This window comes from Saccostrea echinata, unplaced genomic scaffold (genome assembly GCF_033153115.1).
Source record: "Saccostrea echinata isolate AGI-Se365-2 ecotype Australia unplaced genomic scaffold, CSIRO_AGI_Sech_v1 ptg000009l, whole genome shotgun sequence".
In the NCBI taxonomy this organism is placed as follows: Eukaryota; Metazoa; Mollusca; class Bivalvia; order Ostreida; family Ostreidae; genus Saccostrea; species Saccostrea echinata.
In genome coordinates this window covers 40,709,992-40,778,019 of record NW_026889758.1, presented here as the reverse complement: position 1 = coordinate 40,778,019, position 68,028 = coordinate 40,709,992, and the positions used below count along the sequence as shown (strand labels likewise).

Sequence of the window (68,028 nt, the reverse complement as noted above, 5' to 3'; positions counted from 1 at the left end):
GTGGAAAACTGCCGGTCATGCCGGCAAAACCGACAAAAAATGCGTGTGACCGGTAAAAATGCTATCGATGTCGGTCCAAATGACCGGCCCCTTTTTTGGTTAAAGTTTTTTGTTTTACCATTTATCATAGGCGCACTCCCAGCTTAATTATCGTACCTTATATGCGATTGCATAATACTTGTTCTTTACACAAGATCGAGGCTGTAAATGAAAGTGAAACCAGCATGGTCTCGTGACCTAATTTACAACTGGGGCAGAATTAGGTAGAAAATGTAAAGAAACAGATAAAGACAAGCTAAATATGTAAAAATTTCGACATAGAGAATTCAAACACAGTTGGGGAAAGCGGTAAATCTAATACTTCCGACTGTCCCGGATTTCCTTTTTTCATTGATCGTGTTGATCTCTTTATTGTCGATGCACAGAATTTCCACAATTTTTTTAGACTCATTTTCTAGGTTTAATGTAATTCCCAAATGCATAAATGTTAAAAAAAAATTACATTTACTGTGCTGAATAAGCATTGTCACCTGCCCAAAAGCGGTGAAATCAAGAATTGTTATAAATGCAAAAAAAAAAAAAAAAAACGAAAATGGAAGACGACTTGCAAATGGAGACTGAATGTTATATTATTATTAAGTAAATAAATGTGTAATGAAGTGAATAAATGTTATGGGTTTTTTTATTTTGTGACTTACTATTTTGGACAGGCAAAAATCACTTCGGACCGGCTTATTTTGTCTTCTTGCCAGTCCGAATGACTGGCTATCTGAAAAAGTTTTCCACAACTCTGCCAGGTATGCACAGATTGCACCATCGACAGAAATAAAAAGCGTATTTAAAAAAATAATGTTTTTAAAGAATTATTAACAAGAAGGTATTGAGTTGTGTTAATTTGTTATTTAAACATCTTAAAATGCAAATCTACACCTTCAGTATAGATTCTTAATCCCATATTTTGCACGTTGCTTTAGAAATAGGATGACACCTTATTGCTATTCATAGAATGGCATGTTATCCTACGGATCATTGTTTACTTGCGTTTTTCATCCCCGATATTAAAGAGTCAAGATATATCCCAAACGCAAATATCGTCATTTACAAAAAACAATTGCTGATTGGTCGAACGATGTCGATCAACTCCAATCACAACTTGAGAAAAAAATCCCAACTTTTTTTAACACCGTATGCCAAGGGCTTATGAGGAGAGTAGCGTGTCAGAAACCCTTGGCTAGCGAAGATAGTATCAATACATATGTACGATCTTATTACTTTTTTTGGAAAGTTTTTGTAATAAAATTAATTTATAGAATTATAAAAAAGGTTTAAAAAATCAAGATTTACCAGTTATGTTGAATCAAACAGTGTTGATTTAATCTTTATTGCAGAAGTAAATCAGATGAAGATGACGATGTGAACAATGCTAAAAGTGAACCAGACAAGGACAATACTGTAAAGGAAACAGAAGAAAATGTGGGCGATGATTCTGAACAGAAAACAGATTCTGAGGACAAGGAACAGAATACAGAGGAAAAGGTGTCCACCCAAAATACTGAAGGTTTAGCAGAAAATACTGATAGTGTGGAGATGAAAGAAAATTCTGAAGGTGAGAAGACTGAAAGTACTGATCCAGGGGAAAATGATATCAGTGATTCTTTAGAGATTCAGTCAAATAAAGAAAATGAAGACAAGTCAGAAAAGATGGAAGAAGAAGATGGTGATGATGTAAAAACTTCAGAAAAGGAAGAGGACCCACAAGATATTGATGAGAGAAATGGTGAAAGTGACAGTGTGAAATCTTTAGAAAGTGAAAGTTTAAAATCATCAAAAGATAGCATTGATGAAAAAGGATCTGAGGGGTTAGAGGAGGCTTTCTCAGTGAAATCAGAGGATAGTGAGAAGGAGAATAGACGGACAGATGCTGAAACACCTATAGATCTTTCAACAAAGGCAGGAATTCCTAACGGGAATGGTGGGATGGATGTCATAATGCTGTCAGACTCTGATGAGGAATTAATGAATGGTGTCATAAATGGAGATGTTAGTGATCTTGATGAATGTGAAATACGTAAAAGACGAAAAATGGTAAAACGCTTGCAGGCAGAACTAAGAAACGAAGAAGCCAAGTTGATATTACTGAGGAAGATGCGCCAAAGCCAAGTATCTTCGTCGTCTGTTCAGGAGAAGCCCAAACAACAGCATGCTCAACCACCTCCTTTAGTCAGGCCAGGCCAACAGGCTGGTCAGGCAAGACCTGCTCATAGTCAGCCTCCACAGCTTATGCGCAGCAACAATCAGGGTCCTTCTAATAGAAGCCACCAACAGGGTCCACCACCATTGGTTAACATGAGGGGACAAAATATACCCAATGGAAACAGTCTCTCACAACAGATGCGTTATCAAAGCTTGACTGGCCAGTCCAGTTCACGCAATATGTATGGATCAAGTTCACAGGGGAACCAGAATAGTAATGCTCAGGTGGATACTCAAACACCTGCACAACGACAAGCTGCTGCCAAAATGGCTCTTCGAAAACAATTAGAGAAGACTTTGTTGCAGATCCCACCTCCTAAACCACCACCCCCAGAGATGAACTTTGTACCAAGTCTGTCAAATAATGACTTTATATACCTGCTTGGTTTAGAAGAAGCAGTGAATTACATAATTGATGCTAATCTAATATCTAAAGGACAGAAAAATCCAGACGAGAAGATGGTGTGTAATCCTTTCACATGTGTCCAGTGTGGCACGGATTTCACACCTGTGTGGAAGCGTGAAAAGGCTGGTTCTAAGAATGTGATCTGTGAACACTGTGTGACAACTAATCAGAAGAAAGCTCTGAAACAGGAACACACAAATCGTCTTAAGAGTGCTTTTGTTAAAGCTCTCCAACAAGAACAGGAGATCGAGAGAATGCAGGCTCAGGAAAAAAGCTCGGGATCTTCCCATAGTTCCCCTTCTCCAGTTAATAACTCCTCCTCCAATGGTGGCTCGATGAATCTTCCAACGAGTTCAGCCTCATATAAAGCTACAACAGAGGCTATAAGACATCATCAGAACTTCCTACAAGCCCACCAGGCTGTTACTGCGCACCAAGCAGCACTACGAATGGGACAGCCTCTAGGACTAGCCCCCTTCGGGGCCCCTGGACCTTTTCCCTACCAGATACCCTTTGGAGGTGCAAAAGCCAGTGATCTTAGCTCTCTACAAAGGAAATACTTGTTAGATATGATTCCTCCAAATAGATGGAGCAAATGAACATAGAGTGAATTTTTTAAGGATTGTGAAATGGGGATTGGATTTTTTAGTGATCTGCAGTGTAATATAAAGAGTAAGTGAATTGATGATCTCATGTGTTAATCTATATGTTTGCCTGGATTCATGTTTCACTGACAGGATTAAAAAATTTAAACTCTGTGAAAATGAAAAAATTGTTATTAGTAGTGCTACATGGCAGGGTTTACAAGATTTCACATATATAGGTGTATTGTGTCATTTGTTTGTGTGTGTGTGTGTGTGTGTGTTTTCTCCTTTTTAGAATTTTGCAAAATGGGAAAAAAATTGTATGAAGTGACAGAACATGATGAAGGAATTTTTAACATTCATGGAAAATTAGACAAAAAAATTTCACTTGGTTACCCTACTGACCCAGATAATATCTAGTTGAAAGTCAAATCATGGGGACTTTCCTTACTTGCATATTTATTGTATTTCAAGATTTATACAGGCTCTGTGCATAGTAAGTATTTATTGAAATTCTTGAAGACACAAATTCTTTGCTGTTCAAATTTTTGTGGGCAGCCTGAACTCCATTTTGGCAACTTAAAATTCTTTATTTGGTCGCACAAATACGAAGTCTATTAAAATATGAAGTATTATGAGCCCTGTCGAAGAGATATAAAATGATGCATGGTTACATTGTCTGACTTGTTTAATGAAGCAGTAGTTCACAGTGAATGGGGTATGATTGTAAGTGTGTTAACCTACACTGCCACAGCATTGAGCAAGTCACTTCCTGAATTACTTATATAGCACAGGTAATACTACAGAGTAGCAAGTTAGCAACTAGTATTTAAGTCTAGTGCCAAATAGTGCTACAAAGTTTGAAATGGTTAAATATTTCCTCTGGTAAGGAAATTATGTCCAGAATTTTGTATGTCTTAGTTTATGCTGTATGATTTAAGCTAGCTTAAAGACAAGTCTCTTAGTATTAATTGGTACATATGGTGATTGAGATGTGTGTGATTGTATATGTTTGTAACTTTGACATCTCTGTTGTGTGTAATACAGCTGTTACAATAACAGCAGATGTGAAATGTTGGTATGTAGCACATGAGTCGGGTGTAGACTTCAGAGATTGGTGTACAGGTTAGGCCAAGAATGAAGAAAATGCCAAATCTTATGTAAGATGTATTTATTATTTATTTGTTGTATGATATGTAGGATGATTCTGGTAGCAATAACAATGTCACTTTATTTTGTGGTCAGAAGCATTGAGATTATGGGAAAAAAATTGTTCCAAGTTCTGAATACGACCAAATGGATGGTTCACAGAAATCAGAGTGGTAAATTTGTACCTCGTCATGAAAACTTCTTTTGTATTTTGTAGTTTTCAAATTATTTAAGAGTGTTTAAATATTTTTTATTCAGTCTACCTATTGTCTGAGAATGATGTTTTAATAAAGGGCATCAGCAAAGACACTGTCTAGACATTTTGTAGTGTATTTCTTTTTCATTCTGTATGTTCCAAGTTTTGCAAGTTATTTATTTTATATGGAACAGATCACTTTCATTTCATTTACATTTATTTTGTGTCTCGGTATCTTTTCATGCATATGAACAGAAATTTGTCGTATGTAAATCTATCAAGTGACATCTATAGAAAAATTGTGTTCCAATAAACAATAGTGTACATTATCCATAGAAAAGGTGTTATTTTTGAGCTTACAAACCCTCAAAACAATGCCCAAACTTTCTGCTTTGAGTTCTAAAAAATTCAGATGAAATTATCTTCGGTAATCTTAGTTGCAAAAACTTTATGGTTTGGGGTCATGATAAGTTCTGATGAATTGTGCCACTGGATCTGTAGCTGGGGTAGCAAATCATTCATTATAATACCAGGTATAATTCAAAGGCAATGTTTTGGATTTCTTTAGGTCAAGATTTTCAATGATGTAATGCATTTAAATCTAATTTAAGGCATGAACTCTGGATCCAAGGATCATGAATCTGGGAGAGGGCCAAATTACTACAATCATTAATACAGCTTTCCTGTCCAGAAATGAAGAGGTTTGAAGTTTCATGAATGGTAGATTTTGACTTGTCCCTCATGCCCCTAGTATTTTTATTCCCCTTTGTCCATAAATGGGCTATATTCCAAACTGGTTGAAAGTACTTCAGTCTTACTTTCAGAGAAGCTGAAAATATTTTAAAGTTCACAACCGATGAAAAGCAATATCGACAAAACCAGAAAGAAACGTCATGACCAAAGAAATTTTTTTTTGTATTGTTATGTATTCAATAACAAATATATTATACTTCACTTGTAAGATTTGTAAAAGCATACTTGCCAATATTCACGACAATGCAGACTCGATTTTAAAATTAATTATTGTAAACTCCAAAGCATGGAGAAGTCTTAAGGATATTATTCAAAACTTGCAAAATATGAAAAATGTAAGAAAAAATCTGTTTATTAATAATTTATTTCAATATATACATATATGTATATAAAACATTTTGTTCATGGGCAAGAACAGAACACAAGTTCATGACTATAATAATTAATAGGATTGAATTTTAACAGACCAGAAGGAATGACTTCATTAACAAGTGGAGAAATTAACTATGTCCAAGTAGAACCATACACATGGGTATATATTAACAGAAATCTTAAAATAATCATGACCTTTTTCAAAGGTGAAGGTTCATTAGTGTTGAAATGTTGCAATATCAAGTGCATGTCTATACTGTATATAAAAGTACTTAATAGTTATCAAGTTTTCAATCAAATCTGTATACATGACTGAGAAACAGATGCCAGTAAATCCACCACTTCACTGGAGAGAATTTGATGATAATAAGTACACTGTGAAATTTGTCTATACTTGTAATAATATAAGTATTTTTTTTTATGTAAATAGCAGTACAAATCTACCAAGTAACAAAAAAGTTACGGACCTAAGTAAAAGTGTGCTTACATGTACACATAATGTACAAAAGTACAAATAATACAAAAATAACAAAATCAGTTTTATAAATTATCAAGGAAAATTTTCTACATGTATATCATATACATGTAGATTGAAAGAAAATTGAAGGGAAATCACAACTCCTGTATATTTAAAAAAAAAATAAATAACTATGTAAAGTATATATATATATATATATATATATATATATATATATATATAGATATATATATATATATATATATATATAAACTGAATAATAATTACATAGACAGTGATACAAATGAACAAATTCAAAATACATTGAGCAAATGCCTATAATTTTCAAGAATTGTCAAGCAATATCATAATATCATTAATTTATGACATGAAAAACATAGTACAAGTAGAAATTTTCTTTAATGAATCTTTTTTTCTGATGCTCATAAATTAATACATTAAAACTCGTACAAATAAAAACAGCAGGTTTTATACCAATCGATGTGCATAACTGAGGCCATCTTTAAAAATTGTTTGTTTGCCCTCTTCCGACCAACTGCCTAAAAATGGCTCAACTTAACTTTTTCAACCTCCAGGAACAATTATTCTTTATTTTAGGATTTCGAAAATTCAGCATTGACATTGAAATTTTCGGGGGGAGGAATTTTTCCACCTACCCACCGACCCAATTTTTTCATCCTGAGTCGGGAGAGGGCAAACAAAGATTATTTTAAAGTTGGCTTGAGAGAATTTTTTTTTTTTATTTTTGGATTAACACACGTTGATTCAATAATACAGAATTCTTAATGACCACTCTCCCATAATGATATACCTGATCTATACAACACGAAAGCAGCAAAGACTGTACATAATATCTTCATATATTAAGCTATCTAATAGCTAGCACTAATATTTTCAATACACACACATACTGTAGTTTAATCCGTGAAAAAGTGAACATAACTATTTCATCAATGAAATCAATGATTGTTTTTGTACACATGTAGTGACTAAATGTAAGTTTTAATAGCTTATACATAAAGAATACAATAGCAGGGGTTTATTAAAACAAAAAGGAAAGGAAAAAAATATATTGCAATGAATACTATATAATTCATGATCATAATGAGAGATTTGCACCATACACTGTCAGGCCTATATTATCTTGCTGGAATTTTTTCTTGATTCCAAAATTTACTGACTCTACACAGTTAATCCAGAATCTTTGTATTTGCTAAAGTTTACTTATTAAGCATGGTCCATTGATTAACAAATACCAGAAACAAAATGAAGTTAAAAATTTTTGGCTAAGAAAAAACTCCCCCCCCCCCCCCCCCCCCCCCAATATAAAAGTGGTAATTTCTGTGGTTGTCTATTTTCCTCGATACAAGTAATCCATGGTTTTATAAAACTCACAAAAAAGTAAATTCACTGGATATTCAAATGCCACCTTCACCACTTCACATTGCCAGTAATACATGTACCTGTATTTAAGGACAGACGATACGTTCCTCAATAATATAAAATTTTTTCTAAGATTTTGTCATTGAAGTATTGCAACTTTAACACGTTTACTCGCAAAAAATTGAGGTACCTTACCAGGCATTTGTGCAAGATACCAGAGGATGTTTTTCCTATAAAATCCTTTTGGAAAAAAACTTAATTAGCCAATAACACATTTTTTGTTGTTTCATTTTTTAAAAGACAATTAGAAACCAGTTTAGAAATCAGAAGGTAATTAAGATTTTGAATATTTTCCACATAATTCGAAGGAATACAAAACAGACATTTGAGGAACGTATTGTCTGACCTTAACAATTCTTTCCATGGATTTTCTTTGACATGCCAAAGAAACATTTTCTTAACACTTAGATTAAAAAAGCAAAGAAAACATAAATCAGTCCATTAATAAAACTGGTTCAATTTCACAAAAAAAATCATTGAGAGAACAAATTCCAAATAATGTACATGTACCACTGTTAAGCATCACAGTGAAAGCATGGACAGAACTCTACATGGAAATAGTTGCTAAAATAGTAATAATAGACATTTCAAGCATTTCTGTCTATAACACAACATACTTCAATTAAGTACCATTATCTGTCCGCTGACATGAATATATACATGTACATAAATTTACATCTGTAGCCGAGTTAAAAGCCTCTTAGAGTTAACTGATCTGTTATTGGAGCACTTTTCCATAGGAAAATAGAAAATAGATTGCACAAGTCTGATCACAGAATAAAAAGTTTATAAGATCTAGTCCTGTGTCTCTGACCTATATGTATATGTATCAGAGGAAAATTAATGCCCTCCTCATGAAGTTATTTGACTATTCACCTTGCATACTGATCAAAACATAGTCACTGAGACACTATGGATTACAGTGTAAATCTAATCCACACCCTCAAATCCTTGGGTATTCTCCACAGCAATCAAAAGCTTCTTTCTCAAGTCATGGTAGTCTGTATATGGAGGCAGGTCCAAGCGATTGAAACTAGGAAAATTATAAAAATTGTTTCAACACAAATTAAAATAAGATTTTGCAGAAAAATATATCTTAACATCTCAGAGAGGTACAAGAACTAAATGATGGATTTAATTCTGTTGCAGCTTTGTACAAATATACACGTATTGTTTTTTACAAATAAAACCTGAAGATTTTACAACTACATGTAGAATATTATTAATCAACATTAAACAAGAAATTACCAGGTATGGGCTCTGGGGAACTGGTTGATATTGCCCCATTTCTCTATGGTAAAGAGCTGTGGTCCATTGCTTCCATAAAGCGCCCTAAATCCATTCATCGGAACTCGAGATGTGCCCGTCACAAATTGTAGAAGTCGAGCTCTCATTTCATTATTCAATGAATATACAGCCTGCAGAAAAGAAGCATGCCAACACTAAATACCAGAAAAAAGTTATGTTTTTCCTTCGCTGCTGTATAGATAGAAAACATATTAAGTCACATGCCTCTGTGACTCACTCATATTAATTATCTTCACTATTTGACCTTGATGTACAATCAAACTAGGTTAAAAATATGTAGTGTCCTCCTGTAACAATTCTCTACCTTTTCTTTGAAGTCATAAGATTACACAACTTCAGATACTGTATCACATACATGTACATATCAATAACTTTGAATTTTGATTAAGTGACTGTATAGTACAAAAGACGGTGTATTTCTTCAGTGTAGTGAATATGAAGTTATATGATTTACTCAAAAGTCAAGTCATATCAACACATAATACAGTTCAAATACAGATCAACTAAATTTTGACCATAATTGACTGAATATCTCTAGGTGTCTTCCTTTATCCATTCTCCAATTTTATAGTGCATTTGAAGTCACCAAGTTGAAAAATAAAATTTTATTACTGTGTCACATTAACATGAGCCCCCATCAATAGTCTTGACCTTGAATTTTTATTAAGACAGCATAAAATCTACAGGTGTCATCAATTTACTATTACTGTAAATCACTTTTTATTCGCGAGAACTTTATTTTCGCGAGACAGTGAGCTCGCGAAAATTTCATTCTCGCATATAATAGTATTCCTTAAGATTATATAGAGGAATAACAATAATTCTTGAAAATTATGTCTCGCTAATAAAGAGTCAATGACTATCTCGCGAAAATAAGGTGTCGCGAAAATTTAGTGATCTACAGTATCTACCACCATAAGCAATGTGAAGTCATTATATTAAAGGGACTGCAGTTATTGTGTCAAGTAAAAGTGTTGCCAAATTGAAGGACAAGAATATTACTACACAGCAATTTCACCTGAGATGTGGAGCACTATGTATGTTAATTCTGCACAAGTACAAAAATAAATAATTTTTTTTTTCAGTTTGAGCATGGCTTCCATACCTTCCAGAAGTTAATTATAACTGGGTGGTTTGGATTATATTCTCCTTTGTAGGCAGAATGCTCCTTCCAGTCGTTGACGTCAATATCCTGAAGGCCACACATTAACAGCTGAAAAATAGCCAAGTATTCCCTGTAAAATTTACTGCAATGTGTTTATTAGTAGAATATTTCATTTTAGATATGGTTACTCAACCGACTTGTAATGAAAACACAAGCATAGATCTTTAAATGACCATTCTGACAAGATTATAAAAATATGCATTCATCTTCTAAAATTGGTAAGTATTATATAATATTTACATCCACTGAATATTATTTCCTTTATTTCTTATAAAAACCATTGCCATTAATCAGTCAGTAAACAACACTAAACAAGCCACCTGCACATATTTCTTAAGCAACGGCTGTTCCATCAATTATGCATACAATGACATTAACATCTATAATACAATATTTAACATATTTAATCTACTTTGCATGTTTTTTATTAAGATATAAATATAAACAATAAAATGTCTTTCTTTGTTTGTTAGTATGGGAATTAACGTCGCAGCTATTGCAGAAAAAAATTCACATAACCCGCTTATGCGGGTTATGTATTTTTTCTGCAACAGCTGCGACATTAATTCCCGTACTAACAACCAAAGAAAGCAATTTATTGTTTAAAATATTGCATGTAGCTGAGCGTAACATGCGCCTCGGTTGACAATGGTTTTCTTGGGGTGAAAATTTTCAATGTTACACTCAACTGCATGCAATATTTATTATATTATACTGAATGCTTTATATAAATACATATAACAGTGAACCTTGCGCACATTAATTCTGCACAGTCACTATTTATTGGAATATCACCCATCGTCAAGCAATGTTGACTGTTGCTATGCTGGAGGGCATGGCTTCATCATTCAGTGGGTAATAGTGTTTTTTAACAAATGTTTCTCGACGAATCAGATTCAACTAATTTACATGAAAGTATAATATTGAAAATGACTGCCTTCATTTAATCTCAGTTTGTTTCACATCTTATAAAAAAATTAATAAAATGCACAGTAAATAGTACAGAGTAACCACATACCGTACATGTATATGTATTAAATTTGAAAAACAAATGTTCATGAAAAAAATTATTGCACTTACCTCCAACTCATTTTCATCGAATATTTTGATCATTTCTAATGGCACTAAACAGGCAAAACCTCTCATGAATGCCTTCATCTGAGCTTCAATTCTGGACATAAAGCGCCATTGGATTACTAGACTGTTAAGACATAACATACAATTTAAAATTAAATACAATATCACACAGCACTCTTTCTGCAGATGAACAGAATGGATTGGTTGTTTTGGGGATTTTTTTTTGAATGATAGATTTTGACCTTACTTGATGTACTCATTTTTGTTATCTTCTGTGACAATAATGTTTGATCCTCCAGGCTTCAGTTCCCTAGATGTGATCTGAAAAGAATAACAAGGACAGATAGTATTGTTATTAAGCATCCAGTGACATCAAGATTATATAATGTGAAAATCAACATTTTACACATTCGTACTGAAAAAAACATACTAGTATTGGTAGGGGCTATTAAATTAAATTAATTGGGATTTGTACAATGTACATGTATATGTAAATCTGTACATGATGCATTTTAATCTATAATCAATTCTACAGTGTATTTCTAAATCAGATAATCTTCAATTACAGAAGCCTGTTGTAGAAAAATAATGTAAGATACATACCTCTCCAAAGTAGTCCTCTTCCACAGAAAATGTCAGATCCAAATCTACTGGATCATTCTCCATTATCCATACCAGTGAATTGTAGTACTCAGAGTCCTGTGGTTATATTAACACAAAGCCAAATTTATTACAGTAAACATCAAAGAAACAGCTAACATTGTGCAAAAGTTCATATCAAAGATCATAGAAGCTATTTATTTTTGTGCAATCGTGTTAAAAAACCTTTCAAGTGCTTGTAAAGAAACAAGGGTTGTAATTTTTCAAGAACTGATTTCCTTACAGTTTTTATAAAATATTTCCAAATAGAGGAATTTAACAAAAATCACAGACTTCAGCCTGTTGAGAGTATTCTCATACGAAGTGTTCCCTGCTGTCTGTATCTACGTCTTACCACAGGTTCCATGTCGGCTAAAGCTATCTGCTTCTCCAACATCATCTTATAGAATGGACGAATAAAAAATCCTGAAATATTGCATATAAAAAAAAATTATTTTAAATTGGTATATTTTGCGACAGATAAACATGATTTTACAACCTCAGCCCCTCCCTTTCCCTCTACAACCATAAAAACACCCATTAACTGTATTACAAATTTTGTATTGTGAAATCTAAACACACAGTAAATGTACATGTACAATGCACATCATTATTTAAGTCTCTACTCAAAACAGTTCAAAATTTTTGAAAATAACGATTTTAAAAATCACTTCCAGTGATAAGCTTAATTGACAAACACAAAAACAAGAAATGTACATGTATTGCATACGTCACTGTATATAACCTCAGAAAATTGTGCAAGAGGAATTACATATATGTTTTCATACATGGACAACAGCAGGCCATCCTTACCATCTAACAGTTTCCCGTGGAAAACCGCCATCCCTGCCACTCGACCAATGAATTCAAAGTATGACAAATGATCATCATTGGCCAATCCAGACAAAGGATTAATCTGAAGAGTGTAGTTATCCCTGAAATCAATAAAAGATAAAATTAGATAACTTGTTCTGGTTTTATTCCAATACTTTGTGCATAGTATTCAGCATTTAGCACTAAAGAGAATTAGTAAATTAATATATTAGAGACCTATATACTAATGGGATAGCCAACTCTCACAAGTCTCGAGATATCTCATAAGAGATGGGTTTTTTTATGTCAATTTTATTTTAATACTTCTCTAATATTATCAAACAGCAGAACAAAACCTTTATATATGGATAAAAAAATTAGTTAAAATATGTCAATGCACTCCTTATCTTAGTAATACATGTATCTAGATTACAAGTTCTCTTCTGTATGAGAGATACAGGGCGGAGCTTAAGGCAAGAGCCCTAGCTTGAGCTGCACCCCGCCCTGTATCTCTCATACAATAGGAAACAAGTATTCTAAATGACTTGTGACATGACCTTTCCTATGATCTCACTAAATAAAAATATTTAGGTACCGGGGGTATTATTTTGAACCAATAGATAATCTACTGCAAGTTGAAATGTTGACAAAATATAACTAGTCATGACTGAAATTCTGAATGTAGTAAACATGCTGGTAAGTGAATGACAGTATTATTGTATAAAACACACAATTGCAGGATTATTCTCTGTTAAGATGATATGTTTTACTTAAATACTATTTCCTCACTTTTGTTTAGAATATTGATTTGTTTTTTTTGGGGGTTTTTTTTGAGATTTTTTTTAGTGACTGTATTGAAGTTACTGTACAGTTTTCTTCATTTGCATGAGAAATGCCCATCGAAAAGTTTTCTGTATCATAGTTGTTGACCAGTAGAATTCAATGTAAAACAAACAAATATTATTAGGTTTTATTTTCAAAATCAGCACATGCCCCTGATCAGCTGTATTTCTAAGATTTTCCCAAATTTTGGTGATTGTTTACTTAAATTATATTACAATGTATGATTTAAAATTCATTAAAAATTCTATCCCCTTAAACAAGAAGAACAGATTACATGTATCATACACCAAACATTTTACTGAAAATGAACATAATTTTATAAACATGAAAGGTAGTGAGTGATGTTTTAGGAAAATAAACATGATGCTAAAGGAGTTGCCTATATTATTATTACCATATAAGCAGAATTTTTAGCAAGGGTTTAATTTTGGCATCATTAGCGAGGGTTTTGATATTGCTAAAATTAAATATTGCTAACAATTCATTCTATATCGATTGTTATAAAAGCTTTTTCTCTGAACATTATAAAATTGCTAAAATTACTTCTTGCTAAAAATGCATTCCAATTTTTATGGAAAAATCGCTAAATTTGTGTCTCACTAAAAATTCGACTTATACGGTATGTCCCTGAATATATTTAAGCAGGAATTGGCATAAAGAGCAAAGTCCACGAACCATCAAAAATGGCCTCTTCTCAAAAATTAATGTGATGTTTGTTATAGATAATGTAGATTTTTAGCTTTTCATAACCGTTTTCCTTTTTTTGATATCTATTATACTTTTTGAAAAATAGAAATTGCAATATGACAGTGTTTTGATAGAAAAATGCAATAGGAACGTCATTTTTTGTAATATAACGTCGCATCAAAGAGCGATAGAAATGACTTATTTAAAGTTTGCGATTACAATGTACCCATATAAATATAGGTCTTGAAATTAAATAATTAGCGATAGATACTGATATAATCAACATCATTTAATTTACAATCATAATTTAAAAAAGCAGATGAAGGTGTTCGTTTGATATACCAGTCAATTCTGACTGGATAGAATTGAAAAAAAAAGTTTTCTATGGAAAATGACTTCAACTGTGGTAGTTTTAGATCGATGAAAAAGTAAATATTTGAAATTTTTAAAAATCTATATCTAAATAAATGATCAGAGAAGAAATAGTCAACGGAAGTTAAAAGGACGTACTTTCTAAACATTTGTAACAATAAATTGAACGTCTCATCGTTTTCGTTCATGTAATAGAGAAACTGAAACAAGTTTCGTAAAATACAGAATTCATTCAAAACTTGTTATTTTTAATGCAAAATTTTATGGAAAAAATGAATCATATTAAAAAGAAGATGACCTAAAAACAAATATAAGTATACTTAAAAATTGAAGATCTATGCTATTGACTTCAAAAGCATATCCAGCGCCGGCGCGCCGGGCGTACCCCCCTCCCCTCCCCCGTTGGAAATTTTTGTATGTAGAACTTATATGTTCATCATCCTAAAATAGAGGAAAAACACCTCTTATTTGTAAGAATTCGTCAGATTAAGGGGACTTCGCCCCCCGGACCCCCATCAGGGCTTTGCCCTGGACCCACTGGGGCTTCAATACAGCCCCCCTGACCCCCCCGACCCCCCCCCCCCCCCCCCCCCCCCGCTTTCTACTCTCCCCCTGTTGTGAAATTCCTGGATCCGCCACTGGACTTAGTTGAATTCACGAGAATTCCCCATATTCAGAGAATAAACAGAGTATATATCAACTGAAATATAAATATAGGTATTACCTTATTTGATATTCGAAATACATGTATATATTTACTGGAAGAAATAAATAAAAATAGAAATTTGTGTTATACTTGATGATAATTTTGAATGTATATAAACAAGGAAAGTACAAGTAACATCAAGATAAATTCTTACATCTATACTGTAAAACAACTTTCATGAATACGCATGCAAGAAATATCCGCGAGATTCGCATGCAACCCAAGATCGTGGATATTTGTCTTTGCGAACCAGCCAATCGCTATAAGGGCCATATTTTATTCCCGAAAATAATACGTGTATGCAGGACAGGGATTCGTGGCGTGTTGTAACGTGGAGATAAATAAATGATGTTTCTGTTTTTCTTCTCAAAACTTATCATTATCTATTGACCTATAAATGTAATAAATTTAGTATGTTGCTTAACATTCACTACTTTCAATTTCATTTTCACATTATGATTTTCATGTGTATATATTGCGTATGTAATGCTCGTAAATACACGTCAAGAAAGTAAATGAGATACATATATACAGGCATTAATATTTTTCAAATACTCAGCGTAAGATTGATTTTATACGAACAAGTTCTTGCTAATAAGGCCTTACGAAAGACAGCATAAGAGGAAAGGGTAAAATGTTCTCTATTATTCTTGAAATAGAGAATATTGCTGTAGTAAGCAGTAGCAGAAATAAGGGGGTGGGGGCACATACAAAATTTTATTTCAGTGTGGCAAAATAGTTTGACATGCGTTCAAGAAAATATTTCCAAGGTTGTTTTATATATATTCTATAGGACATTGACCTTTTAGCACATAGAATTATTGACAAACACCCTTTCTCCCTGTTTCCAGTAGATTTTTAGTTTTAGGTAATTCCTATGCTTCAAATTAATGTTGATATAATTACATGTAATGCTCTTATAATTTATGTCAAAGCAAACCCCACCCCCTTCTCATCCTGAAGTAGCAGGAAACAACAGTAGCGGATCCAGCTAAATTCTGATATCAAATGTAAAGGAAGAAATAGACCCCCCCCCCCTTTTCCCACCACCATCCAAAGGATACAGAAGTTCACTGGAGTTGGTAAGAAGAGTCGTGTATATATACGAAAGAAAACTTGTCAATGAGAAGTGTCCCAACAAAATCCCCCGATTAGGTTTTTCGTGTTCTAACTGGTTTATTTTCCTTGTCAACAAAACATGGGGGTAGATTTTTTGGCGTTGGTATTCACGGATCTATCATTGACTCTTACATGTATATTTTTTTAAAAAAATTCTTAAGTGGTTCAATCATGAAAGCCGGAAACTGGCACTGGAATGAAAGTCTCTTCTAAGAGAAATGCCCCCTCCCTTTCGTATTACATGTATATTGTGCTTAAGTTTTTTATCAGTGTACAATTATTTGTAAAAGGGAGGTGCTGGTCGAGAAAACTTGACAAAAACAATTCATACACAAGTAGTTTACATGTACACATTTTACTTGTTATTTATATTATAACGTAGTAGCGATTAAATAATTCTGAATTTTTTGAAACATATTTCAATTCCCCTTTTCTTCTTTCTGTCAAATCTTTTTCTTTTTTCTTTTTTTTTTTCTTTTTTTTTCTTTTCTTTCTTTCTTTTTTTTTTTTTTTGCTTTTCATTTATTTTTTAACTTGACATCCTACCTGCACTTCAACTCACTCCTTTTAATAAACAATGTCAAGGGTCATATATTTAAAATGTGCATCTTGTTTCTGGAAACCAATAATTTTGCCGACATGTATATAGATAAATATAGTAAACATAGATACTATATGCTTGTGCCCTCTAAATAAAAACGTCTGATGACCTTTTTTTTGCTTGTCAGGAAATTTTTGGTAGTGCCCCCTCAACTGCCGACTGAAAATGTATGGCTGTGCCCCCCCCCCCCCCCAACTGAATTTGCTTCCTGTACTTTTCACGCTTTTATGCAGGAGCATAAGAATTATCTACGCGGGCTTCTTTTTAATGAAATGATTGACATGTAGTACAAAAATAAAGATTATTTGCTGAGCACTACATGTAGATATAAATATTGTATGTACCGACATGGGGATTCGTTAAAGCCCTGACATGTGCATTTGACGGATCAGCACATGAGTTCTTTATTTGGATCCAGTTTACAGAGATATGTCTGATAATTATCTCAATGAAATATCTAAATTTCTAATGATATCTTTTTTTTTAGATAATTTTCCCGTTTCTAATTAAATGCATAAATTATCTAAACGACAGAAAACTAGGTCCATTAAAAGCATTTGATTTTTTTTCCTCTTCTATGACGTCAAAAATGATGTATATAACGAGTAATGTCATGTACATACATGTATGTACAGCATACATGATCATAAGATAAACCCATGCTTTTTTCCAAATTTGATTTCAGAAAATGTAATTTTTTAGATTCTTTATCACATTTAGTATCTTAGAAACGAACAAACAACTGTTTTTCTTTCGCCTTATGTGTTATCTATAGATCTTTATTAAATATGACCCACCCATTAGGAATTTACCGGATTCTTGAAAACACCAAAATTCAAAAGTATTGTCAAATTTCGTATGTGTCACAAGCACGAACAACACTTATAATTGACATAAAAATTTGTGTTCGTGCCATTTATACATATAGTAAGTAAGAAAGGTGTTCTTGCCTGTGACCCCATCTAACTTTGAGGGAAAACCTGTTGATAAATGGGCACTTTTAACGCTTTTTAGAAACCAGTATATATTCCAATCATCAGACATGCCTAATGACGCCTCATTTAACATTTTTTTTACATGTGGGATACGAGTGTGTTTCCACTTACATTATCAATATTATACATCTCTTGAAACGATCCTATAAGTTTGTGAAAAACACGAAGACACATATGATGGATCGTGGCCATAGCATTTTTCACACGCACTGAAATTTTATTTTATTTTTTTTCAACATGAGCACACTCGTTACCGCAAAATATTTTCATTGGAATAGTTATTATTCTGTTTTAATATTTTGCGTTAACGAGTGTGCTCTATGTGTAAATCACGATTAAATGTGTAAAATTTTGGCATTTTCCCGGAAAACCTCGAACCACGGTGAGGTTTAGAATTTAGTTTGTCATAATAAACATCCGGTTTTGACGGAAATGTTGCACATGTGAAATGTGTTAATGTTCTAGGGTGAGAATTATCAAAAACATATATTATAAAGCCCACTTCAATTTTTTCATATTTAATAGGCCAAATAAGGCATATTGTGGGTCGAGTTCTTTTCATTTTTCAAGAACAAAGCATAAAGAACAAGGTTCACTTAGGGCCTTTTTTGGCCCTGTGAATTTCCGACAAATCAAAACTGTTCAGTTTTAGTAGAACATACAATGAATTACACTTGGACCCTTGGTGAGTGCATATCTTTAAAAAATAACGTAATTTTCTCGTAAGTCCTTGTATTGTGATGTCATTAATTGTGTCATTTTCCTCAAATCCTTAAATTATCTTAAAATTATCTTAAAAAATAGCCAAAAATCAGGCTCTTTTCAATATTTTTGCATACCCCTTAACCTCCAATCCAATATGTTCAATTATCTAATGAAAAAACCGTTTTAGAACATTATAATCCATGTTTTATTTTTTGGATCGAGGGGTGGGCACATATTTAAATTCTTTATTGAAGGTACTCAAAAACATGCATTTTCATCAAATTTCAAAAACACTTCAATTTCACAAAGCCTGTATTTCTATACCTGGACTCTCAGAAGAAACTTTTTTATAGAAAATGAAAGCACTAAGTCTCTGATTTATATTGATGTTTGAAATGGGATATTAGGACTTGGTCAGTTAATTGGTATAAGGACAGGGCCATTTTATGGATAAAGTGAACCTAGTTCTTTATCTGCAGAGGAAAAAGGTTAATGGAAACATTTTGAGTGAAATAAAAATTTTAAGAAATGTATATTCACCAATAAATATACTATGAAGCACTGGTACATGTGTACTCAGTAGATTATCATTTTAGTAAACTAACACTTACGTGGCAGAATATTCAAAGAGGCCATAGTAAGGGTTAAACATTTCTTTAGACAGCAGGAAAAACCACTCTCTGGCCACACCCCCATAATCCAGCCCCACCTCCCCATCAAATTCTATCCACAACCTGCAATGAAACAGTGTCAGTAAGATAGTACAGCATTGCTGTATTGAACATTAACATTTTTAAGTTATACAATTCAATACCACTTTCATAAAAAGGTATACAAAAGGTTATATAATTCAGTAAGTGTCATATCATATAAAAGCAGCCTCTAATTATCATATGTACAGTTCAATAAAAGTTTAATCACTAGTACTTATACATCTTCAATATGTTTCCTGAAATGTTCAAAGTCTAAATTTTTTGAAATTAATTTTTGAATGAAATTATGTTCTGTCATTTAAATATTCATGAAAGGATAATAATATTTACTTCAATTAAATCTAATCCCCCCTTCAATTTTTAATTTTTATTGCTAATAAAAGGTACAATCATTTACTCTTGTCTACCTTGCTTTGAGTACATTTAGTTATTCTTGTCTACCTTACTTACAGTTAGTTATTCTTGTCTACCTTGCTTTGAGTACATTTAGTTATTCTTGTCTACCTTACTTTAAGTACAATTAGTTATTCTTATCTACCTTGCTTTGAGTACATCTGTTTTCTTTAGTGACATGATGGCTCTATAAGAATCCTCCAGTATGCGGTCCCTCGACACTTTGATATCCACTTTATTAGGAATATTATTCTGCAAGAAAAATATTAACATATTTTAAGTGCAATCATTCTACTTGCCTGTATGTTACATTTCATTCCTTTACAACAAAACATCTAAGATTTAAGATCAAATTTTCTAAAACTGCCATTGCAATAGTATGTGGGAGCAGACCTATATATAAAGCTATGAAATAGCTAGGTTCACTTTACATATAAAATGGCCCTGTCCTTATGAAATTAATTTACTATCACCCTCTGTCCCATTTCTAAGACCAATAGAAAGTAGAAGCTTGTGCTTTAATTTCCAATGACAAAGTTTCCTTGAGAGTTCAGGTATTGGGAGTACAGGGTTTGTGAAATTGAAATGTTCTTGAATTTGGCAGTATTAGGTGTATTTGAGCATCTTCATCAAAGAATTAAAATATGAGCACACCCCTCAATCCAAAAAATTAAAACTTGTTTTACAATCTTCAAAAACAGTTCTATCATTATATATTTTCACATTTGATCAGAGGTTGCACTGTATATGAAATATTGAAAAGTAGGTTAACCTGTCATGAATTTTACACTTTTATACATGTACCAGTGACCTTGAAATTGCCACAATGATCTTGGGTCAAGGTTATGACACACCCTCATGTCATAAACAATCTCTGTACAAAGTGTGAGCTTCCACTAATTCTCTATAACAGAGATACAACCCAGACAAGAATTTTATACTTTTTCTGCCAGTGACCTTGAATTTGCACCCTCGGGTCATAAGCAATCTTTGTACCAAGTATGAGCTTCCAATGATTCATTCTCCATTACAAAGTTATAGCCCCAACAAGAATGCATGTACAGATGGACAAGGTGATTCCTATATACCCCCCAAACTTCGTTTGTAGGGGGGGGGGGGGGGGGGAGGTATAACAAACTTGTAATGGAAACATGATGGACATTTTATACAGCAGTAATTACTGACATCTTACTCTGGAAATTTTTCATCTAAATGTTTAAAAATATTTGCAGTTCGATTTCAAAAAATACCCAAAGTAAAATTGCAACAACAATTTTTTTTTAATAAAATAGATAAAAAAACCCACCTTTGTCATTGATACAGCTTAATGTTTATTAGAACTTCTAATATTGAAATTGCTAGTTAGTATGCAACCATGAAGGATAAAGTTGAAGAAAAAAAGTCAAGGTGTAATTATTACTCATTGTACCTTATCCTAAACTCATTCAATTGCAAAATTCTTATGCACAAATTGTCCTTTTATTTTCAGAGTAAATACCATGCCACTAAAATTTTCACACTGACCAACACATTTTAAAAATGATATTTAGTGGGAGGGGACCTGGAAAGTTATTAAAATTAATGTTGTGAAAATTATGACTTTTGTTAGTATTCAAAATGTATGCAAAAATCAAGTCTTACTATGCAATGTTAAGCAATGAATGCCAACAAATTATAGATTAATTAACACAGAAGTAATGTTATTATTATTACCATTATTTTTACAAATACTTGTTTTACAACATTTATATTATAATATTTCAATTTTATAATATTTCTTTCTCTTTCTTCTCATGAACAAGCAAATTCAGAAAATTTTGGTCCCCCACTTTTGGGTCTTATTGGCTGATTTACGGCATATCGTAACTATCTCATCTGTCCTTCATACAAAAAAGGTGTTAAACTTTTGTAATACAGTATGTTCTGGTGCAAAAGTTTTAAGTTTCTGAAAACCATGTCAAACCTCAAAGTCAAGTCATGAAGTCAAAAACACATTTGGAAAGGTTTCATCACAGGTAATGTACATGTAAAAATATGAAAGCCCTGTCTCTTCATGTACAAAAGCTATGATGAAAATTAAACAAGTAGGTCAAACTTTAACATCAAGATCATGAGGTCAAAAATCATAGTGCATTTAAAAAGGTCTTCTCGGGTTATGCACGAGTGAAAATTAATTTAATGTCAAAAATTTTAATGCTAAACCCCACATTATGACCCCATCCTAGTACCAAATGGTTATGACTTAAACGAACTGGAATCCATACAACCCCGGAATGCTTCAATATCAATTTGTTTAACATGGTCTTGCTGTTGTGGAGAAGATTTTTTTTTTTTGCCTATACGCTTATGTAAAATTTTATCCTCAGTTTTAGCCCTAACCTAACCCGAGGAGAAGGACATATGAACAAATATGAATCTAAGATATGTCACGTATAAGAGAAACTCATATGTAAGTTTCATATTTTCTGGCCCAGTGGTTCTTCATCAGCTTTTTAAATGACCACACCCATTTTTTACTATTTCTTGATTATCTCTTAATTAACTTCCCTTCAAAGAGGGCGTGGCCCCTCATTTGAACAAATGACTACATTCTGTAATGACCAATATCTGCCCCAAATATCAAACTTCGATAGAGAAATCTATAGTTATGTTCTAAACCAGGGGGTATCTGAATATTTGACAGCATTATCTATTATTATCGGCCATGACATCAAGATGTCAACAATATGATGTAAATTCAAAATTCTAATGATTTCCAGAGAAAAAAGTGTATTTTACATCGATAATTTGATTAAAAGTAATGGAGCACAGGTCTGCCCCAGCTCTATCTTTTGATATAATGTGTATGATTATAATATCAATCAATATGTGAATATTGTTTTGGAGCAAGCTTGTGGTCAGTAAATTCTACATTCAAAATGGAACAATTTTGTCACTTTGTCCTTTAGTCCGTGAACAGATGTGAAAGAATGTGCTTTTCAAAAGAAGCAACAAGACTGCAGCAACAAGACATTAGTGTAAGGCTCAACTCACCTGAGGGAATTGAGAATTCTACCAATTATAATAACAAAACTATAGAGTCACATCCAAAAACAAGGAAGATAAATCCAAATCCCATTTGAATCAGTTACTTCATCTATATTTAAATTTATAGAGTTATAGATCTACGGATCTGTTTTACGTGTCTGACATGTAATCTGAAGCACAGCTTCAGACTCTGGCCATTGAAGAAAAACACAAAGGTACGTGCTTGCACCTCTGGATTTCTATGTTCTAAATTGATAATTTTCTCAACTCTCATCAAATAACAACATAAAAGTATTCATTAGTGCTTTCATTGATACAGCTTTGTACAATGGATATGATATTATGAGCCAGTAAACTCATTATGCAGTGTTAACATCAGTTAATTAGAAATGCTAATGTAACTAAAATGGCTTAACTGTTTATCATTGTCTTTTTTCCCCCCTAAAACTAAGAAATCCAAATGTCTGTTTTTAGATGACTATTGGCTTATATTTTACTGACTGATACTACATCCAAAATTTTAACACCAAGCTCTGTAAAATTAATTAACAACTTACAGGTTTTCGTAACTTGGACCTGAAGTAGTCATATTTTCTCTTGTAGTCTCGCGAATATGGCACAGCCTACAATAAACAGAAAGTAGATGACACAAAGAGCATAGGCTCACAGACTTGATCACATGAGTATCATGAGTATTCTTAAGCAATGAATATCTTCGTTTTGTTATTTTGCTATGGATAAATATTGACTGATTGTTGGAAGTGATAGATACTTATTGTTGCAATTGAGACTTACAGGACCACCAAGCTGTCGTAACCTTGGATCATCCCACTGTGTTGTTTTGTTATCTAAGATAAATATCAATATATCATTATTATCTGCTAAATTTCCACAATTACACATTTTTAAAAAAAAATCATCCTTATAAATAAAGACCGATTTGGGGTAGATTGCCCCAAAACAGAGATATGACAACATGCTACACAGACATGGAAATCAAACAGAAGTACCCTGGTGCATTGTAATTTCCATGCCTATGGAGTATATTATCACGTAAAAGTCTATTTTTGTAAATACTACTATTTACTTCAACCAAATCAAAACTTCTGTATACTAAGTTACTAACACAGAGATTACATGCATGCACATCAATAAATTAACCCTTAAGTATGCATGCACTTCTACACTTAAATTTATAAGGAACATTACAGCTCTAACAGATTCTACATAAGAAAAATGTAATATAACATGCTTCATTATCATATAACATACTGTGGTTGATATAGAAAACTCGTCCATCCATATGAGTCCTTTCTTCCCAACCAGGCTGTCAAATAAAAATAGACGATTTCATTCAAGTGCAATTTTACAATATAATTGTACATACTCTCAGTAAATCCGTAAAATCGCCTATTCTTTATAATTCTGTATCACTGAATTTCTACAGCATATTTGTCTTTGCTTCTGCTTTTTCCTGACAGACAGAAGCCCTTAATTCTGTACGTAAAAGACCTCTTACATTCTGGGCACCTTTAAATGTCAGGAATGAAGTTTGGATTCTGAGAAATACTTACAGGTAGGGGACCTAGATTCTGTAGAAGATCCTCATTGGAGGAACTCCTCCTGACGAGGGCTGGTGTATCAGCAGTACCTCGTACACTGGCTCTCTGATTCTGGGATTTTCTGGGGTCTTCCTGCATAAAACAATGACACTGTGTTTAAATATTGTCATCCTTGATATTGTTCATAGGTATCAGCTTCTAACAAATTCTCAAAACCACAATGTAGATATAACAGTAAAACAGATAATGGCAATTGTCAATCAGCAAGCAGAAATAAGCTTTCAACATGTTCAAACCCAATACAAAGAAAGACTATACTGAAATGTTATTTAGTTTCAAATAAAGAGTACTTAGATTAGTTTTACCCATGTGGTCACTCTGTTGTTGTGATTGATAAAGAACACCCGTCCACTGGGTGCTACACTCATACCCCAGCCAGCGGGGAGGGGCTCCTCATTGCTTTCTGCACTAGCTGCATGAGCCTGAAAAAAATTTATAAGTGAAAATTATGTTGATTAAAAAAATCACTGATATAAATTACATTCACAAAGTACATGTAACCATATGTATAAACAATTACTTGGATAAATAGCTGCATGGACAATGCAACTTTTACACATTTCATACTACTGGTACTACATATGGTTTAGTTGTCATGAACATCAAACTATCATGTATATAAATGGACAGAGTATATGGAAAATATGTAATGTATGTACAGTACAACTTATCTAAAACAAATCAACAAAATCATTCAGTTTTAAAAATTCATATACCTTGAAAACCAGTCAAGACACATTGTGTTTCAAATAAAACTTCAAAGTCATGAACTCCATTTTGCTGATAAATAACATGATATTTATATATGTCATTATAATCATATAGTTTTTATATTTGATGTCCATGAATAAAGAAAAACAAATTTCAAAATTCTAATGTATTTTTAACATATGACTAACTACACTTCACCCTGGGTTCAAACTCAGAATCTAGGGAACATGAATTGTATAATTTTGTTACAGGACTCTCTGTCTAGTCATGTAAATGTCCATACATAAAGAAGATACTTGTAGTACATTTTTCTTTTTCTATATCTGACAAACTTAGCTAGCTACTGAGCCTGAATCCAAAGAATCTGGTAGAGGACTAACTATTTGTTAGTTTGCAAGAGAATAAGATTTTAAAAAAGATTGCATAAAGTTTGATGGTTTCAACCTCTGCTCCTCAGACCAAAAGGGGCTGGGACAATGAAATGCAAAAAATTTGTTTCTATTTATTTTTAGATGCTGGCTACTGAATTTGGTTGAAACTGGCTCAGGTATTGCAATATAAAAGCTAAAGAAGAAGAAGCAATAGGTTACCTGAGTGACTCATGTGACCTAAAAACTCTTTTACACATGTATTATCAAAATTATTTTCAGTTTGATCAAGCACCTCTATATGCTTCCTATACAAAAATTTTCCTTAACTACTTAACGTATATACTCACCTATAAGTCAGTCCACCTATAAGTCAGTTGTATTTTTTAAGCTTAAATTAGAGGGATTGACCTGGTGAAATACCAATCTTTTTATAACTCGCTTATAAGTCGGATAAAGAGTTTTGGACCAAAGTTTAACACCCAAAAAACCTGACTTATAGGCAAGTATATACAGTAATCATGAAAAGCAATTTGGTTTACTAAACACTACCTCTGCAATTACATAAATGTATTACAATAAATCAATCCAAGCGGTGCACTGTTTTATTTTTGAAAAAAAAATTAAGCAGTGTATCCAGCAATACACAATTTTATCTGGGTAATTATCAAATATCATATCACTTAAGCATAAAATGACTAAAACTGAGATAAATTCCTGACAATTTCCAACCCCTTGAAAAGAAACAAAATATGGTACATGCTCTATAGGCTTTTTGTAACTCTTACAATTCCTTGATTTCTGATTAACTTAATAACTTGAACCTCTGGCCAGTAGCATACTTGTTTGTATGTAATGAGACCACATTCACAACTAAATGTATAATTACTGGCATAAAATGTTTATCATTGCAAAAGATAAAAGAAAACCTTTCCTTCATTCAGAAATCTCAACAAGAGGCATGCCAATCATTTGAATGAGTTAGACACAAAGCTAGTTTTTGTCAAATCCATGAAGATGGTCATTCGCAGTGTTTTAAAGACATCTAACATGCAAACAGCAATGGCCTTTTTATATATGTAACTATACACTTTCCTTATTCTGCATCAATTCCAAAAAACAAATCTATCACACATTTAAAGTTGAAGATCGATCGATCCATCCATCCATCCATCCATCCATCCATCCATCTATCTATCTATCTATCTATCTATCTATACACACACACCGGAATATATAAGAAATAAGAAATTGTTACACGTATTATGTGTTTGAGAAATTGAAGTCATTTCAACTAAGTGAAAGGAGTATTCAAAAATAAAATAATGTGTCCTTGGTGTTGTTTTTTTTTTTTAAATAAATTTGTACACATAAATTCTAATGATGCATAAAAAGTACAATGCAGATGGTTGAAGTTCTGTAAGTTTCTTAAACCAGAAGTCTCTGATGAGACTGTAGCTCTACTGGTCTGTATGTATAACAAAAGAAAAGTAGCACTTGGATTTGAAACTTTGCAACATGCAACAATAAATAGAATTATGTATCTTAATGTAGTCTACTTCTGTGCCAATTTATATTGAAATCAAATGAAAACTGTAAGGGGGGTTAGCGTTTTGAAAGTATTTCACGGAAATTTCTATTTTTAGTAACCATGAAAACACCATTCACCGAAATAAAAGAACAGAAATACATATTATGTATCATACATATCATGTATTCTATCTGTGTGCCCAATTAGATTGAAATCAGACCAAAATTGTAGGAGGAGTAATGTTTTATGGGAATTTCACAAAAATTTCTATTTTTAGTAACTATGGCAACACCGTCCATCGAAATCAAAAACCGATGCACTAAATTATGTACCTTAGTGTAGTCTACTTGTGTGCCAAGTTATATTGAAATCAGACCAAAACTGTAGGAGGAGTAGCGTTTTAAAGGAATTTCACAGAAATTTCTATTTTTAGTAACCATGGCAACACCGTCCATCGAAATTAAAAACCGATGCACTAAATTATGTATCTTAGTGTAGTCTACTTGTGTGCCAAGTTATATTGAAATCGAACCAAAATTGTAGGAGGAGTAATGTTTTAAAGGAATTCTACAGAAATTTCTATTTTTAGTAACCATGGCAACACTGTCCATCGAAATCAAAAAACGATGCACTAAATTATGTATCTTAGTGTAGTCTACTTGTGTGCCAAGTTATATTGAAATCAGACCAAATCTGTAGGAGGAGTAGCGTTTTAAAGGAATTTCACAGAAATTTCTATTTTTAGTAACCATGGCAACACCGTTCATCGAAATCAAAAACCGATGCATTAAATTATGTATCTTGGTGTAGTCTACTTTTATGCCAAGTTATATTGAAATCAGACCAAAACTGTAGGAGGAGTAATGTTTTAAAGGAATTTCACAGAAATTTCTATTTTTAGTAACCATGACAACACCGTTCATCGAAATCAAAAACCGATGCACTAAATTATGTATCTTAGTGTAGTCTACTTGTGTGCAAAGTTATATTGAAATCAGACCAAAACTGTAGGAGGAGTAGCCTTTTAAAGGAATTCTACAGAAATTTCTATTTTTAGTAACCATGGCAACACCATTCACCGAAATCAAAAACCGATGCACTTAATTATGTATCTTAGTGTAGTCTACTTGTGTGCCAAGTTATATTGAAATCAGACCAAAACTGTAAGAGGAGTAGCGTTTAAAGGAATTTCACAGAAATTTCTATTTTTAGTAACCATGACAACACCGTTCATCGAAATCAAAAACCGATGCACTAAATTATGTATCTTAGTGTAGTCTACTTGTGTGCCAAGTTATATTGAAATCAGACCAAAACTGTAGGAGGAGTAATGTTTTAAAGGAATTTCACAGAAATTTCTATTTTTAGTAACCATGACAACACCGTTCATCGAAATCAAAAACCGATGCACTAAATTATGTATCTTAGTGTAGTCTACTTGTGTGCAAAGTTATATTGAAATCAGACCAAAATTGTAGGAGGAGTAGCATTTTGAAAAATTGTTTACAGACAGACGGACAGACAGACAGACAGACGGACGGACGACGGACACCTTACTATCGCACAAGCTCTTCTGGTCTCTGACCAGTAGAGCTAAAAATGACATTTTATTCAAACAGAAGTGGCAATGCATGGTGCATTTTTGTGCAAAAACATTTTTTTTTTAAATGTATACCTTAATATTATATATACATGTACCTTGTACAATCTATGAAAGGAAATTATACTTGTTTGGTTAAAGTAATATGCATTTCCTTAAAGAACCATTTAGTGTAATTTTTACTTCTTTATTATTATATCAAGTTAACACTACTGCACATTATGACACATTTTTATATACTCATTTTATATATATATAGATGCAAGAGTACATTATATCAAATTTTGCAGCACACAAGATTTTCAAGTAATATTTCCTCCAATTTATTCAATTACTCATAATTTCACTGCATATACATAGTTAATGTCAGTCATGCATTGTTTCATATCAGAAAATTTACATCATTTAAAACAATATTAATGTATGCTCATTTTTTGATACCCAGTTTCCTTAGCTTAGTTTACAGGTGTAAGTATACAGAAGGTAACAACTACACAGCATTGTCAGTTATAATGCATTCTAGCCTGAGCTTGGAAATTGAGATGCAATAATACAACATTTTTTTGGATGATTGATAAATCATGTTTATATTGAGAAAATGAAAATTTTGAAGTCCCATATCCCCTCCCTTGATGTTATGAATTGTTCAGACATTCCTTTGCTTTATTTTACCTTATAAACATGATTTATACCAAATGAAGTGGTTTACATACAACTGCTGACTTACTGTTGGAATGTCTATTGAGGCAGCACGTACATTTGCTGATCGTCGCTGTAAAATTTTATGCAGTAGTGTAATTTTGTCATTGATAATGTATCGTGATATTTCAAGTTTCACTAAATTAAGTCAACTAAATGTACATGTTTGTTATATACATATATTTTTTGTGTGTGTGTGTGTTTTTTATCTTCTTGTTTATATAGCCAGTAAAAATTGTCAATTTATTTGCTTCATTGTAGAAAAATTAAAATACATAGCTCCCGATTCATCCTGTTTTAATGACACCTTAGACAGAACAGAAATGTAGTAACAGAGATTCTCTTTCTGAGAAAATGCCTAAATTGTTAACACAATTTGCAAAAAAAAAAAAAATACTAAAATAATATATTTTAAACAGACTTTAGGAATAAAAGGTTCTATAAAACAGTCTAGTTCTATACCTCTCTCCGTTCCTGGGGTTCCTCCTGTGCCCTAACCTCTGTGGCGGTTGTTGGCAAGGCCATTTCACTGTGCATACTAATAGTGTCCTCGACGCTGACATGACGACGTGAACGGAATAACTGTGCCGCCTCGTTCCTTCTGTGCTGAGCCTCCTCTGAAGGGCTCTCTTGATTTTCCCTACAAAATATATAAATCTTCATTTTATTTTCTAAATAAGTCATTTTATCACTTTTTGTTTTACTCAACTGTTCAACAAACCTTGCTTAAATTCATACTTAATTCCTCTGACAAGATATTTTGAATTAAAGTGCTTTCTTCTTGGGTTACTCAAAAACAACTCTAATTTATATGTCTTAAAAAGAATAGAAGCCTTCACTTATGTTTACTCTTTTTGTGTGTGTGTGTGTTTTAAGGTATAAAATATCCAACCATTCAATTTTTGAAAAAATGGTTATGCAGAAATATGCTTTGTTTGATGGTAGGAATTAGTTTACCCTGTAGGTCTCTCAAACTGTGTGGCCCGTGTGACTCCGTTAACGTAATAAATTCGTCCATTGGAGTCCTGTCTCTCCTCCCAGTCAGGTGGCAGTGATGTACTCCCTGTTCTTTGTCCCCTACACAATGTACAATGTATAAAATAAAAAGTGATCAATTGACTTTAATATTTAGAAAATAAAATGAAGATTTACAGCAATTATTTGTATAATCACTTCGATAATCAAGGTACTAAAAAATATCTGCTAATTTTGACATTTCAGTTTTAAGAAAATTAATTCTTACTAGATAATTATCAAGCCTTAATGCAGAATGTGTTTCTTTCTAAAGATATATCAATTTGAGCTACCTTATTTTTGCCTTTTCTTGATTATCTCTCCTTGGAAGGGGGCACTGCCCTTCATTTGATACTTTGTGGCAAGTTTGATTGATATTGGTACAATGGTTCTTGAGAAGAAGTTGAAAATGTGAAAAGTTTACACACATCTGCATGATGATGGACAAAAACAGATAGAAAAAGGTCACCTGAGTGATTTAGGTAACCTAATAATTCTAATACACATGTACTTAAATAGTAGAAATTATATAGAATTGCAGAACTTTTCACAAACCACAAAATGTGTTGAAAATATTTATACACTCAACTTCAAACTTTAACTTTGTTATGCCTGTGGAATATTGGAATTTATAGTCAATGTAGATGACCTTAATACTTAAAGTATATTTGCCAAAATCATGTGAAAATTATGCCTGTGGAATATTGGAATTTATAGTCATTGTAGATGACCTTAATACTTCAAGTATATATGCCAAAATCATGTGAAAATTATGCCTGTGGAATATTGGAATTTATAGTCAATGTAGATGACCTTAAAGGTGCTTAGACACAGATTTGAACTTAATATTTTCTCAAATTTTCTGCATAATATCACGACTTATATATTGCAATAGCATTTCACAGGAAAATATAATTAAAAACTTATTTTATCTGGAAATTATTGAAACTACGAATTCCGGGAGGCGTTTGATTAACACATCTTTGCACTTACACGGATTTTAATTTACCCTTAATATTTAAGAAAAGAAGCGATTTTGTTACGTATTAATGAATAATATTACATCTATAATCCAGAAAATTCCGAATAAAACTGTTCGAAAGCAAAACTAACTCACCAGTATTGTCAGTCCGTGCTCTGTGATGTGTACAGAGTTTAACAAATTGAACACATCCTTGAAACGTAAACTGTTTTTGTAAACAGGGCACGAGCTCTGTTATTGTTAATGTTTACGATTCATCGGGTGTGTTCAATTGTTAAACTCTGCACACACCACTGAGAACGGACTTACAATACTGTGAGTGGGTTTTGCTTTCGAACATTTCTACTTTGAATTTTATGGGTTATAGTTTTAATATTTTTCATCAATATACAACAAAATTGCCACTTTTCTTAAGTATTAAGAATAAAATTAAAATATGTGAAAGTGCAAGGATGTGTCAATCCAATGCGTCCAGAAATTCGAAGTTTTGATAACTTCGAGATGAAATAAGACTTTTATTATATTTTAGTATGAAATGTTATAGCAAAATATAAGTCAAGAAATTATACAGAAAATTAGGGAAAATATTAACTTCAAATCTGTGTCCAAGTACCTTTAATACTTAAAGTATATTTGCCAAAATCATGTGACTGCTGCATCACATGACAAATTTAAATACTAAGAAAACCTAATCGTCCTCAAAATGTAGTTTTTCACCTAATTATATTGTCCTATATAAGTGCAAAATTGCTGATATTTCCATTGTGCACCTTAACTGTCCTGCATAACTATAACAAAAATCTTGGTGTTCAGAATTTTGAATCTTGGTGTTGTCTAGTTGTCAAGTTTTACTGAAACTGGGCCGTAACTTTAGAAAAGTAAAATTTTAATATTTGTTTTCAGACATAATACACTGATACACAAACATAGGACACCTTCCATTGCATAAGCTCTTCTGTATTTCACCAAGTAGAGCTATACCCAATCAAGCCATAAACCATTCTCAAAGTATTAATCAGAAAAATTAAATATCTTTTTCAATGCTAATGTAACTGATACCTGGGAGGTGGATCCCACTGTGTTTTGCGGGTGTTGTGATTGATATAGTATTTTCTCCCAGTAGGCTGGTGAGTTCTGACCTCCCATCCAGGTGGAAGGGGTTCATTTTCCTCCTCATTAGTGGGCCCTGATGCCCCTGAGGCATCATTTGTGCAGGAGATTGTTCTAAGTTGATCCAAGGCATTGTCTAGATTCACCATCTCCCACTGTAATAGATATATAAAAATAAAAAAATCTCTTATCAAAGTGATTAAAAGGAATGTTTTACTCCTTTATAAGATTTTACAACAAATGTCCAAACAGTCCCAATACCTCAAATAATAGACCTAAAGAATGGACATGCCAACTGACAATATTGAAAGAAAAGATAACCATTTGGAGAAAACCACAGGATGTGGATGTACGCCTTCATACTGCAATTACTTTAAAAGCAGGAATCATAGAAGCTTATACAGGATGCGACTGTGCTTAAATTCCATGGCCGTGCCCCCCCCCCCCCCCAATAATTTTGCTGATATATAGATTACTGTAGAAAACATAGCTACTATATGCTTGTGTCCCCTCAATAAAAATGCCTGATGACCTTTTTCTTTTTTTTTTTTGCTTGTCAAAGAATTTTTGGTAGTTGATAGTGCCCCTCCAACTGAAAATGTATGGCTGTGCCCCCCCCCCCCCCCCCCAAACTGAAATTGCTTCCTACGGGCCTGAATTCACTGCGCATGTTATCTGTACCAAGGTCATTTGCACAGGGCAAAATCCCAGGGATGCAAATTATTTTTGTTCTGTTTAAAAGCATTTTGTTCTGTGTTAAAAGCAAACAATAATTTTTTATCAACAATGCTTTACATGGTATTTGTTATTTTTCAAAACACTTTGAATCTTTTCTATCCATTCAGTGAAATGCCACTATTGACTTGGTGATATACGTGTACCTTTTCTTCGAAAGACTGATTTTTTGTGAATGAAGTGCAAGTTGCCTGTCATCATCAGTGGTTGATGAAATCATTTTTAAACAAAGGTATTACACTAGAAGTGGAGAAGCGTAAGCAGCCGGAATGTCAATGAAAATATGATTTAACTTTGATAGCAATAATTTGCAGAAAAGAAAAATGGTTGTCTTACTTTGTTTAAAAAGTAAAAAAAAAAAATCTGATTATCATAGATTAGTACAGTTGAACTTCGATATTTGGAACACTGATATCTCAAATACCATGGATATGTTGAAGTGATTTGGAAGTCCCAACCAATTTTTCTTTAAGTATTTTACCCCTGATATCTCGAATCCTCGGATATCTCTCTGTTTTTTCTCGTTCCCATCGAGTTCGAGATAATGAGGTTTAAGGGGAAGAAGGACGTTGAGGTGAAAAAATACCTGTCATTCAATTTTTTTCATATTTTGTATATTTCTTATTAAGTATGTCCCACATATCTTAAAGCAGTTATATCATTAGGTTTCTAACCTTATTTTAGAGATATTGATTGACAAATACTATGCCCTACAGTATCTAAGTAGAGTTTTAGTTCTCCATGTTTCCGGGCCCATTACTCTGTCCATAATGGGATTTTTTAAGCAAAGATAAAAAATATGTAAGTGGACATGTATCTTTTAAAATATTTCATAGTATGAATAGGGTTTAAAATTCGAAAAAGCAAGTTTCTTCTATCACATTGCATCTGGATAGCGAAAATTATGTACTTTTTAAGACAACTTTAACAACAAAAAACGTAATTTACCAAAAATTCTATCATTCAATATTTTTAAATTTACGTTGAAATGTAAGTCTTCAAATTATTGATTAACTGTAAAAATTTCGAATGGTGAAGCTGACCTCAATATTGCACAGGACATCATTAAAGAGGACATAAGCATGACAAAAACGTGTCATGTTTTGCATTTCTCGAGTACGGGAAAAACCAACTATGACGTCACATGTAGCTAAATAAGCGAAAGAAGATATACCTACATAAGATTTCCGTCATCAGCCATGCAAAAATAATTTTTGTATTCCCCGTGTCTCAGAATATTTTATCATATAATGATTAAGACCTGTTTTCACAAAGTAATACCGCCCCTGTATTCACTGAGTATGATCTTGCTGTACTAACAGATCGTGTATGACGTCACCGACTTGTTGGACGCGCAGTTTAGGGAAACAGAGGAGTGGATCAATCTTTTTCATAATTTGTTAATGTTTACAAGAATTTTAAAACTTTTTATTTTTTTTGATATAAGATGGTTATCAAAGTTTAAAAAAATGTTTAAAAATTATACAAGAACTGATGCTTTACACGTTTTGCACTTATATAAACGGAGACTATGACGTAGTTAAACAGAGTCATGTGACCATGTGTCCTTCATCCCCTTAATTGTATTTTTACAAATAACTTTATAAGAAAATAATTTGAATAATTCAAAAGAAAATTACAAACAAGTCTTATTGGTTTGATTAACCAGTTACTGGGAAAAAACTGCAACTAACCAGTCACAAAAATTTAACCGATTGCATCCCTAAAATTTACAAGGAAGGTTTGGTTTCTGATTGTCAGCTGAAGAGATACTCACTGATGGGTCGGTCGAGTTCTGTGCCCCTGAATCATCCTGCTCCGTCTCACCATCTTCTTCACTATGTATATATCCAAGGTAAATCTTTAAATTACCTTTTACTCGGGATCGAGAACTACAAAGTAAATAAAAAGACAAAAACTATCAACACTATGCCTGATCAAATCATATTTCCATTCTTTAACTTTATTGTCTTGTTTAGTCTAATTCCATATTTTATTCTGAAGAAAATAAAAACACTGATAAACAATGGTATAAACATTACCACATAACAGTTTTTCTCTGCATATCAAAATGTTTGAAAATAATTACATGTATACCAAAACACTGGGTTTTTTTTTTAAATATTATTTTTTAGATTGTTTCAGTGATTTAATAGAGTTTTTTCACTTTTTGGTAATAAATATGTATATACGGTACACAAACAGGGACAATTTTAATGGGAGTTTAATTTTTTTGCGAGCTAAAAATGCTTGAAGAGAAAAGAAAATCGGATCATTGTGAAAATAATTTGTTATATGTATTAATTACATATCCTGTCACTCCTGGAGGGATGAAAAGCTGGGCCCATTGAGTTTTTTTTTTCAATGCAAAATTGCTTTTACCTCCCTCAACTTTATATGCTTCGAAATAGTCAATATGATAGAATTACAAAGATAAATTCATGTTTATCTTTAAAAGCAATATACACTGCTTAAAAACTGTTTTCTGAAAGCAATATATCTTCATCTAGAAAGTTTTTCGGAAGGGCAACAGAGTTTTATATGTACTGGCATCAGTGGGTCACACAGAGAGGTGAATTTCATATCCTGTAGGAAAGTAGGGCTTTGATACATTTGTTATCTGTCAAAAGACTGTTAGCATTCTTTAAAGAAATACAGTCACCACTTTCACACAAGTAAAAACTTAAACATATGACTTACCTGCGAGGCCTTAACAGGTATGATTTAGGTTCAATAGGATTGTCACCTTCGGTTTGTATTGCTGTGTGATCTAACGGGATTTCAACCAGGCCCAGAAAATCATCTCTGGTCTAAAAATAACACTGATTTAAAATACCGAGAAATCCTGGTATGTGGATACTCTTCTGTGTATTCTTTGTTACTGGCACAACTCTGTCCCAACTTACATGTACGTGAAAAATTAATAACAGCAATAAGTTCTTACACAGAACGGTTTAAAGTACTTATACATTTGTGCATACTTTGAGTTCTTAGTACGAATGATTATGAACTGATAATAATGTAAAACTGATACAGAACTTATCATGAAAGAAATTGCATTTCTTAGAATAAAGTCTGATGTTGCTTGTGGATACTGAATACATGAACATACAACCAATGCATCCTTACCACTCTGTTGGAATCAAACACTTCAAATAACAGTTTATTGTCCCTGGGGTTAACCTAAAATTGAAACACAGAACACTGCACCATATTCAGTGATATATATATATATATATATGTATATAAATATATACATATATATATATATATATATATATATATATATATATATATATATATATATATATATATATATATATATATATATATATATATATATATATACTAGGGATGTCAACGAGTACCCGGTTAACCGGGTACTTGATTGAACGTCCGATATCGAATACTAAAAATGGTACTCGGTTACTCGGAAGTGTATTTTTTTCTTATTTCAAAGTACATATTTTTATCAAAAAACTTAAGTACAGGTCCACCTAACAATCAGGCAGGAGGTGATACATAGGGTTCTCAGAAATTAATGATTTTTCACTCACAGTTTTTTCTTGGGCTATAACTTATAGCCCAAGAAAAAACTGTGAGTGAAAAATCATTTTGTATAAAGCCTTCAAAATGAGTGAAATTTCGTCAATCTACAAAGAAAAATTGGCTGGTTGCTAGGTAAATTTCTTTGTCCAGGTTTCCATAGTAACAATGACCCCAAATATTTTTCCTTCCACATACATGGCTTATAGCCCAAGAAAAAACTGTGAGTGAAAAATCATTAATTTCTGAGAACCCCCATGTATCACCTTTAATATATAGGCTGCCTGATTGTTACGTGGACCTGTACTTAACAATAATTTAAATATGCATACGATAATTGGCGTGTCGTCATCTATACCTGTAAAACACCCGTTATCACCTGTGGCTGTATATATACAGTAATTAGTGACCAATCACCTGGTACACAGCTGTTCTCACCTATCGTGGTTCTTAATTTTTGAATGGCTTCAATGATTGTTTTCAGTGAACATAGTTTAAGTATGGTCTATAATCTTCAAATCGTTTTTAAATTTTTTAATTAATATACGGTAGCGAAATCGGACATGCATAGAAATGCCGCTACCCACTTCAAGGGTGAAGAAATATTTAGAAATAAATAAAGATTAAAAAAATGTTGAAAGTCAGTTTGCGTAGTAAGTTTAGTGTGTACGGGGGAAACAACTGACATATGAAATAATATTGACTAGCGATCCCAACAACGTCCGTTCCTTCCCTTTCGCTAGTCTAATCACCAAAAACCTGCACAACAGATTGTTTTCCTTTTGCGTTGATGAAATAGATCCTAAACAAAAACTGTAAATCATTTGTCATTTTTGATGTATTAATTGTGTCTTTTTTTGTTTATTTGATAAATAAATTTAGTACCAAAAATAATTTCCCTTTTACTCAATTTTTTATACACATTAATAAACGTGATAAAAACAGCTTTGGGGTTTAACACAGCTTAACCGGGCTCAAGAAAATTAACACACATGTATTTTCAGTTTTACCGAGTACCCGGGTACTCGATCGGAAAAACGTCCGAGTAACCGATTATCAAAAATTGACCGATTTGACATCCCTAATATAAACATATATATAATGTCACAAAATTTAATTTATGTGCAATTCTTATTATGGTAATCTTTTACAACTTATGATTTTGGAGTTTTAAAAAGAAATATAATGAATTGCAGTTAACCTTCAAAACTCACCCTAAAAAAGAACTCTTCATTCCACACAGGATTTAATGTCTGAAAAATAAACAAATAAGCAGGGATTTAATGTCTGAAAAATACACAAATAAGCAGGGATTTCATTTTTTTCCTGGACAAGTAATGATAAGTTTGTAGGAAATCCACTTTAACCCTTGAGTTAAATACAATTAAGCATTGGTGATAAAAGACTACTGTATCATTTAAAATAGAACGCATACAAGTTCTTAAGAAATGAAGTTGATGATGATTGTATAACTTTTACCTTTTTAATAGTTGCTGTAGTGGCAGAGTCTATGAGTCCAGATTCTCTATCTCCTCTAAACAAAGAAATCCTCACATATGGATCACTGAAATAAAAGTGATAGAAAAATTTACATCCTAAAGCAAATAATAATGATACAGAGTGAATACATGTATAATGTTATGTATTCCAAGAGGCTACTATCCTATATAGAACACTCATTTACAAATGGAAATATAAATTCAGTTGCAGAACCCAACTGAGGCATGATTTTCCAATGACTTTGATTTATAAACTACACACAGTTTATATAGAGTGGGCCCTTTATGAAGCAGTGTCATTTGGGAATTATCAATCTTTTCGAAATTTATAAGATCAGAAACTCAAGCTTCCGCAACTCTTTACTGAACAACTTTACATTTTTAGAATGTATTTCCAATTATGATAAGTTTTCCATCAAATGAGGGAAGAAATGTACTTTATGATAGATGTATCACCGATTTCTATTTCCCTATTCAGTGTTTTCAATAGGATTTTTAATAGAAGGAATAGGAATTAAAATTGAAACAGTCGGAAACCAATTCTCAGCAAGGGGTCTGGGGGGATGCCCCAGTGGGTCCAGGGTAATGCACTGGCAGGGGGACCTTGGGCTAGGGAGGGGGGGGGGGCAAAGCCTCCAGGGGGAAAACAAAAATAAGAATTTTTGAATTATTTTTCTTACCTCTCAGGCTAACAAAATGTACAATTTTTTTTTCAATTAAAAATTAGAAAATTAAAAAGGCCATAATTCCCTCAAAAATCATAAAAGAGGTACGAAATCCAAACTTGATCTGTAACTAACCAAGGTACAATCACATATTAAAAATCAGCTCAATATCTGCAAGCGTTTAGAAAAAAGTGCGGAAAACCGTTAAAAATTAAAAAGGCCGTTATTCCCTCAAAAATCATTGAAGCAGGACAAAATCCAAACTTGAACTGTAACTAACCAGGATACACTCACATACCAAAAATGAGCTTAATATCTACAAGCGTTTAGAAAAAAGTGCGGATAACCAAGTGGGACAGACTGACAGACGGACGGACATACAGACGGACAGAGGAGGAGGAAACCTATTTTTCCCCCTCCAGTTTCACTGGTAGGGGACTAAAAAAATCAGGCCTCAAATTCCATTGGCCAAGATATTATAAATATCTGCTGTAATCTTTACTTAGCTTTAAGACTGGCATGAATTGAAAAAAAAAAGTTTATTTTCCTCTTCAACATTGTAGGCTGTTGTAGATACCTGAAGCTGGTGCCAATGAAGCCACCAGTTCTAAATAATCACATGTCAATCTAGGTCAAATCCTCTAAAGCCAAAATTATCATCACAAATTGTGAATTTTGTAGGAGGTTGGAATAAATTATTAAAATAATTATCTATTTTTTACTCTTTCAAGTTGTATGCAAAATACTGATCATACCAATCTTCCATGAAAAAGAGCGCACTCAAGGGAACTTACTCTAGATAATGTAGAGGCAATAAACCTATGGATTTCACGTACCAACCCCAGAGAAAATCTCAAATATGGTAATCTCAAAGCAAAATTTCTCGTACAAGTGGTTAATTTTGCCAGTTGTTATTGACAATCAAAAGGATCAGAAACAAGTTCTATCAACTTACTACTTCCTCTCCTTTTGCAGGTTGCTGGCTCTTATTAGAAACACTATTTTTAAAATGGGTAACACACACAATATTTATTAAAATTAAAATAAAAAAAAACATCGAAGTATTGCAATCAGGGACCTATATACTAACGGGATAGGCAACTCCTTCAGCGCCATGTTTATTTACCCAAAATGGCACACACAACACTGCAAGTTTTTCAAACTACTTTTTTTCCCAGTAAAAAGCTTGTTTTCTGATTAATGTAATCTGTTCTTTTTGTGTATCGGCATGGATATTTAATAAATTTTAAAGCACATATTATAAAATAATTTAGATATTAAGTAAACAACCACCAAATCGGCGATTTCTCGGAAATACGGCCGATCAGGGGCACGCACTGATTTTTAAATAAACGTAATTACTTCTAAGATAAGGAGTAAAAACGGTGCTTATAACAAATCTTGAATAATTTTTTGATAGATAATTTAAGATTTTATTCTGAAATATTTGATAGCAAAAGAGATATGTTTAATTAAAATTGACTTACGAAATCCCGCAACTTATGAGGTATCGCGAGATTTTCGAGAGTTGCCTTTCCCGTTAGTATATAGGTCCCTGTTGCAATGTATCATGTACAAAATATTTGAAAACACAATTAAGAATGCCATTAAAATAATTCTAATGCTTGTGACCATTTATGAGTAGTGTATTATTAATATATAATAAACATATAATATATATATAAATATAAACATTGAATTCTTATTTTTGAATGTCCTTGGTCCTATAACAGCATCTGTCTGTACTGACAAATTATCATACCGCCTTAACACTTGGTATTCAATTTGTTGGCACAGCCAGGTGCTGTTATACGATGATATCCAAAAATAAGAACTCAATGCCTGCGCTAACGTTTGCCCTTAATTGTAGATGTGTACTAAGAAGAGCTAGAATTAAAAGTTAAATTTGAAATAATCCTTGGAATATCATGCTTTTTACTTTATGTCAAAAATCTTGACGTGAGCCCATTGCAGAGGTTTCTAAAGGAACAAACTCTGCAAAGGAGACTGAGATAGAGGACTGTTCAACAGAGCAAATGTTTGTGAGATCTGTTGGTTGGAGGTATAAGGAATTTTGGTGAGCACTCGCAAACGTTCGCTCTGTTAAACAGGCCTAGAATTGAAACGTTTGAAATGTTCGAGGAAATTCGAACAAGTGTTTGTACATTATTTACAGTTTTTTTTATTATTATTATTAAAACAATGGTATATAATTTATACATAATTTATTACCTTGCACCAAATATGTCTTTCTTAGCCAAATTGACCCCATTTAAGACTTTTACCCTTAGTAATCGTGTAGTTCCTGGGGGTTCACCCTGTTAATAAATGTAAAGTTGGGTTACAAAATGTTCCCGACTACAAAAAAAAATCCACATATATCTCTTGAAATCGGAGAAGCTTAGAATCAAAGAAGTACTTACTGGCATAAATCTCAAACCATACGTTCTCTGAGATGCCATGTCTGTATTTAAAAGCAGTAAGTTTGCGTTTGTTGTTGACAAAAATTAGGGGCATGACCTATATTCCATTCTTGCCCAATACCCGGATGTTGTAATAACTTGAATGACGAACCCGCTTCTGTTTGCACAATCGGATCTCGTTCGCTTCGACGGAAACGGCCGAGTACCTACGATCCCTGAAATTTTGCCGCCTGTCCACAACAATTTTAAGAATATATCCACCATTGAATCTAAAATATCACGCAATTTCCTTTTACATGTTTAATTAAATATAACATTCTTCCTTAATTGATCTGTTGATAGGATGGTGGAAAAAAAACTTCTTCCTTTATGAATCAATAAGCATTTTTCTCTCTCTAACTTGAAATTGTTGAAATTTATGATGGGAGATTTCAAAGCAATATGAGCTGCATTTTTGAGAATTTTATTTTGCTGTTAAAATGTGTTATTTTGATAAATTTGTATGTGATTTAAACCTTTATTATCAATTAGACCAAAATAAAGTATTTAATTGTTCCAGAAGAAAGACGTCTGTACAATCAAATATATAGTATTATAAAGGAATCAATATTGTACAGGGAGACAATAATGTAATTTTGCTCCAGTCAAAGCTTATAAATAGTTCTTCCATTGCAAATATGAACAAAGGAAGTTATAAATGTTCTTTTTCTCTGTCCTTGAAATAATTAATTGCAATTTTGCAACCAAAATTTCTGACACCAAAGTTACAGCTCATATTGCTTTAAATATTAAAATAATACATTGTAGGCACTAGCACATTAGCAGTATACAATTATGCATACCAGAGGCCTATATAAACTTTATTGGGTGGCGGAGAGAGATGTTAATTGAAGTTACTGAGTTAGTAAAATAGTACTCTTAGACCATGCAATACTGTACTCGTAGATAGAAACAATTTAATTTATAAACCTACAGGTACGCTACAAGAAGTTACAAAATTGTAGAAAGGAGTTATTTTATCAAATTTATGTATAACCATACATACGTATATTGCCTGCTTTACAAAAAATGAAATGCAGTATTTTTCAGGACTGACCATCGCAAGATTTTTGAAAAGGGGCAAGCGGAGAGTGGGTGTGTCTGGGCTATCCCCTCCCCCGAGTGCTTTATAAATGGGTACCATTTTTGGTGGCTTCTGATGCATTCCGTAGGACACTTTATTTCAAAAATCATATTTAATGTGTGATCCCCCCCCCCGTTCCAACTGACTTTATTTTACAGTAATTTCCGTTGTCAACAACTACTCAATTTTATATTTATTATAAAAGTTCACACACCTTTAGTTAATATAAAAAGACCCATATAGCTGAAGAAACGGATCATCATTTTCAACATATGGAATGGTGCAAGTCCTGAATGAAAATCCACAATTACAGGATGTTCTGTCCAGAATAGCATTTTTCAGTTCAATAAGCAGTTTACTTGCCTGTCGGTTAAGACTTTTCGTACTTAGTAGGCTTCCTTCTTTTTCTTGTTTAATTTTACCTCAAAAGTTTCGAATAAAATACTATTTTTACCAAAAAATTGCAGTGGATTCAAGAATTATTAATTAAAATTCAGAAATGCAAGTTAATATACAATTTTTCTTTATAATCAGAATACCATATTCTTAATCTACGTGCTCAGTTTCAGCAAGAACTTATTTATATGTTCTGTATCAGTAAAACCCATAAAATTTAAAACAGAACATCAAACAGTTCTTGGGTAAACTAAGCAATAAAATACAGTGACAATTAATTCTTTTCTTATTTTTATTCAAGATTTTTTCTTTTTTTTCACATACAAAATGATGAAAATACACACTCATAGAGTGGAAAAAGAACACTCTCTGTTAACAGATGTAAAATGAAATCAATGAACATGAATAATGATGAAATGACCACTTCCATTCACCGCTTACATAACACTTTCACACATCTTCAAACATTATGAACATGATATGCTGCCATCTGAAGTCCAATGAATATGAAATTGTGACACACCAACTACCGTCTATAGATGGTTAGTCCCTGTACATATGTACAAAATAAATAGTTTACAAGTCACTTTGCACTGTTCACTTCTTAGCTGCGGCCTTCTTGGGCTTTGCTGCTTTCTTGGCCTTAGGTTTAGCAGGTGCCTTCTTCTTTGCTGGAGATTTGGCGGCCTTCTTTGGTTTCTTCTCAGCAGCAGCTTTAGGTTTCTTAGGTGACTTTGCCTTCTTCACTTTGGGTTTCGCAGCTTTCTTTTCTCCTGCGGGCTTCTTTGCAACAGCCTTCTTAGGTTTCTTAACGGCAGCTTTCTTGGGCTTCGCTGCTTTCTTTGCTTTGGGTGCCTTGGCGGCTTTTTCTCCAAGTTTGAAGGATCCAGAGGCTCCAGTTCCCTTGGATTGCTTCAGGGTTCCGTTCTTTACGCCAGCTCTGAGGGCCATTCTCAAATGGCGACTAGCAGCCTCGGCATCAACTTTGTTGTTGGCGACAATGTATTTCAGAATGGCCTGTCTTGAAGATCCTCCCTTCTCTTTCAGAGCTGTAAGAGCTGCCTTGATCATGTCGGAGTATTTTGGATGAGTTGCAGGCTTTTTGGGTTTGGCAGCCTTCTTTGCCTTTGGTGCAGCAACGTCAGCAGCAGACATTGTCGTTTTTTGAGTTACGAGATTTCGTACGTCCTTTCCACACAGAGAAAATTCGTATAATGACGCCGTATCGTTCTGCGCGCTTTATATAAAGCGAGCGCGGACGTCTGAGAAAGCACCCAACAGTGCGAGCTTGAATTTAACAAAATGTCTACTGTGTTTCTATATTTGTGTTTCTTGCCTCAGTATATGGCCTATTTAACCTATTGTTCACAAAGCAATATGTCTTTTATGAACGTTAATCGAAAGTTAGATGTTTTGCCTACAAAATAAATATATATTTTTATTGTGACACACCAAAAATAAACAGAAAATCGAATCGAAACGAGAAAATTTTGACCTGCGATACCACTTTGTGCTAATTTGAAGATCAATGTTTAAAAATTATGACTGGATCGAGTTGATTTTCATTTAGAGAGTAAATTGTCTATCATCATTCTATCGTACTGTGCAATATCTAGGCCTAAAACACTAAAATACGATATATAAACACACATTGAAAACACCCAAGAAAACACAAAAACTGAAGCTCCGCCATTTTTTCTCATAACTCTCGACTTTGTTGTTTAAAATATTTTATGAAATTCTTGATTTATTTAATACGTTTTACTATAAAAAATAAAAAAGAAGGGAAGTTTTGAGTGTTAGGCACACAAAATAGCAATTTATTTCACCTAATCAGGCGAAATAAGTATTTTATTTGGATTTTTCGTGTCTGGTATTTGACATTGTTTGCCCTGTGGTGTAGTAAACATATCACGAAAGTCAGTGGTACATTCTTTAGAATTTAGCTAAATTCAAAGCATATTCTGCCCAAACCAAGACATTTTTTTTTTAATTTTTTGGTTACTCTTGCAATTTCACGACTGAAATTTAAAAAAATTACAAATTTACGCCAAAGTCACCAAATATGGGAATTCTCTTCGTGCATATGACTTTGTTATGTTGGATTAAAACTGAATTTTTGGAGAGTGTAAATTTCAGTTAAAATCTATATCGTTCGTCTTTAAAATTTAATTCTTTGTAATTTGTAAACTCACCGATTTGTAAATTATATTTGTTAATTGATATAGATTTTACTTAATTCTAGCAAAATGTTGTATATTAATCTCGAAAATTGTTGCCTTTTATACATATGGGCACTTTGATTGGTATGCACCAACTACGAGAAAAAACAACATCGAAATTCATCAAAATAAGTTTTAAACAGTATTAAATAAAACTATGGATATATAAACACAAATAGCACAAACATTAAAAAAAAGAAGAAGAAGAAGATATGTGCATAATTATATGATATGTGAAGTACGTGACATAATTACATTGACATTGCTGTGTGATAAAACAAAATTCCATTGGTATTTCTTGTAAAATTCCTTGTTTTGTCAGTCATTCTGCATCCATGACACACTGATGTATTTAAGGAGAGGAAATAGTATGTTGTTAGAATTTTTTCCAATTCCTTTTGATTTGATTTATTCAATAAAATATGTTTGAAACTTTAGTACACTGCAAATAATGAATACACTGGCTTCTAGGGTAGTTCAACCTCAATCCTGAAACTACATGTATATACATGTATAACGTCAATGCTTTCTGAATCTACATCAGATAAAGTTCTAGATATGGCTTCTGATGTTATTGTAATTGCATTATGTTTAATTGAATACTATATACCATTAAAGGGTAAATACCAAAAATAAAATGGTTATATATCTCCCATCGAAAGGAATTTATTTGTATCCAACATCTTTATTAATTAATTATTTTGTGCAGCAGCTTCTAGGAATAAGTGTATTACCGCGTGTAATTTATACATATATTCAAATCATATATATATTAATGCAACTAGTGGCTAGAATCATAATTTCTTAATATACTCAGTAATTGACATGGCGAAGTTTTATCAATGTCTTGAAACTCATTAAAACCCCAATTAATGAACTGCTCTACACCAATTTTTTTTTTATATAAAATGTAAGATCGCGGTTTTTATGACTTAATTTTAATTAATCAACGGTAAATTTGATAACACTCCACTAACCCTTTTCATCGTTACGTTAGACAGCACAGAAGAGATGTAGAGAAACACACTACACCACGTATTCGCCGAAATGTTTTATGGTCTGCATGTGGAATTATTCGTATTAAAAACAGATAAAGGCATTGCTTTTCTTGCATAATAATAACCATCATCATCATAACAATTTATGTGTGCCAGTTACACAAATCTACCGTTAACTAGAGTTCATCTACAGGACCTGGAATCCAGGAATTTCAGTCAGGGAGGGGGGTGTAAATATCAAAATTTCACTTTTCGAAATGTCTTTACTTGTAACTCTCTGTATAATGATTAAACTGTAAAAAACAAAAAACAAAAACAAAACAAAACAAAACAAAAACAAACAAACAAACAAAAAACAAAACAAAACAAAAAAACCCCAATCAAATCGCAAATTTTATGGAAAGGATGGGAATAGCTCGGATCGCTCGTTAAAGTGAAGAAATCTTTTTTTGATTTTCGTGAACATTATGTCAACAATAATGTAATTTAGAAAGTTTTAGTTTTTATGATTAAAAAAAGGATAATTTTAAATTTAAAAAATCGTATTTTAACAATCTTAATTATATACACTTCTTCACTTTCTTTCAGTGTACCAGCATTCAGTTGGTCAATGAAAGATCAAGATGTTTTTGTTCTTTTTTGACTGTTGACATATTTTAGCAGTTTGGTAGGGGAGAAGGCATGTCAGAAGAAAATTATTGTGATTTCAATAAGTGGCTGGTAATAAATTAAAAAAGATTTAAAGGAGTTTTTTTTTAAACAAACACAGAAAAGAAAAAGGGTATATCATTTCTTTGTTTTAGCATTGGGGGTGGGTGGTGATTTAGAGGCTTCGCCTTTTTTAAGAGGATGAGATGACGTTTTCTTCCCTAAATTATTTTCAAGACCCTAGCATGGTTATCACGAATAAGCACGCACAGACTGCCCGTCTTTCATTTATAATTGTGTTGTATGAATTGACAGGAAAAAAATCTCACACATACACACGCCCTCACAAACACACACCCATCCTCAAACAAACACACACACGCTCACACCCTCACACAAACATACACACACTGTAAATGCAATTTATAATAGAGATTTACTCAGATCATCCATGTTTTTAAGAGAGCATTGATATTTCAATTAAATTTTAATCTTATTAAATTTTATTGTTTTTTTAACATTCATCTTGCATAGGGAAAAGTTAACATTTACATTAATTAAGTAAAATTAATTTTTTACTGACGCTCATTATATACAAAAAATATACAATGGGATGTCAGCATTGTCAGGAATTAACTGTTAGGTACACAATACAGTAGTTATCCTTATGTGTAAATTTATATCCATCAGTCGTGTAAAATATTCCAGAGAGCATTAAATTAGTTATATTACCAGGCGCGTAGCCAGAATAGAAATGATGTGTACGCAGAGAACGGCAGGGGGTTGGGTGGGGGATGGGGGTCTTGAGCCCCCCCCCCCCCCCAAGTGTTTAAGGGCTCTGGTCAGGCACGTAATATAGTTTATGCCAGCCAGGAAAAAATTACAACTTTAAAAATTTTGACAAGCAAGGACGAAAAAGGAAGATTGTCAAAATTCGAGTCCTATTTCTTGTGTGTGTGTTTGTTGAGGGGGGGGGGGGGTGTCCATCTTTCACAAACCCAATTTTTATTAATACATTACCAAATTACCATGATTTAACAATGGTGCAACAAACAATGGGGGTCCACCCTTTCTATGTACATTTTCAATAGAAAAAGGTAAGGTTTTGGGAATAAGTAGGGGGAGGCTCTCCTGATACTACGTGCGTGCTGGTGAGGGCCCAGAAGCTCCGAAGTGTATGATAGAACAATAACAAAATAATGAATGATTTATTTGGATTTGGCAGTTATTAAATAAAAGATTTCAAATTTTATCATACACCATGATAATTCAAAATTTAAATCGACATAGTATGACACAGAATAATTTGAAACACGAATATTATTGGATGTTACTGAGATTTTTTTCTCCGAATATCTCTCTCTCTCTCTTTTTTTTTTTTGGTTCTTTTTTTCTGAAAATGATGTGTACGCACTTGTGTATTTGCGTATAGGCAGCTACACGCCTGATTACAGAAATGTATAACGCACGACAGAAATAATTAATTATCGAACAAAATTTAACAGAGAGAGAGAGGGGGGGGGAGAGATTAAAAAACATATTTAAAAAGTATTTTTTCATAAATATATTAAAGTTTATAAGGATCTGAGCAAAATTTAATACATGTAACTTACTGCGTTATGATTTTTCGTCATTTATTTATTTGTTTATTTTTTTCTGTTTATGTAATTTATTTTAGTTTCCTTTCAAAAAAATCATTGGACTTTGTGAGAACTGGTTCATCCCTGTGTATTTTAACCCTTTCTTTATATTTCTTGTACACACAAAACAAAAAACGGTAAATTTGCAAGCGACATAAAAAATTCTTGATTGGTGATGTTTTTGTAGAATGACTGTGGGATATTCTCTTTAGAGAAGTGGACATGCTTTCGCCTACATCCATGGGTGACTAGTTTGCAAAGAGAAGATCACTCCCAATTTTTTAATAGAATTCGGTGAAAATTTTGGGATTTATCTCTCTTTGAGAGTCAAGACGTATTAATATTACCGATTATCATTTTCATACAACTAACGAGTTGCATTTAAATTTTAATTCTGCTTTTCGGGGGGGGGGGGGGGTATTTCAGAGGGGAAATTAAATAATTTTTTATCAAATTTACTTCTTTTTAAAATAATTTCATTATTTTTAGTGAAAGAATCCTAGTCGTCCTACTTGCAATGTCCCCGTAAATTTATGAATATCTCTTTTAAAAAAAAAATAAAAATGAAAATTTTCTAACTGTAAAGTAGCAATACAAGTCATGACTGAAGTCGTAATTAGATTGGATAATTTATTTGTAGCCCTCACCATTGGATAAAACATCATGTACGCCTTATCAAGAATAACTGTAATTTTTTTTTTTATCTCTATACGAATGAGTTCTGCTTTTTACTACAGGATGATTAGTATGGTGTATTTTATCCAAATAGTTATTTTCTATTCAATTTAACAAAGAATGAGGACGATCCCCGCTCTGAGAGGAGACATTTTTCAATTCTAAAAGTTCACGAAAAGGTATATTTTTCAAAAATTATAGTGTCAATATAATCTTTTACACATTTGTTTCCTATATTTTGTTGAATAAATTATTGACTAATAATTTATTTTTCGCTTATGTTTTTAAGGTATGTGAAAAAGAAGAAAAAAAAAAACTTCACGCATGATTCGAACTCTCTCCAAAGCTCACGGTTTGGCGTCAGACTGAATACGTTAAAAATTCAGCTCTGATTGTCTTGTTGTGTGTAAGTGTGATTTAAAAAACGAGTCCGTTGAATCGTATATATATATATATATATATATATATATATATATATATATATATATATATATATATATATATATATATATATATATATATATATATATATATATATATATATAGAAATGTTCGAATTTCATGTAGAATGGGTTCAGACTCCATTTTTTGGAAACATGAAATTTGTTTTATATTTACTTTTCCGTCATTTAAACGTTATTGAAGAATAGAGACTTGACCCATTCATATTCAAAAATCATTTTTATGGCTCTAATAAACCCATTTTCAACTAAATATGCTTTACTGTTAACTTTAAAAACAAATTAATAAAATAATTGAATCAAATGTGTTGAAGATGACATTAAAGAAAACATTATTTTAGAGAAATATAACTTTTTCGTGAACTTTGAAAATTGAGAAATATATTGTCTCAGAGCAGGGGATTGTCCTTGTCTTGTACGCCCTCTTTCTTTAGTTAAGTAGGTGTATTCAAATTTTGTGTAGTAACTAAACTGTCATGTTCAAGTTCAGTCCATACATTTGAAATAAGTGATCAAGATGTTCTTGATCAGTTAAGCATACTTGATCCCTCTAAACCATGTGGACCAGATGGGATTTCTCTCGGAATATTACAGGAAGCACGTTATTTTATATATAAGCCAGATGTAGATTAGTTTACCTATCACTCACAAATAAATTTCTTCCATACATATGGAAACAAGCACATATTACACCTATTTTTAACAATAAAGGCTGACCCCAACAACCTAATAATTACAGATCAATATCAAATGATGCAGCATTATTATATGATGCAGCTTTACATGATAAAGATATATCAAGTGATATTCGATTGTTTGCTGATGATACTTCTTTGTTTGCTATTATAGAAAAGGATATTACTAATCCAACAATATCCCTTATTCAAGATCTTGAAAAAATAAGAAATTTGTCCAAAGCTTGGGCTGTAGATTTTAATAGTGAAAAACAAACTGTTAATGTTGATTTTAGATGAAAACACACAAGTTATCATTGCATTCAGTTTGAATATGGATGTGATTATATAAAACAATCATAGATTCATTTTCATTTACAAATACAATTTCAGGCAGATGGTTCTTGGAATAGTCATATATCAAAATATATATGAAAAGGCACGTAAAAGATTGAATATACTTAGGATATTGAAACATAGCAAAGATGGAAATAAATTTAAAAAAATTGTTTTGCTTTCATAAGACCCATTTTAGAATATGAGACATTGTGTGGGATAATTGTACCCATAATAATGCAGAATTGCTTGAAAAAGTTCAGATGGAAGCTGCCAGAATTATTACTGGGTTTAGAGTTAATTCTTCCAGAGCTTGTTTGTATGGTGAATTTGGATGGGAGTCATTATATCTTAGAAGAGAAAAGCACAAACTTCAATTGATGTATAAAATAATTAATGGTCCTGCACCTGATTATTTGTATGAATTGATTCAACCCTTTTTTCCAGTCCAATATGCATACAACCTATGGTCTGGATATAATAAATTGTGTATCCATGTACCAGTTTGTAAAATAATGTCTTACTATAATAGTTTTATTCCCTCAACTATAAAACTTTGGAACTGTCAAAAACTTTCCATCGTTATCTATCTTTAAAGCAAAGCTTAAAAGTTGGGGAGCAACTAATAAACCATGTAGGTACTTTAACTTTGGTTACCTTACATTGTCAGTTGCGAAACAATGCTAGCAATCTCAATGCACATTTAAAAAATCATTTTTTATCAGATGTTCAATTATGTTTAAATGTGGATTTTATACTGAGGATACTGAACATTAACTTATTAAATGTCCATCATATACTGTTGAAAGAAGTCTACTGGTAAAAAAAAATGATATTGATTTTGTTTTTGAACTCGACACTATGTTAAGTGGAAAATGTCAATATTCCTATCAAACAAACTGTAAAATATTTTCTTATGTACACGAATTTATTAAATCTAATAAGAGACTAAACTAAGTACACTGTAATATTAAATACTCTGTTAAACGTATAGTTTTTTAAAACAATATTTATGTTGCAAGCATGGTCAGATATGGACGTACTATGTATATCTATTTCAAATTATCCTCGACAGGTTGCAAAGTATTTGTATTTTTCGTTTATGCGGAGACAGTTATTTTCAAAAAATTAGAATGTTATTTATAAAATGTATCTCAGTGTCATATATATCTACCAATAATTTTTATAACAGACTCTACCAATCTTAGCATACAGGTACTTACAAAATGACTATATTTCAACATTATGTATATTTTCTATGATATTTTTTTTGTTTATCTCTTAACGATGGGCTCTTTATTTTCTTTATATATTGTATTTCAATTTTGTGTTTAAAGTGGCATATAGGCCCGATGGGCTGGGTGTTGATTGACTTTTTTTAATACAGTTTGTAAACAAAATAATTTATGTCACTTTAAATAGATAAATTACTTACTTACTTATTTGCTATATTAAAGCTGGAACAGTATGTAAATAATTAGTATACAATGAGGAGGTCATCATCTTTTTTTAAATACTTATGAATAATACTTGATTGTGAATCTTTATTGTTTTATTATTAGCACGTTTATTATCACGTACAAGTATTATTATTTATTGTTTTTGTCTTGAGGGTGAGGAGTTCGTGTACATCCTTATTGAATTATTTGAAATAAAATATGTTTAAAGTCCATACATGATGGTACATTAGGAATACAAAGTATAAAACATACCTATTAATTATCTATAACCTTTATTGCATAATACACCCATATAGGTCAAGTAATACAATCCATCATCACCATCATTATAATACAGAGAACAATGAATGTAAATATACAATAGACTACATTTAAATAATATACATCGAGTATTTATTTAATGTTTAAATTTATTGTTTACGTATTGTGTATAGATTATAATAAAAATCGTCAGTCTTCGGTGCTTAAATGAACTTTTATGTTTTGAATTTTTTTGAACAACTTAAAGGAGGCTTTAAAGTGAAAACACAACAATAAAATTCTAGATTAAAAAAAAGAAAGAACGATCCCAAAAATGTTGTTACCTTGTTTTACTTTTTTAAAAGAAATATCCATTTTACAAATTTCGTGACATTTTCAAATACGGACATTTGATATTCCAGCACAATGTAGATTTATGATCAATTGTTTTCTTATACAATCAATTGTATGGAAAAAGTACACAATGTAGATTGATCAATTGTTTTCTTATACAACCTATTGTATGGAAAATTGTTACCAAAGACAATAATGCCCACTATCCATTAAACAATTAATTCAAATCGATAATTGATGTGTCTTCATCTGCATTTAAAACTGCAATGTAATGCAATGCAAAAATATATAGGCCTAAATGTATATATATTAACACCCAGTCTTTGTTGATTAAGTGCGTTTGATGGATAATTCTTCTTATTCCATTGAAATTTAGACATCATAAAGGCTATGTTATCTATAATTTTTTGGTTGGCGTATATATCTTGATGCCTGCTGATTGTTTGCTTGTCCTATAGTTATTCATATGGAATAAAAATCAAATTTCCTATCAAGACGAAGTTCAAGAAAAAGAGAATAATGTATATCTATTTAACCCCAAAATCTTTGGTTATAGCATAATAGGGAATATCTAATCTAATACAAATCGTGGTAATTAAAATTTATTTCGTCTATCCATAAATTAAACTCTATCGTGTTTAAACGGAAAAAAATACGTGGATCTTAAAAGGTACTATAATATAATGCAGCTACTTTCTCTGACTGAATTTTCTATTTTGTCTTAGCTGGAAAATCCAAGGAGATAATAATTTTCCATTTCCATTGAGGATTTTCAGAAAGCAAATGAAGTGAAATTGGAACTTGAACAACGTGAACTATTTCGGAAGATGTTCAAAAATTTCGACGCCCCTATTCCGAAAATTAGTCACAGATAAATAACCAGAAAGCTTTGAATCATGGTTTATAGAAAACATTCCCTCCGAGGTTCGAAAGCCAGAGGAGGGGAAGTTTATTCTAAACTATTCAACACTATCTATTTATGTAAAATAATCCTCGCTTCGAAGTAATCATAGAAATAAATGCACCCAAATAATTTCGAAAAATCTACAATAAAGCATAGGGACTTGAGACAATCTTAGCAAAATCGGGTATATAGTATAATACTATATACCCGATTTTTCTAAGATCGTCTCAAGTCCCTGTGCAATACAGGTAAATATAGATACAGGCCCGTATAATTTTTTTTTCTGAGTATAGTCTTTTGTTATAGTAAATTTTCATTTAGATGCTGGTTTAGCCCCCACTTTTTGTTGCTGTAAGGTCGAGCACTGATAAATTCCAGGATTTGAAAATACCAATAAGTAATAGAAAGCCCCCCCCCCCCCCCAACACACACACATATTTGAAAAACTTTTCTTTCCTCTTGGAAAAAAAGCTGTCAAACTATTTGCATGGGTATGATGAGCAATTAGCCTACAACCAAAATTGTGAAATCCATGACTTTTGGTCTAGGTATCTGGCAACAGAGAAGCACTGAGTGGGTTTAACATTGAAAATATAGTACACATTTAAACATCTTTCTTCCTGGATATCTAACTACAATCTTTTTCAATATTTTTTGAGATTATTATGAATTCAATACTAACAAAATAATATACATGCATTTTTCTTCTTAATTTTCACCTCTTTTTTTGTTTTTGTATCTTTTCCTTTGTTTTCTTTTCTTTTTCTTTTCTTTCCGTTTCTTTTTCTTTTCTTACTTGACGGGTGCCCCTTAATGTACTTTCAATATACAATCAGCTTACCTCTGTTGTAGGGTGTAAAACCTTGCCCCAGTGTTCACAAATATTTTAATGTTGATGGACAACTTGTTTATACTGTCTGTAGATAAGGACTTTTCTCTGTACTAAATTTGAAAGTCAAAATTTCTAAATCCCTACATCCTGGAAAAGAGTTGACGTTACAGTGCAAAGAATGCTAAATCATACTTTAAAAGTTCTGAAAATTTTCAAAGCCATTAAAATTAATTTCCTCCTGTTCATTTGCGAACAAACTATTTGCACAATAACATTGACCAATGACTAAACTATCTAGAAAGTTATTGAAGGTGGGGGGGGGTGTCTTTGATTTCTAAAATGTTACATTTGATGACAGAGACACAGACGCTTCCCGATCATTTTAGCATGAAAAAAAATCTAGCGTGACGTTAAAATGACGTAGCGATACTGCTCCAGGTCAATACACATATGCAAGTTTATTATTTCACAGTCACTTATCTAATTAACTTATTAATTAGTAATCTTGCACATTTGTTTTATTTGTTCTTGATTAAATGTTGACGAATTTTCATGAATGTATCTTTTATGGAGTAAGAGTAAATGTCTCAATAATTTCCGAACAGCCCTCGTACATGTATCACATTCGATCGACTCTGGCAACCTAACGATACGAATTTTCTGCAGGTTTAACGAAGAAATATTATTGTGTGACCAGATAGTACTGACGTTGCAAAGTCTAAAATTGGTAACGGTGAACACGAATTATTCTTTTTCTGCGAAAATATAATTCTTTTTAGGTAATTCATTTTGTGTAAAAAAAAAAAATCTGGCCTTGGAGCATATCTGTAATAATCACGTAATTTTTTAAAACATAAATACATGTAAATCATTTTATCGTGAAATTCGCTAAAATTATTGAAACTTGTCAAAATACTTGTAAAAAGAGAAAGATTGATTCACTATGATCCATCACTTTATATAACATAATAATTTTTTTTAAAGAAATTCTCTTAATAGGTATATTCGAAAGATTGATATTTAAAGATATAATTAGATTGGGGAGGAAAGATAACAAAAAAAGTGGATATTTTACACAAAAATGACATACATGTATTTTAAAAGGGCACAGATTCAACGTTCTGGCTGGTTCTCAAGAAAAAGAGATTTAAGGTTCATTGGTACTCAGATAAGAAAGATAACTCCAATTGGGATAAATTTTTAAAAAAAATGTCAAGTTAAAGGCCATTTTTGTCAAATTTTGCTCAGCGAGCTATATTGAAACAAACATTTCAATTATTAATTATATACCCTTTGGAAAATCATTAGCGTTAAAGCAAAATTTTATACAAGAGAACGGAGGTAAGATGAATCATCAATGTTAAGTCTTTATATTGTAGAACGTTATTCGGAATTTAAAAAAAAGAAAAAGTGCCCAATTTCTTTATTAAGGTAGTACACAATAAGTAAGTAAGTAAGTAAGTAAGTAAGTCATTTATTATAGTGACATGTGTTATACAGTACAATGAGAAACATTTAATACAATTCTAAAAATATTCAAACACCCGGCCCATCGGACCTATATGTCACTTTTAACAAAAATAAATGATAGGCCAAATTTTTCCTCAAATTCAATTTGTTTTGAAACTTTGTTTTGTTCTAGGATACAAAATCTCTCTTAATATGTATTTTGAAAGAAATTCAACCGCACAATCTTTGCCCACATAGCTTGAAATATGGCCTATCAACCCCCTGTAAGAAGATTGTAAAATCAGACATTGCACTTTAGAAAAAGCATTTTTTTAAAATTACCGATCCATCTATTGCAAACGTGAGTTTTTTTTTTTTTTTTTTTTATAAATACAACCTTTCTGTAACTAAATTTCAGTAAATTATATTGATACTGGTATATTTGAGTAAAATGTGATTAAAAAATAAAACATACATAGCTAAGGAATTGAAAATTCATACGTAAGTATGCTATACTTGAAGTTCTCTAAGACATTTACTTACTGCCCGTGAGGCTTTGGTGTATAGGGCAGTAACGAGGGTTCTCCATCCTTGTCTATCACTGGCTAGCTTTTGGAGTGTGCCCCAGCTTCTCTTTTGTTCTTTAAGTTCAGCTTCCACTGTCCGTCGCCAAGTGACTTTGGGCCTTCCTCTCTTCAGTTTTCTACCCAGTTTTCCCGTACGAAAAGACCCACGAATTTATGTCCACTACGAAATGTCAAATTTCATATTTATAACTGCTCAAACCTCTCCAACAACGAAATCAAATCCGCACATACAAATTTCTTTTTGCTCAATCCTCGAAAATTTGGCCCAGCGAAAATAAGTGATTTTACAGTATTTATTTATTATTATCATTATAAGTATTTTATATATATATATATATATATATATATATATATATATATATATATATATATATATATATATATATATATATATATATATATATATATATATATATATATATATAATTTAAAAACTGAAGTAAAAATATTTACAAAGTGTAAAATGAATTTATTAAAACTTTATTTCAAAATACAACCAAACCCAAACTTCACTATATAGAACTATATTACAAGATGTCTGAGAGTTCGAGAAATAGAGGTTAAAATTCTTGGTTGGATTCGTTTCGACATACCCTTGGTAGATGAGATATCGATTTTCGAGATACATGTACCCAAGTTCAACTGGAGGTTTTATACAACATGCAGCTTTGTAGTTCAGAAAGTTTCATCTATTGGTCTGAAGGGTGTCACTTGTAACAAAAAGATCTCTCTATAACTATAAAAGATGTCATTGTAACAAGAAAATGATTCGTAATAACTAGAAAAGATTTGTGACAAAAACATCTCTTTATAACGAGACAAGATTTCACTGTAACAAAAATCTCTTTGTTTTATACATTTCATTATGTAATATATTATTTTAATTATATGCATTTTAATATAATGGTATTTGAACATTTATCTATCTGCATTATGACATGGGCTTATATTCAAAACAATCTAGATAGGTCAATGACTCCTATTACCTCACATACCAGGGAAAAACAGGTATCTATACATCATGACATGTTGAAAGCTTGCATTTCAATAAACAATATATTTTCACCTGAGAAGTTAAAATTAAACATGAATGTATGTCGCCAAATTGAAATTATGCATTGATTCTCATTGTCAAAAGATTAAACTATAATAGCATTATTAGCATTAAAATTGGCGCCTTGTCAGTTTCACGACAGTCATTGATACATGAAAATGAAGATTGATTACATGACAAATTGCTAGTTTCATCATTGATTGCAAAAAGGGCATTTTTTTTAATGATTGTACGGAAAATTGTATCGATCTGGTAATCTGGAAGATTATGAAATCATTACAATGTACTAGTATGTGACTTTGAAATATCGTATACATAACATGTACGTTTTTTTAAATTTTCCGTTGAATTTTTATAACCGTGACGGTAAACGTAAGGAACAATAGTACACACACGACTACGACCCAACTGTAACTCCCTAGAAGTCATTTATTTTCCCGAAATATTGTAAATAGCTCCAACTGTAATTGTGGCGAGATTGAAACCTCTGAACATTTCCATTTGCGATGTTCTTATTTTAAAAATCTTAGAGATATATTTATTTCAACCTTTCCAAACTACAGCAATACCCACACATTATTATTACTGGTGACCAAATTCTTCCACTAGCAGTTAATATTGCTACGATGGCTGTTCGGAAATTATTGGGATATTACTTTTACTCCATAAAGGAAAGAGATAAATTCATGAAAATTCGTCAACATTTTATCAAGAACAAGTAAAACAAATGTACAAAATTTCTAGTTAATAGAAATTCTAGAAAAGACCTGATGAGATTATAAACTTGCATATGTCCATTGACTTGGAGTAGCACCGCTACGTCATTTTAGCATCACGTCAGCCGTATTTTTCCCCTCATGTTGAAACAATCGGGTATTAAATCACTTATACAACATTCTAGAAATCTCTTTTCTTTATGATGCTCCACTGGAGCCACTCGCACCTTAGCACTCCCGCCTTTAAGGCAAAGATGCGAAAGTGTGGAGTTGCGAAGGTGAAGGAACGAAAGTGCGGAGATGTGACGGCGAAGCGCAAAGATGAGAAGGCGAAGGTGCGATACTAAAATATCGCATTAGCGCTTTACTTTTGTGGAGATCTATATCGTTATGGGTTTATTTTAGTGCGCCGTCACACTAATCTAGCGCATGAGAGCCAATAACGTCCGAGAGAAAAAAAAAGTACTGGCCCAAAAAAGGCGAAGGCGAAAGTGCAAAGGCGAGAATGCAGTAAATTAATGAACCTACACAAAGTAATTCTAAAAATTCACTGATTTAGCCCATTAAAATAAGCTCAAATCGATAAAGAGGTCTACAAAAGTAAAATGCGACGGCAAAGTTGCGAAGGCGAAAGTGCGAAGTTGCGAAGGCGAAAGTGCGATATTAATATCGCTTCTTTGCTCTCGCACTCTCGCCTTTGCACTCTCGCATCTTCGCCCTTAAGGCTAGAGTGCGAGTGGCCCTAACGGAACACCATATTTCTTAAACAATTCTTCAAGAAATAAAATTTGTGCCCCCCCCCCCCCTTCCCAATGTAAAATTACATGAAGAACTACCATCATGCAGTATCGACTTGCACAGCATGTCAACGTTATTTAGTTTGTATTAATAGATGGTCGTCCGGCGCCTTTGTTTTCACTCTGTTTGAATAATTTGTGGGGAAAAATCACACCGAAGGAAAAACAAACCCCCAAGCATTTTTCTCATTGTTTTAGCAGGCCGTTTAATCTGGACAGGAGTTCTCTGTGCTACACATAATTTAGGTAAGCTCGCTGTTCCACTCATTTTTTGCCATCATTATCAGATCGATTTCTATACCATGGTGAAATTGATTTATGATTTCCGTATTTCTGGTCTAAATTTTTTCAAACTTGCATAAGTAAAGTCAAAATAAAGACAAAGAATTATACACATAATTTAGTTACTGTTTTCATTATCTGATTTCGTGACTGTGTGGGGTGACCCTAGCAACCGATTACCGATTATTTACCGATTATGGGCCCTCATGGGGCAAAAAGAAAGTACATTGTAAATTAACATTTATATATAGTCATATATATGTAATACAATATACATACACACAAGAGAGAAAGAGTTGCATGATTGATAGGAGAAAGACATAAAAAAGAAGGAATAAACCAGATAGTTTTTATACATATACATGTACATAAATTCTGCACAAATAAAAAACAACCATTGAAAAGAAAAAATGAAATATTTCTGAAATATTTCTTTTAGTTATTCCTAGTGTTTGGTAAACGTGTATGCCAATTTTCACCAGTGACGTAGAACAAGGGGGTTAAATACTAGACATCACTGTTTTCACCAAAAGACGTTCATTAACCTTCGTAGCTTTAATTCTGATATATGTTGTAGCTGCGAAGAGGTTTATAAAGTCAGTTTTCCTTTAGCATTTATTTGATACCCTTCCTCCATGAGTATGTACTTGTATATTCTATTAAGTGTTTGTACCAAGCGTCATTTTTCCTTCGTATTTATGTTCTTCTGAGTCACTTTTGTATTTATTCTTTAATTATTCCTCTGATAATTCAACCATATACCGCTGTTTTCTTTCTTTTTTTTTCTTTTTCTTTTTCTTTTTTTTTTTTTTTTTTTTTTTTTTTTTTGTTGTTGTTGTTGTTGTTGATACATCCATTTTGTACAATTTTAATATCATTTTCCTTACCTATTTCTCTAATAATTGGAGAGTTATTCATTTGTGTGAATTGACATACTTTCTAAATTTTAAATAAGCGGCCTACAACTGTATTTATTACTATCAAGATTTTTTAAATTATAATTAAATTTCAATTTATTTGTTTGACAATCACTTTAAGTTATTACTGTACGTATTACAAAGAAGGATTTAATTTGAAAGAACTTGTATCCAGTCTTTTTGAATACATAATACAATATATATGTTCAAACCCAAAAAGGAGAGAGCAAAGTTGAAGATAGGAGATGATTTTTACTAAGGTGTTTTTAGTTATGGCCTTTATGTAGAGCATAATGTGTGACCGTCATTAGCATCGTTGAATGATTGACATTTAATGTGATGAATTTTTTCAAAAATCTGGACCAATTCCTGATACAGTTCAGCCAATGTTAGTGGGTGATAGGATTGAATACCCTCCATTTAATTCGTCCCAAACATGTTCAATGGATGTCAGAGGATACAGCTGGTCAAGGTATCAGATCAACGTTCTGTGGTCTAAGGACGTCATATACAACACATTCAACATGGAGTTTTACGTTGTTGCAAAGTGGTTTGTGCGATTTTGCATGTTCTGATCTACTGTCCTTTACAGAAATGATGATATTTCTTACGCAAAATTTGTACATGACAATTAATTGTCATGTACAAATTTTGCATTAGAAATATAAAAAAAATTGTAAAGGACACTATGCCCACCAACATGCCGATGAGGCCAAGCCGAGACTTCACAGTAGTGAGGAATTGATCAAAATTAAATTAGTTTCCTGAACTTCAAAATATTAAATCAGATTTTTCAATTAAATACAAGTTTAGGTCATGTTTTCCCTAGTGTAATATTCTTTTCCTCTTTATAATTTAATTTTTCACGTTTGTTCTTAGGAAGGGAAAGGCGGTTCTGAAATTTTGCTCATTGAAATATACAGCTTTTACATAATTATGAATTTTGATGTAGTACTAGTACCAAATTTTATTGGACTGTTAAAGAGGGTGGGATTTGGGGACAAAAATACAAATAACAAACATTTCACTAATGCATAATCTGTTCTGCAGCTGAGTCAGAAGAGTTTAGTCACGATCATTAAACGTTCACTTATTTCACCCTTTGCTCTATTATTTGCAATTTTTGACAAAGTAATTTTATTGAAACAATATTTTATTCACAGATCTAGGTGAATAGGATTATGTATGATATCACAGTAAAATAGTTGAATAAGGACTAATAAATTTCTTTACGCCTCTTTACCATTTTTATTGCAAACAATTAGGATGTGTTATTCGTTTTTCGTGTCACATGTAGTTTTCTTTCTTCATTTATTTAATAATTTTTATTCGTTGTCAAATCTCTTTTTTTCTATTTGTGCGTGTTTGTGTGTATTAGTATGTTTTGATTGATTTCTTTGATCATGGAGTTTAAAAACCTTTAATCAGTCTCAAAGTTTAAAATCCTACCTAAATACAATCGGATCATCTACATATATATCGTTTTCCTTTTCAGTTCTTTTTACTGTATATTTTTAGCATTAATCTTTATCTATTTTTATTACTGTTCTCTACAAGTATCGCAATTATAAAGAATAATATATAATACAATGAATAGATGTCTGTTGAAATTTCTATTTTTACTGTCCCACAATTAAATATTGACATTCATTACTACAACTTTTAAAGAAAGAAATGTGATTTTTTCAGAGTAAGGTAAAGACAAATAATTTCATTAAAGGTGTTAAAATTAAGATAAATAAATCATTTGAATAAATAAATAAAATTCTATTGAGGATATACTATAATTAATGTTTTATGACGACTAAGTTAAATTTGACCACGCTCAGATATTTACACCATGTTCGTTTATGAGAAAATAATTATATGTACGTATTCATTATTTTTATTTATACATTTACAAATTAAAAAATAAAATAATTTATACATTTCGTGGAAATCATTAATCTAATTTTATTACCACAAAAACCGCCAAAAGAATGGAAAAAGAACTTTGTCAATTAAATTGATACTTTACAACTCAACTGATATATCTAGAATCTTCTATATGTCAGCTTCAGTAAAAGTTTTGTTACGCTTGCTATAAATGTAATCCCTTTTGGTGTTATTTCTAGGTAATATCAGGAAGGGAACACTTGATTGGTTTAACAGAAGACGCGGAAGAAAGCATATATAGCGACATCATAGATTTCTGTCACCTTTTTTTTTCTTAGAAGTTCGGCAGACCGCGAATTTCCGGAGAAGTAGGCGATGTAGGAATTGTCTGAGAACAAAACAACTATATTTAATCTAATCGTGCCACTGTAAGGGCGTAGTAGGTAGAAAATATAATTCTCAAATATATAAATGAGAGTTACGGACAAATGTGATAATGTATAATAAACAATCATGCGGTTGCTACAGATACATTCTGGTATAATACAATTCTATTGATCTGCATTCTGTTATAATATAATATAATATAATGTAATATTATGTAATATAATATAATATAATATAATATAATATAATATAATATAATATAATATAATATAATATAATATAATATAATATATATAGGATCTCCCATGATTTGTAGTTGGATATGATTTTTATCCAACGAGTTGTGTGTTTTTTATCCCCGAGCCTTGGCGAGGGGATAAAAACACACAACGAGTTGGATAAAAGTCATATCCAACTACAAATCATGGGAGATTCTTTTTATCCTATGTTTAATACTTCACAACCAATGTTTTACACTGTTCAGGACTCCACTTTATTTTACTTCATCACTTTAACGCAAAAACCATTGTGACGTCAAAACTGCACTTAACTGTGGGATATGAAAAAATTATCCAATGAGTCATATCCACGGGATAAAGGGGTAAACATGGGATATAATATAATATAATATAATATAATATAATATAATATAATATAATATAATATAATATAATATAATATAATATAATATAATACCTTTAAAAATTGTTTCCTATATAATTCTGTACTAAATAAAGTCTAACATTTCCAATGTTTTAATGAGCGGTCATAAAAAAAATCGATTTTTGACAGCAAAGAGAGATATTGGACCTGTTGATGAGATGTTGGACAGTCACAGTGTGGGCGTGGTCAGTTGTATCTTATTTGCATTCATTGGAGTTTGACAAAACTTTACGGAAACCGCAGTGCGGGTTAACAAAATTTACATCATGTTATGTCAAAATAAAAAGTAGAAGGTATAACAAAACATTTATTGACTGTGTTCTCGGGCAAATGCGTTTTGTCGACCCCTCGAACGGCCGCAGGCAAACAGTTTGGTTCTTGGGTCCCACAAAAAGCATGTTGCCCTCGAACCCAGTCAATAAATGTATAGTATAATATAATATAATATATTGTTATATCTTTAAAAATTAGTTATCATATAAATCTATACTAAAAAAAAGTCTAACATTCATAATGTTTTTCTGAGCGGTCCATTGAAAATCGATGTTTGACCGCAGAGTGAGATATTGGACCTGTGGACGAGATATTGGACCGCTTACGTTACAATGTGGGCGGGATTAGCTAAATCTTATTTGTATTTGTTGGTATGGAAGCCAGTGGCAAAAGATACTATAAAAAGGATAATATAATATTATTTAATACAATATAATATGATATAATATTATTTAATATTATATGATTTAATATAATATTACTTAATATTATTTAATATAATATTATTTAATATAATATTATTCAATAAAGTAATATATATAGTAAAATATCAATATTATACAATTATTGCTGTGTCTGAGGTCAATATAGCCCTTTTATAAACATAACTAGCTTTATTAATTGGAGTTTTTTTTTCTTTTTTTGGTCAGATGTAAAAAAAAAAATTATAAATAAAATAAAATAAATCTTATATTCACTCAGAAGTCGGGAGCAGATGAAATAACTTTACATAACCATTTGTATCAATTTAAAAGTTGTCTAATTTGAACAAAAATATTAGAGAGAAAATTTATACTAATATTAAGGATCCCCCCCCCCCTCCAAGAAATCAGCAATATATCTAGTAGATTTATGTTCAAGCAGACACAGGGATCTGAAGTATTTATCATTAAAAAAAAATACCGGAAAAATATCCCCCTCTACATAAAAAACCCCACCGGGATGGCAACGCGTAATTTAAGTGGACCCACCTAAGAAATACCGTATATACTCGCCTGTAAGTTGGTCCGTCTATAAGTCAGTCGTATTTTTTAAGCTTAAATTAGAGGGACTGACCAACTAAAATACCAATCTTTTTATAACTCGCGTATAAGTCGGATAAAGAATTTTGGACCAAAGTTTAACTCCCCAAAAAAACCGACTTATGGGCGAGTATATACGGTATGTCTGGGTTTAGTCCGGGGAGTTGTGCAACTAAGTCAGCGACCGGAGTGTTTGAGCTATTAAGTCAAGTAAAAAATTCAAATCTGCTTGACAATTTTTTTTTTCTCTCGGAAATATAGTAAGTTCATTAAAAAAAAAAAAGGTGGCCTTTTCGAAAATAAAAATTCCTACATTTCTGATTTTTACCGGACAAGAATTCCGTTGTTTACGAGTTAGATTTGGTCAAACATTTTCATGCACTATTACCGTGTGACTTTTGTGTCAACATTTTCCTTCCTTCAATTCCTTCCATCAGTATATCGATCCAAAATACCGTAAACAACGGCTTTGTAAATTAATCAATTTTTGTTTATACTTCCAACAAAAATAAATTGTAACAGTGCAGTATGTGATAAAACAACAAAAGCAGAGCCTTGCTTTATAAATAACATCTAATAATATAAAGGAATTCAACTTAAAATATTATTCGTTTTTGACAGGGAACAATGTGCTTACATAAGCTTTCAACAAACCTTGGTACAAAATTAAACAAAACATTTAATGATCCTAAGAATAAAAATGTCAGCTTCTAAATAAGTTGGCGATATTTTTACTCGTCAGTCTATAGAGAAACTTGGGCAACATAGCTATTTTTGGATTTTTTCCCCTCAAAATATTGGAATATTACATTCTTTTATGAAAGTAAAGAATCGAAGTGTAAATTTATTTGACATTTAGTTCTGTCTGTGGCATCGAATATTAACTTTACATATAATTATGCAGACATAATAAATATTTGGAAAACACCTATAAATTATTTAGTGTTATTTTTGGTCTACCACATCTTTCATTTAAGGAATTTAATCATATTTTTGTTCGGTTGTATCCTTTTTTAATTCAAAATCAAAGGATAGAAATTATATATCTTAACATCTTTAATGGTGTCTTGTTTATTTGAACAACAGGATATCTCTCTCTCTCTCTCTCTCTCTCTCTCTCTCTCTCTCTCTCTCTCTCATACAATACATGAAAAAAAAAATCGGTCAAAATAATATCAAGGACTTTAACAACAGGACTTAAAATATAAATTTCGTCTTCAGTAAAAGAAAAATAATTGATATCAATTATTGATTTTAACGGGTCAATAATTTATTTCCAAACAAAACTCACAAAAGAGTCTGATTTTTTGATTTTTGTTTGCAATTAAAATTAGATCGACTGTCAATATGAAAATCTGATTTATATAATTTAATTATTCTTAATTACTTGAAATCATATTTACTTTTAACTTTTATTATTGACTTATCTATTTTTAAAATTATTTTACACTTTTGTATTGTCAAAAAAGGAGATGGCAAATTTAATAGCGGACAATATAAATTGTACAGAGCAGGAAATTCAAAGTTTCTCTTCTAAGACACATTTGTAAATGATACATTTGTATCTTAATAATTCAAAGTTATTATTCAAACTCCTAATCTTGCAAGTTTATAAAGGAGTAAAGGTTATCATAATGATTTATTCCATGCACATCACGTGTTGTGCATCACAAATTGCATTAATGGCCCATTGTTTAATCATTGCAAAAATTGCTAAATCTTCAAAGTTCAAAATTTTGCTGTAGCTGAAATCTTTTCACGATATTCAAAGAATGTTATACTTTCCATTTAACTTTTTTTTACGTGTTCATACTAAAAATTTGATTTATCATTGAATGCTTTAATTGTTACAGCTTTGAAAATGAATGCTTTAATTGTTACAGCTTTGAAAAGGTTTTCAACGCTAAAATATCTACTTTTTTAATTTCTAAAGATTCATTCCCAATAAAATGAACGTACTTCAATTGACTTCGTATAAATTTAATTAACTAACATTTATTTTCTAAAGAAATGTCTTTTTCTTTTCAAATTTGAATATCTATATATTTTTAAAGATCTTAAGTTTTTTAAAATATATATACTTTATATATATACAGGTAAAATTCGGTATCTCGATATATATATATATATATATATATATATATATATATATATATATATATATATATATATATATATATATTGTGCTTTGCTTTTTTATGTTTCATTATTTAGAGTAATAAAGAGTAGTCAATATTATAAGGTGATCATCTCTTTTTTTATATAATACTGATGAATAATACTTGATTGTAAATATGCTTCAAATCAAAGACACACCTAAAATTTAGTTAGAATTTTTGAGTAACTTCAAAACATTTTCTTTTTTGAAGAAAAATTTTAAACTTCTTCTAATGACAAAAAAAAGGTACATTTTAAAAAATATAAACTAACAAACCTTACTTTACGTCCTCGCTTCACGTTTTATTTTTCAGATATAAGTATATTTGTTTCAGTTTAAAAATGTTTTGTAACATTGTGATTTCAGAACGTGTTTCAAGATTGTATACAGTTGATTGATTATTAATTATAATCCATTGTGATTGACTCCGATACCTGCCCTATTTATACAGTTGTATAAAACGAGCGAGATAATGAGATCGAAGTTAGTGATACAGTTGGAAGTTGAAAAAGACAGTGATTATAAATCGGAAGGTAATATATATATTTATAATTATCTTGATATATGTCTCAAAATTAATAATTTTATTGAATATATATATATATATATATATATATATATATATATATATATATATATATATATATATATATATATATATATATATATATATATATATATATATATATATATATATATCCCATATTTTTAGCTGAACATATAATTGTTTCAAATATTTATCCTCATGGTGCATATATCAAAGGTTAAGAGTATAAATGAAATGAACTGCACTCATGCTTTGCTTCTTGTCTAAAGCAGGCCTGCAGGAAACCCCCCCCCCCTTTTCAAATAATTTTGCCATTATATATTATAATATAGGAAACATAGAATACACAGATGCTTTATTACTGTGCCTCCTTAATAATACGTTTTGATGTTTTTATTTTTTGGTGTGTGCTTGCCCCCCCCCCCCCCCAATTGCTTCCTGTGGTTCTACCTGGTCTTTACTATTAATTGGCATTTTTTTTGTTTTATAAAACATAAGGTTGGATGTAACGTTTCGATTCGAATTTTATTCTATACCTGTGGCTTAGAATATTTGAACATTCAATATATATATATTTGTTTAACTTGAGTAAAATAAAATAGGATGAGTAAATAACACCTATTCCAGTTCGAATTGAAGTGAATTGACACCATTAGCAGTCCACCATTGTAACGAAAACTCGAAAACGGAATGATTAACACTAGTGAATCCTTCAAGTTGTAAAACATGACGTTTACAGGACTATATCTTTTCAATATGAAAAAATGTCTGCTTTTGAAAATACAACCATACGATCTTGTTTTAACAAAATTTTCTATCTTCCGTTGATTGTTCACTGTGTATCTGTGTAATTTCAACGTTGATCGAGCTTTTTTACTAAGTCGGGTTAACATTTGTAAATGATACATTTAAGGACATACGCAACGTACCTTACCTACTGATAATTTTTCAAGATATTCTTAATCTAAGATTATAGTGCCATCAGATGTTCATAGACAAAAAATCAGCATGCATTACCTTTTGAAAAGATATCAAT

At 31.8% G+C, this 68,028-nt stretch overlaps 3 protein-coding genes across 4 annotated transcripts in view; 1 reads left to right on the top strand and 2 right to left on the bottom strand.

The window, feature by feature from the left end:
* The window catches only part of LOC133182383 (transcriptional repressor p66-beta-like), a 7,386-nt gene extending 2,469 nt beyond the window's left edge, over window positions 1–4,917 (top strand). Inside the window, exon 4 of the mRNA XM_061317217.1 lies at window positions 1,389–4,917. Coding sequence (XP_061173201.1) covers window positions 1,389–3,258 — 1,870 coding nt within the window. The 3' untranslated portion in view covers window positions 3,259–4,917. The remainder of the gene's footprint in view (window positions 1–1,388) is intronic.
* Window positions 4,918–7,509: 2,592 nt separating this feature from the next.
* LOC133182392 (E3 ubiquitin-protein ligase NEDD4-like) lies at window positions 7,510–41,411 on the bottom strand. Of its 2 annotated transcripts, XM_061317223.1 has the most exons (26): window positions 41,303–41,411; window positions 41,112–41,197; window positions 38,195–38,279; window positions 37,930–37,968; window positions 36,299–36,352; window positions 35,870–35,979; window positions 34,947–35,061; window positions 32,384–32,589; window positions 30,286–30,405; window positions 29,791–29,968; window positions 29,357–29,401; window positions 24,725–24,841; window positions 24,372–24,491; window positions 24,070–24,124; window positions 23,593–23,645; window positions 23,355–23,420; window positions 19,916–20,022; window positions 19,276–19,398; window positions 12,637–12,758; window positions 12,179–12,249; window positions 11,788–11,883; window positions 11,432–11,505; window positions 11,188–11,308; window positions 10,048–10,155; window positions 8,883–9,052; window positions 7,510–8,667 (listed from the first exon to the last, which is right to left on the bottom strand). In XM_061317223.1, exons 1-26 carry the CDS (start codon window positions 41,339–41,341, stop codon window positions 8,565–8,567), a joined length of 2,583 nt encoding a protein of 860 aa, XP_061173207.1. In that variant the 5' UTR covers window positions 41,342–41,411; the 3' UTR covers window positions 7,510–8,564. The 2 variants fall into 2 exon arrangements, with proteins under 2 accessions (XP_061173207.1, XP_061173208.1); XM_061317224.1 differs by lacking the exon at window positions 29,357–29,401.
* A 1,688-nt stretch (window positions 41,412–43,099) lies between these two features.
* Window positions 43,100–44,051, bottom strand: LOC133183726 (late histone H1-like). The gene has a single exon (XM_061318646.1). The coding sequence runs from the start codon at window positions 43,974–43,976 to the stop codon at window positions 43,419–43,421; it is 558 nt and encodes a 185-aa protein (XP_061174630.1). The 5' UTR covers window positions 43,977–44,051; the 3' UTR covers window positions 43,100–43,418.
* Window positions 44,052–68,028: the final 23,977 nt, after the last annotated feature.

Excerpts from the sequence above, each read along its gene's own strand:
- LOC133183726 (XM_061318646.1), bottom strand. The coding sequence starts at position 43,976 with ATGTCTGCTGCTGACGTTGCTGCACCAAAGGCAAAGAAGGCTGCCAAA.
- LOC133182392 (XM_061317223.1), bottom strand. The coding sequence starts at position 41,341 with ATGGCATCTCAGAGAACGTATGGTTTGAGATTTATGCCA. Across the intron at positions 23,421-23,592 it reads TACGACAGCTTGGTGGTCCT|GCTGTGCCATATTCGCGAGA; the intron begins GTAAGTCTCAAT and ends TGTTTATTGTAG. Across the intron at positions 19,399-19,915 it reads ACAGATGTACTCAAAGCAAG|GTTGTGGATAGAATTTGATG; the intron begins GTAGATAAGAAT and ends GTTTCATTGCAG.